The sequence below is a fragment of the Pleurodeles waltl genome, chromosome 4_1 (assembly GCF_031143425.1).
Source record: "Pleurodeles waltl isolate 20211129_DDA chromosome 4_1, aPleWal1.hap1.20221129, whole genome shotgun sequence".
In the NCBI taxonomy this organism is placed as follows: Eukaryota; Metazoa; Chordata; class Amphibia; order Caudata; family Salamandridae; genus Pleurodeles; species Pleurodeles waltl.
Genome location: NC_090442.1, coordinates 536,447,794 through 536,519,882, shown reverse-complemented (window position 1 = coordinate 536,519,882; position 72,089 = coordinate 536,447,794).

The following is a 72,089-nucleotide window of genomic DNA, read 5'->3' as shown; positions in this document are numbered from 1 at the left end:
CCGACTTCTCAATATGGTCACAGTGAGAAACAACCTCTGAGTTCCCCTCTCATCATCCGCCCAACTGTGCTTCCATGTAGGCTCCTATAGCTGCAGAAGACTCACCTTTCGTCCAGAAGTGGGGCTTAGTGACGTCTCAAATGCCAGCATTGGGCTCAGGTCAGGGAACTTAGAGCAATGAGCAGGCACACCACGACCTCCATGAGAACAGTCTTCTGCGCCCACTGCCCCTTCTCTTGCACCCCTGTATTTCAGGTTTCAGTGGGGGTAGTAACCATCTCACCAGCCTTGGCCCTGGCTGTTGCCCCAACTAATTTGGCTGTTGCAGTCAGCGTTTAATGAATAAGGGCATTCCTATTAACAAGGGTGGGGGGAAAGCAAGGCCAAAGCACTCCGCTCACCTCCAGGCCCATGCCCCCTCATCACCGGTCTTCACTCACTTCAGTCTCCACCCGGCACTAGTATCGTCCTCTCAGATTGGGAAGGAGGCATGTCAGATGAAGGGGAAACTGGTCCCTGCACAGCGCAGCCTCAGCACGGGGATGTATCTCTCCAGGAAACAGGATCGCTGGCGGCCGGTCACAGACACCCTCAAAGTTCTGCTTCTCCCACAAGTGGGAAAGCAGATCGGCAGCAAAGACTTCTCCCCCCTGGGCACACAGAACACCACGGGGCAGCGCCTCTCTGCAGCACAATGCCGCATTTCACCCACAATGACCCGGCATCCCCGGAGTCCAGCGGGAACTCACCAAATATCGGAGGCGCTGATGCTCGGCCCAGGAACCCACGACAGCTCAACAATTTAGCCTCTCTGCTCCTCTTCTGGGGTGAGCAGCATGACACTGGGGGCTACCTCACACAGGCCCGACAGTCTTGAACTCAGGGCTCAGCGAGCGCCATCCGTGTTCCACCATCCCAGGTCGCCACACTGGGGGACCTACTCTGCTTGCAGGGCCTCGGCACCTCCGCCAACCCAATGTAAGACAGGTCTCAAGGCCCGCTGTCTGCGGCATATGACTATGCTCCCCAGGAGCAAGCGGACCAGCATAGAATGGCAGGATTTTGCAGGATTAAATATCAAGGCCTGAAGCTCTTCACTAAAGCTGCTTGCCAACCATCTTGTTGGCCATGCCCATACATAGACTATAAATGTCCTTGTTAACTTTTGATAAATTGTGAATATAGTTTTCATAATTCTTACAATCTAGTTTTAATGGTACTACATGCTTGGTTATATGTTAATGTTACATTGTAGTAATGTAATTTGTGTAAATTCAAGTTAAAATCCCTGATTATACATTGTGTCAAGCTTTTAGCTTTACTGTATTACAGAATCTATCATTCACTAAAGAGCAATCAAATTTCTCTTTGATAAAGTGCACAGGGGACTTAACATTTGCAAATTAAAGATGTATTGGTTCATGTTGTTTTAATGTTTTTCTACATATTGCTTACTCTTAGGATTGTGGTTACTGAGAATGTGTCACAAATCGATAAGTAAGTTGGATAACCGCCAAATACTTAACTACTACATTTTTAATACATAACCAACACCTCTAGGTTAGGCCCTAAACAGCTGATAGGGCAAAGTGCATTGTATTTAAAAGTTGGGCATATACTTTTAAGCTTTACATGTCCTGGTACAGAAAAACTCCAAAATAGGGTAACATTTGGATGCCTTATTATGTTTAATGTGTGATAATTTTTCATTGAGAACAGGTAGAAATGTCACGTTTGTCCTCAAATGCATTGGAATTAAAATCACCTTTAGTGTTAAAGTTGGCATTTTCTTGGTCTCTCCGTTTGTTGCCTGTAGCCTTATCCTGGTTCACATGACTGAGTGTAGTTAGTAGCTGGCCTTTGTATATTCATCCCAGACAGTCACACAATCGAGGGACTGGGTGTTGGCAGAATGGCCCATCATGACTTTATAAGAGGGGCAGAGTTGTCACCTTTCATACTTGGACTTCAAAGACACTGCCACAGCCCATACACAAAGAACTTCAAACTAGCTTTCTGTGACTCGAGACCCATTGGAGCCAGGGCAGGGAGACAGGAAATTTCAGAACCATATCTGGAGGAGGGAAGACTGGAAGTTTCTCTCACTTCAAATCTAGCACCAAGTATAAATAATTGGCCCTCAGACCAACCCTTCAGTACAGTCCTGGACCTATGGACACTATGGAGGAAGGGCTGTCCTGTTGATGCTAGAGAACTGCGCTGCTCCTTGAGGCCTCCCCTGCTGAATAAAAAGGAAGACTGGACCTGCTCCCTTAATACCAGGCTACCTGATTGATGCCAAGGGATAGGTAGCTGGCATCCTTTTCTGAGCTATAGGGACACAACACACTCCAGAGGCCTCTCTGCAACTGTCCAACTGACTTTCTGCGACGGACCTGCCTAGACCTGCAATGGGCCCGTTCACACCAAGGTCTTGTCGCCTGCAACAACCACTAATGGAAAGCTTTGGTGAACCTGACTCTGCGCTACAGCAACCACTAGGGATGACCAGCAATGCAAGATCTGCATACCACAGCATTAACAGCCAGCAGTGACCGCCAATGCAAAGCTCCAGTAATGACCGTCCATGACACCCAAAAGGATCTTTGCGCAACAGCGACGACCATCCACAAAGCTCTCCCAGCTCCTCATGGCCGCTGCAAAGTGGACCCTTCACGCTAAAATTATAGAAGGTACCTTTTGAACAGGACTAACCTAGCCCCAGTATCCAGTCCACTTCCCATGGTGGTCATCCTTGATTAGTGACTTTTACCTGGTCTCTTTGTGCTTGTAGGCACTATACTTACCTTAAATCCTTGAAATTGTATGGCTCTGGTTATACTGATTGGATGTTTTTTTTACTATATTTTTCCAAGTTGGTTGGGATTTTCCCTGCGTTGTGCTTTCACTTTATTGTTGTTTGTATCCCTCTAAGTTAACCCAGACTGCTTTTGTACCAAGCTACCAGAGGGTTAAGCACAGGTTAATTTAGTGACTTTTCTGGTTAACTTTGACAAGGATTGTGGTGGTTGCTTGAGACCAAGTAGGGGTGCCTTACATATAGTAAAAGGGAACGTTTGGGCCTGGAACATCGGTACACTTGCCAGGTCAAATTGACAGTTCAATCCTGCACACACAGACACTGCAGTGGCATGCCCCAGCCATGTTTCCAGGGCTACTTATGTGGGTGGCACAACCAGTGCTGCAGGCCCACTAGTAGCATTTGATTTACAGGCCCTGGGCACCTCTAGTGCACTGTACTACAGACTTACCAGTAAATCAAATATACAAATCATGGAAAGCCAATTACATACACATTTCATATAGGAGCACTTGTACTTTAGCACTGGATAGCAGTGGTAAAGTACCCAGAGTAACAAAAAAAGCAAAAACAGAGTCCAGCACACATCAAAAACCTGGGAAACAGAGGCAAAAGGTTAGAGGAGACCACGCCAAGGATGCCAAGTCTAACACGTGCCCCCCCGTGGGAAGCAACTACCCAACCTCATGGGAGTTCTCATCACTAAGGCGGAACAATCTGGACAGACCATCAGCACTGGTGTGTTCTGTACCAGGGCGGTGTTCCACCATAATGTCCATCCCCTGTAGGGAAATAGACCACCTCAACAGTTTTAGATTCTCACCCCTCATCTGCATTAACCATCTGAGGGGCCAGTGGTCGGTCTGAACCCGGAAGTGAGTCCCAAACAAGTAGGGTCTTAGCTTCTTCAGCACCCAGACCACAGCAAAAGCTCTATGTCACTTCATCTACTTTCCCTGGGAAGTAACCTCCTGCTAATGAAGGCTACAGGTTGATCTAGGCCCTCTTCATTACGCTGTGAGAGTACCTCTCTTATACCATGCTCTGAGGCGTCTGTTTGTACAACAAACTCCTTGGAGTAGTCAGATGCCTTCCACACAGGTACTGTGCACATGGCAGCCTTCGGGGCATCAGAAACGGTCTGGCAAGCCTCATTCTAGATCACCTTCTTTGGTTGCTTCTTGGAAGTCAAATCAGTCAAGTGGGTATAAATGGTGCCATACCCCTTGACAAACCTGTAATAGCCAGTAAGGCCTAAAAAGGCTTGCACCTCAGTCTGGGTTCTTGGGTGGCTCCCAAGTCAGAATAGTGTCAATCTTTGGCTGTAGAGGTGCCACCTGGCCACTCCCTACGTGGTGCCCCAAGTACACCACAGAACCCTGCCCTATTTGGCACTTGCTTGCCTTACTAGTGAGGCCTGCCTTTCCAGAGGTGTTGCAAATGTTCCTCCTATGTGGAACGGAAGACAGCAATGACCAGCCTCTGAAAGGTGGCAGGGGCATTTTTCATCCCAAATGGCATCACTTTAAACTGAAAGTGGCCATCTGGGGTAGAAAATGCAGACCTCTCCTTGGCCCCATCAGTCAAGGTGATCTGCCAGTACCCAGACATTAAATCAAGAGTACTGAGGTATTTGGCAGCTCCCAACTGATCTATGAGCTGATCAGCTCGGGGGATGGGGTTGGGTGTCATTATTACTGACCGCATTGGGTGCCCGGTAGTCCACACAGAACCAAACTTCTGGAGTGGCACCAGGTGCAGCGGCCTTTGGGTCTAAAACCACAGGGCTGGCCCAAGGACTGCTGGAATGCTCAATAACCCCTAGGGTCAACATCTTGGATACCTCTTTCTTGATGCTAGCCCTGACATTGTCAGTCACCCTGTAAACCTTTTGTTTAGTGGGTGAACTGTCCCCAGTGTCCACATCATGTGTGCACAAATGTGTGATCCCGGGGATGAAGGAGAACAGTGAAGCGAACTGTCCCAACACCTGGCGACAGTCCCTCTGCTGCTCTGCAGTCAGATAGGCGGAGCGGTTCACTCCCTCCAAAGATCCATCTTTCTCGCCTGCAGACAGGAGGTCAGGAAGAGGCTCAGTCTCCTCCTCCACCCCATCATCTGCCACTAAGAGCATGGACAATTCAGTCCGCTCAAAGTGTGGCCGGTTCACGTGCAGGACCCTTAAAGGGTTCCTGGGAGTCTGTAAGTCAACCAGATAGGTGACTTCACTCTTGCGCTCCACAACCTCTATTGGCCTCGTCCACTTGTCCTGGAGCTCTCTAGGCTCCACTGGTGCCATCACCCACACTTTCTGATGGGGTTGAAACTCGACCACAGTGGCCTTCTGGTCATACCAGCTTTTCATATCCTCCTGGCTTGCTTCTAGGTTCTCCTGTGCGAGACTCCTGAAGAAGGCAGTCTGGTTTCTCAGAGCCAGCATGTAACTGAATACATCCTGGGGGGGTTTACTAGGAGCTTTTTCCAAATCCTCCTTTACCAGACTTAAAGGTCCCCTCGCAGGGTGGCCATAGATCAGCTCAAAAGGACTGAAGCCAAGTCTCTTTTGAGGCACCTCCCTATAAGCGAACAGAAGGCATGGCATGAGGACATCCCACTTCCGCCTCAAGGGCTCTGACAGGCCCATGATCATGCTTTTCAAGGTGCGGTTGAATCTCTCAACCAGACCATTGTTTTGGGGTGGTAAGGTGTGGTGAACTCGTAGTATACCCCACACAGCTTCCACAGAGACTTCATATACGTTGATATGAAGTTGGTACGCCATTGGACACCACTTCCTTGGGGAACCCCATGCGGGTAAAAACTCCCATTAAGGCACGGCCCACCACAGGGGCAGTGATTGATCTTAAAGGAATGGCTTCTGGGTACAGGGTGGCATGGTCCACCAAGACCAGGATAAACCTGTTGCCCATGGCTGTCTTGGGATCCAGAGGCCCCACAATGTCAATACCAACCCTTCCAAAGAGGGTACTAACAAGTGAAAAAGATTGGAGGGGTGCCATACATTTTGCCCCACTCTTGCCACTTACCTGACAAGTTTGGCAAGACCTACAATGTGCATCAGAGTGCTTGCACATTTGGAGCCAATAGAAGTGGATGACAAGCCTGTCAAATGCCTTCCCCTGCCCCAAATTTCCAACTAAAGGCACGTCATGAGCCAGACCCAGTAGGAAGTTCCTAAAGCACTGGGGTACCACCAGCACACTTCTCTGACCTAGGCTCCGGCACCTTAAGCTCACTATACAGGAGGCCGTCCTCCCAATAGATCAGGTGAGATCCTGGCTCCTCGCCAACCGCCTGGGCTGCAGCCTGCTGCCACAACCCCTCTAGAGTAGGGCATGTTTTCTGTGCCTCACAGAATGCCTCCTTGGTGGGCCCTCCCTTCCTGCTGCCACTGTGACAGCTCAGTGACCTCCCCCAGTTCAGCCACCTGTTCCCCTGTTGGGTCCGGGGTGTCATGCTCAGGCTCCGCCTCCTCCTTGACCGTGGGAACTCCTGGGGCGGTTTCCCATGCCCCCTGCCCTTCCTCTTTTTGGTGCTCCCATGGGTCACTGTTTCAGGTACCAGGGGCTCTTGACCACCCTGACGGGCTGCCATTGACCTGGTGGATACACATACCCACCCAAGCAGACCCAACATCTCCAAGTGTGACCTGTGTTCCACCTCCTATCAAGGGGAATCCTCCAGGTCATTGCCAAGCAAACAATCTACAGACATGGTTGGAATCACAGCTACCTTCAAGGAACCTGAGACCCCCCCATTCAAAGGGAACCTGCGCCACTCTGCACAGGCTCACTGATTTGTCCACTGCAACTACTTGGTGAAGTACCCGGGGATCTATCTGCTCTTCAGACACCAGGTGACTCCTCACTGTAGTCTCACTGGCTCCTGTGTCTCTCAGAGCCTCCACCCTCTGTCCATTAATGGTCACCCACTGCCTGTACTTCGTGTTCTCAGGCACCAGGGTTCTCTGGACCATCTCACTGTCCCCTAGTGAGACAAGGGTCATCTCAGCTGGCTCCCACCCACCTGGAACCAACTCCTCCCCAAGCGCTACACTAGCCAAACCCTGGGACTGCGCACCAGTGGATGCCGGTGTACTCTTGGGCCATTTAGGGTCCCCCCTCACATGAACCAACAGGTCACATGCAGAACACCGACGTGCGGGACCCCCATCCACAGTTCTCCCTTTGGAGATCCACAGCTTCTTTTCACTAGGAGGTTGGGAATCCTTATTCCAGGAAATAGGTTGGGGCCCTTTAGAGAACTCCCCTGTTTACTCTTACCCCACCCTTTCTTCTGAGTGGGACCCTGCCCACCCTTGGCATGGTCTCCCCCATACCTCTTCTGGACCCTGGTTCTCTCCCAGTGGTCCGCTTCCTGCGCAAGCTTCCTGGGGTCAGTCAGCTTGCTCTCAATTAGGTGCTGGCGCAGCTTTGGAAAACAAACTGTACAAGTACTCCCAAGCCATCAAATTGTAAAGCTCCTCATACGTTGTCACCTTACTGCCCTTCACCCTACCATCCAGTGACCTGCAAAAAGAGTCAACACATTCCAACCATGTTTGGGATTCCGTCTTCTTATACGACCTAAACTTGTCCTTATACTGATCAGGTGTGAGACCATACCTAGTGATCAGGGCGTCCTTCATGGTAGGGTAAGTGAGCCCCTGGGGATCCCCTAAGGATGTCACAGGATCCCTTCCCTCAACCTCAAAGTGCTTCCACAGACCCGCCCCCCAATGAGCTTCAGGAACCAGATTAATATGAAGAGCACTCTCATACCCCTTAAACCACAACAGTATATCAACCTCCCTCTTGTAATCCTTCACAAGGTCCTTAGGAATGTGCACCCTCCTCTCAGGCTACACTTATTGCTGCCACCATCCCTACTAGACTGGCTCCTCTGATCCATCTCCCTCAAGCTGAGCTCATGAGCCAACAATAACTTTTTCTCCTCTATGGCCATCCTCATTTTTTCCAACTCCAACTGGTGAGCCCTCTCTGCCTGTCTGTCCTGCAACCCTTCAGGAGTCAGACCCTTAGATGAGGCACTGTTACTTGCCCTGGAGACCCTCCTCCCGGACAAAACAGGCCCACCCACAATACCATTGTGAATACTCTGCATCTCCTCCTCCTCCTCCTCCTCACCCTCATCCTCATCTTCTGTGTGCCCCTCAGCTTCCTTGGCTGCCACCCAGGCCCTCAGTGCCTTTTTCAGCTCCTCCTTCCTGCTGGACCTCTTAATGGGGCAGGCAAGATCCTTACTGAACTGTTTCAATTGGGCCACTGTGTAACTCTCCAGTTCCCCTAAATCAAAAGCAGCTCCATCTGGTGCATCCCCAGATTGAGACATGATGGAGAGGTAAAAGTACAAAGTTCCAAAGGCAGAAAAACAAGTTCCCAAATGGAGTGCAAAAGTCAATCAAGGATTACCACAAAATAGACGTAGGGAAAAATCTAAAAAAAGAGAAAAAGCAAGAAAATCACAAGACAAGTAGTATGTGGTCATGTAGTGGTCTGCACTGAAAACAGTAGTGTACACTTAATCACTGTATGTCAAGTACAAATACAAGTCCAATCCCAACTACTGATCACCAATGTTAGAAATGGGGTCTTTGGTTGGCAGTCAGGTTACCCCTTGTCCAAGCAAGGACCCTCACTCTAGGCAGGGTAAAGGAGGATCACCCTTGGTTAACCCCCACTCACCCCCTTGGTAGCTTGGCACAAGCGGTCAGGCTTAACTTCAGAGTCTAGGTGTAAAGTATTTCTACCAACAAACACAGTAACACAGTGAAAACACTACAAAATGACACAATACAGGTTTAGAAAAATAGGTAATATTTATCTAAACAAAACAAGCCCAAAATGACAAAAATCCAACATACAAAAAGTCAAGTTATGAATTAAAAAGCAAAAAGTCTTAATTGCATAGAAAACAGTGCTAACGCAGTTACCGTGAAAAAGTACCTGGGTTGCGTCAAAATAACACCGCACAGGCGAGTGTGTCGGAAAAGGCCAGCAATGCGTTGATTTCTCGCGCACAAGCAAGACTGTGCGTCGTTCCCCCACCAGTCAGGTCGGCGTGCGTCATTTTTCCTCTCAACAGGAGAGCGATGCGTCGATCCAGACAAGCACCTCGGGTTTGGGCAGGCTTTGCATTGTTTTTCCACGCCCAGCGAGGTTTGCGTTGAAACTCCTGCCCCACGGTATCAGAAAAACCACGCTATGTGGGTTGCAACATTATCATCCTCCGTCAGCGGGTGTTGCGCATTGTTTCTCCAGCCGCGTGCATCGATCTTCCAGCCGCAATGCAGGTGGAGTGTAAATTTCGGCCGCGAAGCCGGTAGCACGTCGTTTCTCAGCTGTGTCTCGGAAGGTGCCTCAAATTTCCCTGCACTGCAGACTGTGCGTGGATTTTCAGTCTTGGTCTGCCAGCTTTACCTTTTAAGGCCCCAGGAACTGGATAGGGCACCACTTGACAGGGCAGGAGTCTCAACAGAGAGTCTAGGTGCTGCCAGGGGAGGTCTTTAATGGCCCTGAGACTTCAACAATAGGAGGCAAGCTCAGGACAAGCCCTTGGAGATTTCTTCACAAGCAGGAATGCACAACAAAGTCCAGTCTTTGTCCCCTTGCACAGGCAGAAGCAGCAACTGCAGGATAGCTCCACAAAGCAAAGACACAGGCAGGGCAGCACTTCTCTTCAGCTCCTCTCCAGGCAGAGGTCCCTCTTGATTTCCAGAAGTGATCTGATTTTCTAGGGGTTTGGGTGCTCTTCTTATACCCATTTTGGCCTTTGAAGTAGGCCTACTTCAAAGGAAAGTCTCTTTTGTTTGTGAGATCCTGGCTTGCCCAGGCCAGTCCCCTGACACACACCAGGGGGTTGGAGACTGCATTGTGCAAGGGCAGGCACAGCCCTTTCAGGTATAAGTGACCACTGCTCCCCTCCCTTCTAGCACAGATGGCTCATCAAAATATGAAGGCTACACCCCAGCTCCCTTTGTGTCACTGTCTAGAGAGAGGTGCAAACAGCCCAACTGTCAAACTAACCCAGACAGGGAATCCACAAACAGGCAGAGTCACGGAACAGTTTTAAGCAAGAAAATGCCTACTTTCTAAAAGTGCCATTTTCAAACACACAATCTCAAAGCCAACTTTACTAAAATATGTATTTTAAAATTGTGAGCTCAGAGACCCCAAACTCCACATGTCCATCTGCTCACAAAGGGAATCTACACTTGAATCATATTTAAAGGTAGCCCCCACGTTACCCTGTGAGAGAGGTAGGCCTTGCAACAGTAAAAAACAAATTTGGCAGTATTTCACTGCCAGGACATATAAAACACATTAGTATATGTCCTACCTTAAACATACACTGCACCCTGCCCATGAGGCTAATTAGGGCCTACCTGCGGGGTGTCTTACATGGGAAGGTTTAGGCCTGGCAGGTGGGTACACTTGCCAAGTCGAATTGGCAGTTTAAAACTGCACACACAGACACTGCATTGGCAGGTCTGACCCATGTTTAAAGGGCTACTAATGTGGGTGGCACAACCAGTGCTGCAGGCCCACTAGTAGCATTTGATTTACAGGCCCTAGGCACCTCTAGTGCACTGTACTAGGGACTTACCAGTAAATCAAATATGCCAATCATGGAAAGCCAATTACATACACATTTTATATAGGAGCACTTGCACTTCTGCACTGGATAGCATAGGTAAAGTTCCCAAAGTAACAAAAACAGCAAAAACAGAGTCCTGCACACATCAACAACCTGGGAAACAAGTTAGGGGAGACCACACCAAGGATGCCAAGTCTAACAAGGAGGAAACTTGACAACTGGGGTGAAGGAGCTCACCTGAGGAGGGATGCCCTGCTTAGAAAATAATCCCATTGCTGGTAGTCTGTTCGGGTTCCATGACCTGAAGCTGGCAGACAAAAGGATGTTATCAGTGTCAAGCCTCATGGTGATGCATTTTTAATTCTAATTTTAGTTTTGCGTTGTGCATGCATAAATATGTAGTCTTTAAATATATATAATATCCATTGTTGAGATATTGCATCTTGTTTGTTTCTGTGATCATTATTATTCTACTGCTGTGATCATTTGCTGCTTTTGAAATAAAAGTGCGCGTTTTTCTTTCCGTCTATGAAGCTTGGGAAGTGCTTTAATAAATGAATTACTCAGACTGAGTACTTGAAAACTGACTGCCAACCAGAGACCCAATTTCTAAAATTGGTGATCAGCAGTGAGGGTAGGGCTTGTATTTGTACTTGACATACAGTGATTGGTGTTCACTACTGTTTCAGTACAGACCATTATGTGACAACGTACTACATGTTTTTCTCACTGTGGATTTTTTTTCTTCTTCCTTTTTGCTCTTTTTTTTCCCTTGGGATCTCTCTGCCTTTTTGGAACTCTTGCATCTTTATTGAACCTCACCCACAAGCATGTCTCAATGTGGGGATGCCCCAGCTGCCGCTACAAAAGTTGTGTTTGAGTTGGAGAAACTGAAGGAGTATACAGTGGCTCAGCTTAAACAATTTAAAAAAACTTTACTGCCCAATCAAAAGCTCCACTAGAAAGGAGGAGCTGCAAAAGGCGCTGACGGCCTGGTTGGCAGCTTAGAGAGGCTGGGGAGCACATGGAGGAGGAGAATGAGGAGGTGCAGAGCATTCATGATTTTGTGTTGAGTAACCCTGACCCGCCTGGGGGGAGGGTCTCCAGGGCAGGTAGCAGTATTTCTTCCAAAGGTCTGACCGCAGAGGAGTTGCAGGACAGACAAGCAGTGTGGATGCACCATTTCGACCTAGAGGAGTTTAAAATGAAAATGGAGAGAAGAGATCAGCCATAGAAGAGAAAAATATGCTTTTGGCTCATAAGTCAAGTTTGAGAGAGCTCGACCAAAGGAGCCAGTCCAGCAGAGATGGTGGCAGCAATACCACAGTGCAGCCAGAAAGAAGGGTACACATCCCAATGGATTTAGTGAAGGGTTACAAAAGGGAGGATGACATATACCTGTGGTTTAAGGGGTACAAGTCAGCTCTCCACATGAACATGGTCACTGAGGTACACTTGGGGTCGGGTCTGTGAAGCACTTTGAGGTAGAGGGGAGGGACACCATGGCATCCTATGGGGATCCTCAGGGACTCAACTTTTCTATCATGAAGGATGCCCTACTTACTAAGTATGGTCTCACTCCTGAGCAGTATAATGAAAAGGTTAGATCCTATAAGAAAAAGGAATCCCAAACATGGTTGGAATGTGTCAATTCTTTCTGCAGGTCACTGGATGGTTGGGTGAAGGGCAGTAAGGTAACAACTTAGGAGGGGCTATACGATTTGATTGCATGGGATATTTCGTATAGTCTTTGTTTTCCAGGGCTATGCCAGCACCCAATTGACAGCAAGCTGACTCTCCCCAGGAAGCGGACTGGTAGGAGAGCACCAAGGTCCAAAAGAGGTATGGGGGAGACTCTGCCAAGGGTGGGCAGGGTCCCCATCAAAAGAAGTGGGGGTAAGGGTAAACAAGGGGTGTTCGCTAAAGGGCCCAACCTAATTCCCATGGTAAGGATTCCCAGTCTCAGGGGAGAAAAAACATGGGTCTCTACAGGGAAACCTGCAGAGAAGGGTTCCCGCAAGTGTTTTGCACCTGATCAGGTGGGTCACATGAGGGGGGGGATCCCATATGTCCCAAGTGGACACCGGCATCTACTGGTGCTCAGTCACATTGTTTGGCCACTGTAGCGCTTGGGAAGGAGTTGGTTCCAGGAGAAGGGTGGTAGTCAGTTGTGATGACCCTTGTCTTGCTAGGAGACAATGAGATGGTCCAGATGATCCTTCTGCCTGAGAACACTAAGAAGTACAGGCAGTGGGTGACCATCAATGGACAGGGGGTGGAGGCTCTGAGAGACACTGGAATCAATGTGAGGTGTCACTTGGTAAAGAGCAAGTAGTTCCCCATATACTTCACCAAGTAGTGGTGGTAGACAGCTTAGAGCACCTATGTAAGGTGGTGCAGGTTCCCTTTGAGTTGGGAGGGGTCTCAGGTTTCTTGAGGGTAGCTGTGAGTCCAACCATGCCTGTTGATTGTCTGCTAGGGAATGACCTGGAGGATTCCCCTTGGAGTGAGTTGGCACGCTGGTCACACTTGGAGATTTTGTGTCTGCTTGGGTGGGTGTGTATGACCACCCGGTCTATGGCAGTCCATCAGTGTGATCAGGAAGCCCTTGATCCTGAAAGAGTGGCCAAGGTGCCTGCCTGGAAGAGGAAGAGCAGGGAGCACAGGAAACCAGCCCCAGAAGTTCCCACAGTCTGTCAGGAGGCTGAATCTGAGGGGGATGCCCCGGAGCCTACAGGGGAACAAGTGGCTGAACTGGGGGAGGTGCCAAAGCTGAACCATTGACAGTAGGAAGGGGGTCCCACCAGGGGAGAATTCTGTGAGTTACAGAAGTCATGCTCTACTCTTGAGGGTCTTCAGTGACAGGCTGCAGACCTGGCATCTGGCAAGGAGTCTGGATCACACTGGATCTATTGGGAGGATGGCCCCCTGTATATTGAGCCTAAGGTTGCTGAGCCTGGGGCAGCATGTGTGCTGGTGGGACCCCAGCGCTTCAGAGCCTTCCTACTGTGTCTGGCTCATGATGTGCCTTTAGCAGAACATTTGGGGCCGGACAAGACCTTTGAGAGGCTTGTCACCCACTTCTACTGGCTTCAAATACGCAGGCACTCTGACACACATTGCTTAGTTTTGCCAAACTTGTCAGGCAAGTGGCAAGAGTGGGGAAAAGTGCATGGCCCCCCTCCAACCTTTTCCTGTCTTGGGCACCCCTTTCGAGCCAGTGGGCATAGACATTGTGGGGCCTCTGAATCCCAAGACAGCCATGGGCAACATGTTTATCCTGGTCTTGGTGAACCATGCCACCCGGTACCCAGAAGCCATACATCTGAGGTTGATGACAGCCCCTGTGGTGTGCTGGGCATTGATGGGTTTTTACCCACAAGGAGGTGGTATTTGACAGGGGTACCAACTTCATGTCTACCTATATGAAGCCTCTGTGGAAGGAGTGTGGGGTAACCTACAAGTTCACCATTCCTTCCCACCCCCAAGGAAATAGGTTGGTTTAAATGTTCAACCGCAACCCAAAGAGCATGATTAAGGGTCTGTCAGAACCCCTGAGGCATAAGTAGGACGTCCTCTTGCCATGCCTTCTCTTTGCTTACAGGGAGGTACTGCAGAAGAGACTTGGTTTTAGCCCCTTTGAGCTGCTGTATGGACACCCTGTGAGGTGACCTCTGAGTCTGGTAAAGGAGGGCTTGGAGGAAATCTCTAGTACGTCCCCCAGGATGTGTTACTACGTACTGGCCTTTAGAAACCAGACTGCGTTCTTCAGAAAACTCGCTCAAGTGACCTAGAAGCCAGCCAGGAGGACATGAAATGGTGCTACGTTCAGAATGCCAATCTGGTCGAGTTTCAGCCTGGCCAGAAAGTGTGGGTCATGGCCCCCCTGGATCCTCTTGCTCTCCAAGATAAGTGGACTGGGTCTTTTGAGGTGGTGGAGTGCAACAGTGATGTCACCTATCTGGTGAACTCGCAGACTCCCAGGAACCCTTTGAGGGTCCTGCATGTGAACTGCCTCAAACCTCAGTTTGAGAGGTCTGAACTGACTATGCTCTTGGCAACAGATGACGGGATGGAGGAAGAGAGTGAGCCTCTTCCTCACCTTCTGTCTGTTTAGGAGAAGGATGGGGCTGTGGAAGGTGTGAATCTCTCCTCAACACTGACCCCAGAGCAGCAGAGGGACTGTTGCCATTTATTAGGACAGTTTGCCTCCCTGTTTTCCTTGACCCGGGGGTCACTCATCTATGTACCCATGATGTGGACAGTCCTCCAGTCAAGCACAAGATTTACTGGGTGACTGACCAGGTCAGAGCCAGCATCAAGGGTGAGGTTTCCAAGATGCTAGCTTTAGGGGTAATAGAGTTCTCCAGCAGTCCTTGGGCCAGCCCAGTGGTCTTGGTCCCAAAGGCTACTACCCTCGGTGCCACCCCAGAACTAAGATTCTGTGTGGACTACCGGGGACTCAGTGCCATCCCTAAGACTGCTGTGGACCCCAACCCCAGAGCTGATGAGCTCACAGATCAGCTAGGAGCTGCCAAGTTCCTCAGCACATTTGACTTAACGTCTGGGTACTGGCAGATTGCCCTAAACTATGGGGCAAAGGAGAGGCCAGTATTTTCGACCCCAGAGGGGCATTACCAGTTCCGGGGTATGCCCTTTGGGATGAAAAATGCCCCTGCCACCTTTCAGAGGTTGGTCAATCAGGTGTTGGCTGGGCCAGGGAATTTCAGCGCAGCCTACCTGGATGACATTGCAGTGTTCAGCTCCAGCTGGGGAGGAACACCTGCAACCCCTCTGTGATGCCATCACATAAGGCCCTGTAGAAGGCAGGCCTCATCATTAAGGCCAGTAAGAGCCAAATAGGGCAGGGATCTGTGGTTTACCTGGGACACCAGGTGGGGAGTGGCCAGGTGGCACCCCTGCAACCACATATTGACACTGTTCTGGCTTGGGAGTCCCCCAAGAGCAAGAGGTGACAGCCTTTCTAGGTCTCACTGGTTACTACAGAGGGTTTGTCAAGGGGTATGGCACTATTGTTGCCCCCTTGACAGGGCTGACTTTCAAAAAGCAGCCCAAGAAAGAGATCTGGACTGAGGCTTGTCAGACCGTTTTTTATGCCGTGAAGGAACCCAAGTGCATGGCACCCATGCTGGTGGCCCCTGACTTCTCCAAGGAATTTGTTGTGCAGACTGAAGCTTCAGAGCATGGTGCAGGGGCAGTTCTAGCACAGCTAAACAAAGAGGGCCTAGACCAGCCTGTAGCCTTCATTATTAGGAGGTTACTTCCCCAGGAACAGAGGTGGAGTGCAATTGAGCGAGAAGGTTTTGCTGTTGTTTGAGCACTGAAGAATCTGAGGCCCTACTTGTTAGAGACTCAATTCCATGTTCAGACCGACCACAGGCCCCTCAGATGGTTAATGCAGATGAGGGGGGAGAACCCAAAGCTGTTGAGGTGGTCCATCTCCCTACAGGAAATAGACTTTATGGTGGAACATTGCCTTGGTACAGAACACGCCAATGCTGATGGACTGTCCAGATTCTTTTGCCTTAGTGATGAGAACTCCCTTGAGGTTGGGTAGTTCTCCACACTTTCCGCTATGAGGAACATGCATTAGACCTGGCATCCTTGTTGTGGTTTCCCCTGTCTTTTGCCTCTGCTTCCTGTGTTTTTGACTGTGTGCTGGACTTCGTTTTTTCTGTTTTTGGTACTCTGGGCACTTTACCACTGCTGACCAGTGCTAAAGTTCAAGTGCTCTCTATGTAAATTGTAACTCTAATTGGCTTTTCCATGATTGACATATGTGATTTACTAGTAAGTCCCTAGTAGAGTGCGCTAGAGGTGCCCAGGGCCTGTAAATCAAATGCTACTAGTGGGCCTCTAGCACTGATTGTGCCACCCACATGAGTAGCCTTGTAAACATGGCTCAGACCTGCCACTGCAGTGTCCTCGTGTGCAGTTTTGAACTGCCAATTTGACCTGCTAAGTGCCACTTGCCAGGCCCAAACGTTCCCTTTAACTACAATGTAAGGCCCCCCTAACATATGCCCTAGTTATGTACTGGTGTGTTTACATGTTCTGAAATGTGAAATACTGCCAAATTCTATCTGCCTATAAATATCTTTTAAGTGCAGTTTCCGATTGGGAGCAGATGGAGATTGGAGTTTGGAGTCACAATTTAAAAATACATATTTTGGTAAAGTTGGTTTTTAGATTGTCAATTTGAAAATGTCACTTTTGGAAAGTGAATATTTTCTTGCTTAACCACTCTGTGTCTCTGCCTGCCTGTGGAATCCACGTCTGGGTCAGACTGACAATTGCACTGTTTGTGAACACCCTCTAGACAGTGACACAAAGGGAGTGTTGTGCATATCCTGCTGAGTCTCCTGGATTAGAGTGGGTGGAGCTGACACTTACACCTGAAGGGATTATGCCTGTCCTCACACAATGCAGTCTCCAACCCCCTGGTGAGTGTGTCTGGGTCCAGGCCTGAGCAAGGAAGGATCTTGACAACAGCAGAAACTTTTCCTTTGAAGTTTTCCTACTTTAAAGGCAGAACTAGGTATAAGTAGTGGACCTAAAACCCCAGACTTTTAGAACACTTCTGGATCAAGAGGAACCTCTACCAAGGAGAAGAACTGAAGGAGGGGTGGTGCTCCTTTGCTGTCTGTGCTTTGCTGGGTTGGCCTGCAGTTGCTGCTTCTGCCTCAGAGAGGACAAAGATTAGACTTAAGTGTATCCTGCTTGTGAAGTTTCTCCCAAGGGCTTGGACTGAGCTTGCCTCCTGTTAAGAAGTCTCAGGGACAGCAAAGACTTCACCTACAAGCCTCTGGGTTCACTTGCTGTGGATTCAAACTCGCCAGGTGGTGCCTATTCCAGCTCTGGGTCCTTGGGAGTGAAAGCTGGTAAAAACTAAAGAAAAACCAAGTGCACTGATTTCGGACGATGCCTGGACTGACGTCACTCCCTGAAGTGTGACGACCCCAACAGACATCGCAGGCCTGATGCCGCAGCAGCCGCTGATGTCCTGTGACTTCATGAGTCCCAAATGCCGTGTCACCGATGTCCGAGACACCTGACTCCACTGTGGCACCTGCAGCCCTGTGACGTGACTGCAACCCTGTGAGGTCACCCCACCACGTCTTGAGCTGAAGGACATCGACCCCGCAGGAGTGTAAGGAAGCAACGCTTCACACCACCGTATCTCCACTGCTCCACATCAAGGACCCCATGCTTCACACCAACGCCTCCACTCCACTGCTCCGCAGCATTGGAACCGACACTGCTCCGGATCCAGCGACGCTTCGTTTCCCTGACTCTGTGCACTAAGTTGTTTCCTCAATTTCAAAAGGTACTTTACCTGGGGGTTCGTGCGACTCTTTGACCGGCGCCATTGGCGTTGGATTGTTGGTAATGACTGTCACAATGCTGTGATAACACCAAATTGAAGCATTTGTTTTTCTAAGTGCTATACTGACATTTAATCTTTGAAAAGTCATGACTTTTCTTGTGTATGTTTGATTTTTGTAATTTTGGCCTTATTTTAATCAGATAAATATTGGCTATGTTTCTAAACTGGTGTTGAGTACTTTTGTGGTGTTTTCACTGTGTTACTGTGTGTGATTGTACAAATGCTTTACACATTGCCTCTGAGATAAGCCTGACTGCTTGTGCCAAGTTACCAAAGAGGTGAGCAGAGGTTGTCTGAGGAGTGTAACTCCCTTACCCTAGCTAGAATGAGGGTCCCTGCTTGGACAGAGTGCAAACTGACTGCCAACCAGAGACCCCATTTCCAACACCTAGTATTCCAGAACCAAATTGAAGTGCATGTGAAAGAGAAGATGCTGAAGCATTAACAAAGCATTTCCAAAACTTTAAAAATAACATGCTTGGAGTTCAGAAAACAACAGCATAAGGCTATTTGTGAACTAACCTATAGGGAGTGGAAAGTGTAAAAAAAAAAAAAGTTCATGATGGCTTTAATTTCATTACACATTTCAGATGCATTGCGAATACTATGTGGGGAAATAGTAGAAGAAGGTAAAGCAAAGAGGTGATTACTACAGCACTATGACCATCATCAGACATTTGGATGTTCTGTAGAGCATTTACTGTTCCCATGTGTAAACGCTTTTTAAACCTACAATCCAAGTAAACTGGACAGAATAGTGATCTAACAAGACCATTAGTTCAGGTTAGTAGTGTATCAGAAGTGCTGAAAACATCATATCTTGAAATTAGGGCTCCCCTACCACTACCTGAGAGTGAGGAAGGGTATACAATTGGTTTATTAGTTGTGTAGGATGCAAGTCCTTCACAAGTCATAAGACAACGATTGTCTTTTTATTCAGAACCAAGTCCCCCATTGTAGCACTTGCCATTCTGGGAAGTGAAGCGAAGCATAGCGGTTCAAGGCATACTCAGTCAACATGATGTGGACTGGTAACCCCAGCTTGCTGGTATGCAACAACAACACTCAATAAATCATTGTACAGTCAGTGGGTTTTCTTTTAAAAAGTAAGAGTACTTTTATTACACACACACTACTAAATACTATGCATTAAGTTACAAATCTGTATACCATGTAAATGGAAATAACTTTGGTGACACCCTCATATTATATTGCACCCTTAGTGGTGCTGAACCCTATAACCACAATACTCCATACCTATTCAAGATGCAACATCACAATATAAGGGGGAGTCATTACAACTAGGGCAGGCCTGTTGGATGTGTCAAGGTGTCATCACATCAGTAAAAGTATCCACATAAAATCTAGCACTGCACCACAGCTAAAATCAAAAGGAACAGCATCAATATTCACCAGCAATCATAATAGAAAATGTTGCATTGTAAAAAGCCACAGTTCAGTAAAGTATTAAAAATCAAAACATGTGTCTCTGAGACTTTGTTCTTCTTTTATCAAGCTGTAATTGCAGCCTTGGGAGCCACCACAATGGTTCCTATGGTCCTGAGCCTGTGTATCAAACTGTTCCACACCTGTCCGAGATGCAACATCACAATATAAGGGGGAGCCGTTTCAACCAGGGCAGGCCTGCTGGATTTGTCAAGGGTAGCTGTGAGTCCAACGCTTAATATTCAACACTGCACCACAATTAAATCAAGAATAACAGTACCAGCAGTCACAAGCATTCATTATAATAGAAATGTTGCATTGTAAAAATCAACAGTCCATAAAGTATTAAAAATAAAAAAAAATGTGCCTGAGTCTTTGTTCTACTTTTATTAAGCTGTAATTGCAGATTTACGACCAACCACAAAGGTTCCCACAATCTAGAGCCTCTGTATCAAAATACAAGCTCCTGAAATACGTTGAAATAAAAGCACAGCCTCTACAAATGTCATGATCCTATGGCTTTAGGAACTCGGAGTGATTTTCTTTAAGAGCATTCTGGGGAGCTGCTGCACTTCCTATAGCTCCCCCCCCATCCTTCAACATCCTTGCCATACCATTGGTGGTGCTCCTGCCCTTCTTGGGGCACCACATAACAAAAGATGCAAATTCTATTTTCTTCACAGGTGATTAGCAGGCACGCAATGCACTCTGCATGAATCATTAGACAGTGGCTTTCTTGCCTTGTTTCCTTTTATTTTCTGCAACCTCACACTGTGTTTCATTTTATTCACTCCTGGGGGCCCCAGTCTACTAGCACACCCAAAAGCAACAAGGATCACAGGGGGCCACAGGGTGAGTCCCAAAGCCCCAGTAGCCAAGCCAGCCTTTCACATGCAACCCCCTGCTTTTGGTGCAACGCAGGAGCCAGTAATTATTTTCTTGGCTCCTGCTGCAGCAATAACCAATCCTTTGTTTTTAGCTCCCACTGAAGGCCAGGAGCAGCACAGTTTCCCTATCTGCACTGGTCGCAGGCAGAGAGATAGGAGGCCAGCACACCCTTACCCCTAGAAGGAGGTTCGAGGAGGGGGGTAGAGGCAACGCACCACGCATTTGGGAATCTTTCTCTGTTACGGGGCATGGGGTGCCCAAGACATCTAATCGTGCATCAGGCCCCGAGGAATGCGGTCCTACGAGCCAAAAGATGGCTTTAAGAGAAGGCCCAATGCACGGCCCATTCCCCACAAAAAAAGTACATTTAGTTGGGTCAACCGCTGGGGGCTTGGCACTCCCCAGGGGAAACTGAAGAGTTGATGGCAAAGTGCCATGCACTGTATTCTCATCCTGTTCCCCCATGGGTACCATGCTATATCCGAGGCCGAGTATGGCTTTTTATGTTTTTGATCTCATTTTGCTCCTTGTGGCTGCCACCAGGAGCTTTTTTTAGGTCCCATTGCTTCTAAAGGAGTGCTTTTCTCTGGGGAGCTGGATTTTCTGGCTCTCTGGGCCAGACCTGTCTTCTGTATGGGCTCCTGGTGCTTTCTACTGCTTGAGGAAGGATGCCTTTTATAGCCCCTCCAGATCCACTTAGTAGAACACCCTCCCTGCCACACTCCCCAAATCCCACAGCCTCTTGGCTTCTTCAAGGCCATCTGTATGTTAGCTGAGTCAAGGGCCAGTCCACAAATCCCAGGAGAACTATTCAGGGTCCCCATCATGTCCATGTCCCCCAACAGTTCCTTATGGAGCATAATGGGGCCAGTGTTACTGCCCCTGGACAGACCCACCCCAGTCACGGAGGTCAGTTTGAGTTAAATTCCATCCTTGCAGGCCATCATGTGGCTTCTCCCTCCAGCTGGTCATCCTTTCACCATTGTCACTCCACTGTCTCATCTTTTTTCCCTTGTATAGGGTTTTGTAAGTGGGGATAGAACATTCTAAAAGCCAGGTACCCCAGGATAATCCTATGGTGCCACACCATTGATGTCTGAACCCTCCATCAAAGCATTCTGGGACAATCCAATGTGTGCTTTTGTGTTGATGAGTAAACAGCCCAGAGCCTCTTATTCTAGCTCTGTAGCAGTGACCTTATCTAAAAAAGGTGCACACTTGCGATTTGTAATGTAAGTGCGATTCATGTATTGAGATTAATTCACAGTAAATGTCCAAAAACCATGTAGTCAAATGCAAAAAAACCAGGGGGATTAAATGAGCTGAACCCATTTGCTGGAGGAAGGTTCTAGAGTGATAGAATGTCAGTGCAAGAGGACAGTCCTGATACATGAAGCAGGACCTTGTAGCACAAGGTTTTGTTAGCAATATGCATATGATCAGGCCAACTGGTGGTATATCTAAGAGACAGTATAAAAAACAATTCTTAAAAATAGATCTGGTATGATTATGTAGAAACAAACGTTTGTATTTTGTTGTTTGTTCTCCTTCATGATATGGCATTACTAATCAATATTTTAGATTTTGATGAATATCTGGAATAGAGAGGAATAGTTACTGCATAATCAAATTTGTGTGACTTTGTGTTTATTCATTATAACACACACGTGATTTACATAAAAATAGTGTTGATAGTTTCTGATCCACCTGCTCACTCAGCAGAATAAACAAAGCATTGGCCAGATGTGTGATTATAGGAAAGGGAACCCTCTTCCTTATCAGGATCATCATTCATTGTACCTTGTGCCAATTCCCTGCTCATTCAATGTTGTGTAGCATTGCACAAACTGCAATAATTTTACAAGATGCTCTGGGTTGTTCTCCAAGATACCACCACATCACCCTTTTCAAAATGCCAAATACGACCTTGTCTGCTTATGTATTGCATTGTAACAATGTCCCCATGATGTTAGTGGATTTAAATATGGTTTGAGCATCCAGGGCCCAATGGCATAAGCTCTGTCACCTGTAACATACAAACATAGGTATGCATTATACAACTGAAGTAGTTAAATTAATGGAATGAAATAGCACCATAGATTACAGCTCTCACCTACCAAACAGCTTCCATGTCTCCCCTTGCAAGACAACGGTAAAGTCCACATTGACAAAAAATGAAAAAGCCATCTGTACCACCAGAGTAACAGGCAAAAGTGTCATTAATAATGTAGTCAGCATTGCACAGCATCTGCATGTTCAGTGAGTGCTGGTGTTTCCTACTACTATATGTAAATACTGTGGCAGAGGAGAGCATACAAATATATGTATGCTATCTACACAACTAATGGCTTAAGAATAATGGTAGAAGAATGGTATTCTCTCCAAGAAATGTCTGAAACCCTTGACAATGCACTCTAAGATATACCTCCTAACTATTGCTATAGTGCTTTCATAATTCCCTGATGCTAGGAGAGGTATGTCACACTAAACTCACTAGCACAATCTCCAACTCGTTTATTAAATCAAGTACGCTTAGCATGTATCTGACATAAACTTTCACCTTTGCTGAATAAAATAGTGTGATTTTCTCTCTGACAATTCTCTGTCTTCTCCTATGCAGAGCATACCACCTCATCATTATTTCATAAAGTACAGTCTGTGTGGATGTTTATGCTGGATCTTAGGTCAGCTATTATACCGTCCACCTGATTACAACCTGCTTTCATTTGTTGGTATCTCATATGTGCAACTTGGCTATTTTGTGACTATTCGATATTTGTGCATCCCTTGTATATTTAAAATGTGAATCCTTATTACTGATTTATGTTTAGGAGATCACAAAAAAGAGTTTGTTGGACTGAGCCCTCTCTGCAGGTCATCCACAAACTTTTTGCCTTTAGCCTCTTGTTCTTGCTTTATTCATTTTTGCTGGCCCTAAGAGGCAGCTGACTTTACAACTGCTAACTAGTTCTAAAGTGTTTGTGCTCTCTCCACTAGACATGGTAAAATTAGTTTACACCAATTAAGCACATTTCATTTACTTGTAAGCCCCAAGTAAATAGGTACTACATGTACCCAGGGTCTGCAAATTAAATACTACTAGTGGACCTGCAGCACACTGATTGTGCCACCCACTTAAGTGTCCTTTTAACATGTCTCAGGCCTGCCATTGCAGTTTGTGTACAGTTTAAACTGTTATTTGGAACTGGCAAAATAAATCCTTTGCCATACTTAAACCTTCATTTTTAATACATAGGGCAGGGTGCAGTGTTTATAAAACATTGGACATGCACTTTCATCCTTTGCGTGTTCTTGTAGTGAAAAACCCTTACCTTTGATTTTTAATACTGTAAGGCTTGTCTCCACTATATAATATTAGGCTACCTCACTAAATTTACTAAGTGATAACTTTCAATTGGGAGTAGGTAGAAATCCAAGTTTGGGGTCTAAAGAATTGTAATTTAAAACCCTCTATAATGGTAAAGTTAGATTTTATTTTAAATTACAAATCAGAAACTGCCACTTTTAGAAAGTTGGCTGTTTCTTGTCCAAAACATTTTGTGCCTACAGCCTGTATCCTGGGTCACATGACTAGGTATAGGTGGCAGATGGTCTTTGTGTATTACTCCCAGACAGTGAGAAAAAGTGGGAATATGTTTTGGCAGGATGGGCCATATCTCACTTGATGAGTGGGTAGAGCTGTCACCAACACACTCGCACATCACAAAGTCTGCCTTAGCACACACACAAAGGTTTTCACACTGGTCCGTTGTGCTCCCTGACAAGCTGGATCAGGGTATGGAGGAAGGAAATTCTAAACATGGGGGTGGAACCCCGTAGAACCCTCTCCTACTTCAAAGCTGGCACCAGATATAAATATTGGACCCTCAGACCCAACTCTTCAGTATACCTCTGGACCCATGGACTTTTGCTCTTTTAATTAATTAAATCCTGACTGGCCGCATCTGTGTATGAAATGGACAGGAACTGTAAAATCTTACTGAAGAAAGCAAGGAGTTGTACACAGATTCTGTGAGAGCAATTCAACGATGCTAAGCATTTTGAGGGTTCAACAGCAAGCATCTTATCTTCTTGCTCTCTGACTGATTTAGCTGCTCTGTCTGTCCATCAGGTTTAGGGATGCAACTGGTGGAATTAAAATGCTTGATTCCTATTCATTTAACCCCTTGGCTGCCAAGCTTTTTGCCCCTCAGATGCCAAGTCTTTTTTTGGCTATTTGGGGCAGTTTGCGCTTAGACCCTCATAACGTTTTGTCCACATAAGCTACCCACGCCAAATTTGGGTCCTTTTTTTTCCAACTACCTAGGCATTCTAGAGGTACCCAAATGTTGTGGGTTCCCCTAAAGGAGACCAAGAAATTAGCCAAAATACAGCGGACTTTTTGTTTTAAAAAAATAAAATGGGATTAAAGGGCTGCAGAAGAAGGCTTGTGTTTTTTCCCCTGAAAATGGCATCAACAAAGGGTTTGCGGTGCTAAAATCACCATCTTCCAAGCTTTCAGGAACAGGCAGACTTGAATCAGAAAACCCCACTTTTCAACACAATTTTGTCATTTTGCTGGGACGTACCCCATTTTTTCAATTTTTTGTGCTTTCAGCCTCCTTCCAGTTAGTGACAGAAATGGGTGTGAAACCAGTGCTAGATCCCAGAAAGCTAAACATTTCTGAAAATTAGACATAATTCTGAATTTAGCAAGAGGTAATTTGTGAAGATCTTATAAGTGTTTCCTACAGAAAATAACAGCTGAAATAAAAAACTATTGAAATTTAGGTTAAAAAAACGGCTATTTTTCTCCACGTTTTACTCTGTAACTTTTTCCTGCAATCTTAGATTTTTGAAAGCAATATGCCATTACGTCTGCTGGACTCTTCTGGTTGCGGGGATACATAGGGTTTGTATGTTCATCAAGAACCCTAGGTACCCAGAGCCAATAAATTACCTGCACCTTACAATGGGATTTCATTCTATACCTGGTATTCAGCAATTCATTTGCTGAAATATAAAAAATGAAAAATAGTTATCAGGAAAACCTTTGTATTTCCGAAATGGGCACAAGATAAGGTGATGAGAAGCAGTGGTTATTTGCACATCTCTGAATTCCGGGGGGCCCATATTAGCATGTGAATTACAAGGCATTTCTCAAATAGATGTCTTTTTTACACACTGTCTTACATTTGGAAGGAAAAAATGTAGAGAAAGACAAGGGGTATTTACTCTTGTTTTGCTATTCTGTGTTCCCCCATGTCTCCCAATACAAATGGTACCTCACTTGCATGGGTAGGCCTAATGCTCGCGACAGGAAACACAACATGCACACATCACATGTTTACATTGAAATCTGACATGGTTTTTTTCGAAGTGCATAGCTGTAGATTTTTGCCTCTAGCTCAGCCGGCACCTAGTGAAACATGCCAAACCTGCACATTTTTTAAAACTAGACACCTAGGGGAATCCAAGATGGGGTGACTTGTGGGGCTTTGACCAGGCTCTGTTACCCAGAACCCTTTGCAAACCTCATAATTTGGCCAAAAAAAACACGTTTTCCTCTTATTTCGGTGACAGAAAGTTCTGGAATCTGAGAGGAGCCACAAATTTCCTTCCATCCAGCGTTCCCCCAAGCGTTCCCCAAAGTCTCCCTATAAAAATGGTACCTCACTTATGTGGGTAGGCCTAGCGCCCACGATAGGAAATGCCCCAAAATACAATATGGACACATCACATTTTCCCAAAGAAATCAGAGCTGTTTTTTGCAAAGCGCCTAGCTGTGGATTTTGGCCTCTAGCTCAGCTGGCATCTAGGGAAACCTAGCAAACCTGCACAGTTTTAAAAACTAGACACCTAGGGGAATCCAAGATGGGGTGACTTGTGGGGCTCTGACCAGGTTCTGTTACCGAGAATCCTTTACAGACCTCAAACTCTGGCCAAAAAACACTTTTTCCTCTCATTTAGGTGACAGAAAGTTCTGGAATCTGAGAGGAGCCACAAATTTCCTTCCACCCAGCGTTCCACCAAGTCTCCTGATAAAAATGGTACTTCACTTGTGTGGGAAGGTCTAGCGCCCGTGACAGGAAATGACCCAAAACACAACATGGACACATCACATTTTCCCAAAGAAAACAGACAGACAGAAGTGTCCAGCTGTGGATTTTAGCCTCTCGCTCAGTCGGAACCTAAGGAAACCTACCAAACCTGCACATGTTTTAAAACTAGACACCTGGGAATCCAAGATGGGGTGACTTGTGGGGCTCTGACCAGGTTCTGTTACCCAGAATCATTGCAAAACCTCAAAATGTGGCCAAAAAAAACACTTTTTCCTCTCATTTCGGTGATAGAAAGTTCTGGAATCTGAGAGGAGCCACAAATTTCCTTTCACCCAGCGTTCCCCCAAGTCTCCCGATAAAAATGGTACGTGTGGGTAGGCCTAGTGCTCCCCAAAGGACATGCCCCAAAACACTATCTGGACACAACAAAATTATCAAATACAAAACTACCTGTTTTTGCGGGGAGGGGCACCTGCATTTTGGTCCTGGGCTCAGCAGCCATCTAGGGAAATCTACCAAACCCAGACACTTCTGAAAACCATACACCCAAGGGAGTCCAGGGAGGTGCGACTTGCGTGGATGTCCCAATGTTTTCCTACCCAGAATCCTCAGCAAACCTCAAATTTAGCTAAAAAATCTAATTTTTCCCACATTTCTGTGTGGGATCACCACACCAGGACAAATTTCCTACCACTCAACGTTCCCCTCAGTCTCCCGGTAAAAAGTATACCTCACTTGTGTAGGTGGGCCAAGTGCTGTGACAGGGAAGAGCCAAAAACATGTCGAAATTGAAGAGGAACCAAAGCGGGTCCAAAAGGGCAGTTTGAAAAAATCATTTTTAGGCTGACAAATGCAGCAGAATTTTTATCGGTATAGATGAGACAATGTTGGGTGGTAGGAATTTTGTGGATTCCTGCAGATTCCGGAAGGTTCCATCACAAAAATGTGTGAAAAATGTGTGATTTCCAGCAAAGTTGGAGGTTTGCAGGGCATTGTGGGTAAGAAAATGGTGCGGGGTGCATTTGAAGCACAGCATCCTGGAATCAATCAGATGTTTAGTTTTCAGATGTGTCTAGGTCTTGTGGATTTTTCTACATGGCAGCGTCCCAGAGTCAAAAAAGTGCAGCCCTCACCATTCAAAGTGGGATCATTTTGAGAGTTACCAAGCTCTCAAGGCCCAAATCTAAAACCAAAACCCAAAATAATCCAATGTCCTCTTGCTTGCCATGGAATAAGATGTTTTAGTGTGCGTGGGGAGAGCTGAAAGACTGTTAACCCCTTCAGTTGGGGTGGGGGCATAACGAGGCCCATACTGGTAGGTAGCCACCACCCCACTATTTTTTGTTTTTTAATTCCATGGCATCTAGTAGACTTTCTGCCCCCCCCCCCGGGTGTGGATCGGGGGTAATTGCCCCATCTGCCCACTAGTGCGCAGAACAACTTTGGCCCCACCCTCTTATTTTGAAAAATAAATCTTCCCTGGTCTCTGGTGGGCTTTCTGCCCCCTTGGGGGCAGATGGGCCTTCCAAAAATAGGCCGATCTGCCCCCTAGGGGGCAGATATGGCCAACAGTAATGGGCAGATATGACCAACAGTAATGTGCCCCCATGGTGAGCGACCCTTGCTCAAGGGGTTGCCCCCCCAAACAAAACACACACATACACACACACCAATCCCTGGTGTCTAGTGGTTTCTGTCCCCTGGCCTAACAAAAATAGGCCGATCTGCCCCCAAGGGGGGCAGAAATGGCCTAAATACAATTTGCCCTTCAGGGGAGCGACCCTTGCTTAAGGGGTCGCTCCCCATACATAAAAACATAAAGTAAATAAAAATATGTATATATATATATCGCTGGTGTCTAGAGGTCTTTGCCCCAACAGCCTAATTATATTAGGCCGATCTGCATCTGGGGGTCAGAAAAGGCCTAAAAATATTTGCCCCCCGCTCCCGGGGAGCCGCATTTGCACAGGGGCCACTCTCCTTATGCGTTAGTTAAAAAAAAAAAAAACCCTGGTGTCCAGTGGCTTCTGCCCTCAGGAGGGTCAGAAATGGCCTAAAAATAATTTGCCCCCCGGGGGCGATCCTTGCCTAAGGGGTCGCTCCCCAGATATATATATAAAAAAAAAAAAGTATCCTTGGTGTTTAGGGGTTTTCTGCTGCCCGAAAATGCTGAGAAAGACATGAAAAGAGAGGAAAGGCCTTTCCTCACCTGTCATGCCTTTCTCGGCCCCTCCAGTGATCGGAAGAGAAATGCAGAAGCATTTCTCTTCTGACCCGCACTGGAAGCTGAGTTTCCAGCACAGCGGGGCAGGCCTCTGATTAGGTGAGTGCAGAAGCGATTCCCCTTCCAACCTTGAACTGGGAGGGTGGGGGGACGGCCCTCGGGGGGAGCGCTAGCTGTTCCCCTGAGAGCCGGTACACGGACGTAATGCTAACCATTACGTCCGTGGCAAACAAAGGGTTAATCAGTTCTTTCCATAAAAAAGCGGTGAACTGTGATTGTCGGACTGTAACTGCATGCCATGCAATGGAAAAGCATTCAGTGATTTCTGGTGTGGAATGATATGCCCTGCCTTGGTATAATAATCCACTAATACTAGTAATGTTGTGTATCTATCTGAAAAACATAGGCCTAGACTTACAGGAATCTGGCGCATCAATACTGATGCACCAGATTTCTTGCTTGCCCACCACCACCTAACAACACCATGGGTGTGCCATATTTACAATACCGCGCACCATGGCGCACGTTAGACCACTAGCGTCAACTTTTTTTATGCTACTGTGGTGCTTTGCTGCACTAGTATCAAAAATGTTGACGCTATTGCAACAAAGTGCAAGGAGGCCCATTGACATCAATGGGTGCATCCTTTTAATGCCTGCTTTGAGCAGGCATTACAAATGATATCAAAAATGGTGCAATGAAATATTGTAGATTTCATAGCTCCATTTTTGCAGGCCTCCTAATGCTGGACCCCCCTGCATACAATAGGGATCACAAAGTAGCACAATGCATGTATTGCGCCACTTTGTAAATATCAGGCAGCGATTTGTGCCTCATTGAGTCATATTAGCATTTTTTTAAATGACGCTAATGTGGTGCAAGGTGGCCACATAAATCACATTCCACTAGAAATAGCCAGAGGTGGCTGCAGCCCAGCCATAGGATGAGTGATTTTTGAGTGCCTACTGTACAACTCTTGATGTATACCTGTATTGATAGTCTTTGATTGGGAGTCCAAAATAATGGAAGACCTGTTGTAACAGTTTTCTTGTTCCCGGGTGACCTGCAACAAGAAAGTTGTGGCACCATTTCATGACCATTTGTTGACATTTTCAGTAAGGTAGATATGTTTCTCATCGGTACAATAAACTCTCTTTACAATGGCTCTTCTCAGGCTCTTGTTGTATCCACTGTGAAACATCATGACATTGTTGTTTCTCTCTTATGAGATCTAGAATATGTGTCCATCTTTCAGATCTTTGAGTGGCTACTACTAGGGTATTTGATGGAGTCAAGGGAGACTCATCCTCTTCCATCTGGTGAGAAAGAGTGTTTGCTTTACTACACTGATTTCCTGGTCTTTAAGTGAAGTAGTTGAATCGGAAGAAGAAAAGAGTCTATCTGGCATGTCAGGCATTAGCACTTTTTTTAATGTGAGGTACAGTACAGTAGATCTTTGTGATCAGTCCATATAGTTATCCTGTGATGAATACCTGCAGATAATTTCTCCAGTGAAAGAAAGCAAGCTTCTACTATAGCCAATAAATCTCTGTCATGGATGGACTAATTGTAACATGATGCCACTGGTTGAAATACTTGAGTCTTAGAATCACATTTTGACAGTACTGCTCCAGTGGCATATAAAGAATCTTTACTCAGTCTAGATAGTATTCTCTGACAAGCGCACAATGTCATTCCACCACCTTTGAGTAAATCGTGATATTTTCCAAGTAGACCATTGTAAGAAATTGGATTCTTAATTGAGAATGATAGGAGTTCTTCACAAGTAATAAGTCTGTAGTTGTAATTTACTGGGAACCAAGTACCTCATCGTAGCACTTGACTTTCTCAGGGTAGTGAGGCAGAGCAGTTCAAAGCCTATTCAGGGGAAGTGGTGTGGCATTGAGGCGTTAGGGACTAGTAACCCCAGCTCACTGATATCCAACAGCTACACTCAGTAAATTATTGGCCAGTCAGTGCTGTTTCCTTCAAAAAGAAAAAGTGGTTTTATTGCACACACTGCTGAATACTACACATTAAATTACAAATATATACAATCAGGCAGAAGGAAACACCTTTGGTGACACCCTCAAATCACACTACACGCTTAGTAAGCCCTGAACCCTATAACCACAGTACCCCCACCTATACTAGGTGTAATGCCACAGTATAAGGGTGTCTTACTTAATAAGGCAGGCCTACTGGTTTTTCGTGGTATCAGCACATCAGTGAAAGCAGCCACATGTTACAATTCACCAGTGTAACATGATTGAAGCCAATGTGGATAGACCTAATATGCAGTACATGTTATGCCCGATATTGAAGTCAATTGGGATGCTATCAAAATCAATAGTATTCATTATACTGTAAAACCGTTTTCAATGTCAATAAAGCATTGTTTTTTAAAACATGTCTCCCAGAGTCTTGTTTTCACTTTTTGATTAGGCTGTCACTACAGTCATAAGACCAAAGAACAGAGGCCCCTACTCTCCAGATCCCAAAAGAAAAGAAAAAAAACAGCTCTGTGGGTGTTTTAAAACAGAGGTAAACTTTACTAAGGTTCATAAATACAATGGCCAGAGACTTAGGTCTTTTATTTTTTACTAAACAATTCTGGGGTTGGGATGGTGCTGCTGCACTCTCTACAGCCCCCCCAAACAAGCTTTAACATTTTTGGTGGTGCCCCCCACTCTAGGGGCACCTCTAAGACAATATACAAATTTTAAAGCCTATGCAAGGGTTTTTAGGATTCTCCTTCAACCCCAGGCTTCAAAACTTTGAGCCTCTTCCCACTTGCTGAAGGCAGGAGCCATTACCCTTTTAGTTCTTTTGATTTGGGGTGCATTGGCCCCGCCTGCTTTTGTAAGTTTTCGTGGCCAAAACGGAACCCCATTCCCCCATACCCCTGATGCAAACATTTTGTACTGCCACTGTCAAGAGCTACAACCCTTCCTTGGCTCGAGTTTTTTCCTTTGGCGTCCACTTAATTTTCATGAATCTTATCTCCTGGCTCTTTCACAGGTTTGAATCCTATAAGACAACTCTTCTTTATAGTAGGTCTCCTATTTTCACTTTGTTGTGGCGAGCCAGAGGACAACAACTTAACCCTCCCCCTGCTCCCCACAACAAAGTGAAAAGTGGACACCAAAGGAAAAAGCTTGGTTTTATGATGGATAGACCCAAGAGATACAATTTCAACATGTGATTAATTGTGAACATTTCTACGGTGCTTCCTTCAAAAAGATCATCTGTCTGATGATGACTCATAATGAATTTGAAATTGTTTATTAAATAAAAGGTGAATGAATAAGATAGGTTCATTGCTACAAAAAAAAGTTTTTGAGGTATTTTTTAACTATTGCAGTGGAAGTCAAGGGTTAAACTTCCCCCTTGGGGACAGCACAATTTTGTATATATTTATATGCCCAGGTCCATGGGTTACTGTGTTTGCCTCGTTCTCTTTCTAATCACTCACATTATAAGGCTACCCCAGGTCAGTACAAATCCTTGAAGAGTCTCTTCTGCACCACGCTACTTGTAGGCAGATACTAAGCTATGCAAGATGACAATCTCGCATGCACAGCGCATACATGTGTGCACATGCATGAGCTCATGTGTTCACTTGTAACCAGCTCAGAGTCTCTTGCCATAGCTATACAGCAGCAGTCTCAACTGAAAAGGGACACATTGGTGATTACCACTCTCAGTCAATTTACTGCTAATTTGCTATGAGTGAGACTTGGGGGAGACTCACTCACACTAAAAGTCAAAAAATGGGTAGTTAAAATAATTCAGGGGGTTAAATGAGAGGAACCTATTAGCTACACCAATAATGTAAATGTTTAAAAATTCCTTACATTTTTATTGACAAAGAGTTAAAACACTTCTTGGACAATGCTAAGGCCAAAAGACATCATTAGGTTTTCAAAGTGACCAATGATATGTTTTAAAGGTCAGCTTCCATTCATATCCATCTCACAGTCTCACCAGATTGCATGCTCCACATCGATCAAGTTTAGCGAAGATTTTGGTCGTCTTTACTTAATCTATCTACCAATACTCAAAAAGAGCAAAAGGATATTGATTCCTAATCTAGATACTTCTCAATAATCAGTGCATGACTAATATTCCCCACAAGCTTTTTGCTACAAAAAATATTGGAGCACAATTGGGCAATGAGGACTGCTTCAAGAAGCCTTGCTCCAGGTTTTCCATCAAGTATTGTCACACGCTTGTCTTCACTTACTGTTAAAGGATACATTCTTTAATAAGAAATTAATGCTCTAAGCAGCAAATATACAGCACAGTCACATTCCTGATGTGGAGGGAAAGTGTATGTTACCTTCTTTAAAAAGAAATCTCAAACTTTCTCTATAATGCAACAGAAGTGGATTGCTCCCTTTATTCACTGCCTTAGTTTGCTTCAGTGTAGTTTTTTATTTTTAAAAAAACAGATCTGGGAAGAATTATGAAATTGAAGCCATGTTAGCCCTAAAACAATTGAAACACAGGAGTGTCAATTAGGTCAAACCTGATCTGCTCTGCATGGCCAGTGCTGCAAAAGATGGCTCTTCATTGGTATCTCCTTTGGTGGACAGATACCTGAACCTCAGTCTCACATTTTGTGATCAGAAACACACTGAAGTCCCATAGTCTACCAAGGCCATGACTATAACAAGACCTCCTTAGGTCATTAACAGAACTTGTAAGAAATAATAGCCCTTATCAGTAATGGACAATTCTGTGAACCTTGGTCCTTTGTTCAGGAAAGAGCCAGTCCAATTCCTGGCATACAAGGGGGCAGATTTAATAGCCCATAGCGCCACCTTATGGCCGCCATGGCATAATTTTTTTAAAGCTAAGGCACCGGTAAAGTGGCGTTTTCCCCACCCCATATTTACAAAATGGCACAATGCATGCATTGAGCCACGTTGTAAACCCTTATGCCACATTATGTCTGCACCAGGCATAATGTATGCAAAGGGGGTCGTTCCCCCATTAGGGGGGGCGAGCAAATGGTGCAAGGAAATCTGAGATTTCCTTGTTCCATATTTTTTGGCACTTTTATCGCCTGCTGAGAGTGTGGTTCTAAAAATTCTGGACCCATGTAATTTACTTTGCCACAGCAGTACGATTTTAGTATCAAAAGACCGATAATGACTAGTACACTAAGAATGAGCATTTTCGCTCAATTCCAGAAGCGTTTTCACCTCGAAATCGTCATTTTTGTCCTGCACTCGTGGCTCCCATTTTATACACGGCATCCATTTTTAAAAGTTGCCCTCACATAGGCTTATAATACAGTCAGATTTGATTCCAAGGACACATACACCTTGATTGACTTTTCTCTGACCTGGGCAAGCTGGAACCATTGCCTCAGGCCAAACCTGTTTGGTCAGTCCCTCTCCCAGTGGCCGAATCAGATAGCATCAAGGCACACCATGCCATAAAACCCTTATTATCGCTCACACACCCTGCCTAATCTTGCTCACACCTGCACCTGCTCTTTTCTTCTTCTTACTTTACGAGGGGGAGGTGCCCGTTTTTATTGGGGGTCCACACTTATCTGATGTAAAATACTAGGCCTTGCCGGGTAATTTATTATGGGTTGGATGACATGAAATATGAGGTTTCATCATGACACTGTTTTTTCCTTTGTAGTGAAAACATGTGAATGACCAACCAAAATGTCAAGAATGTTTGCCTGAAGCTTAAAAAACTGTATATAAGGAAACCTGACTTTGCATTGAAACACAGTCTCCTGAGAACATACAAACCGTGCTGTTGTACTTCTAGGACGCTTGTTACTTGGCTGCAGCCAATAAATTAGATCTTTGACTTCACCTAGAAGACTCTGAGTTTCTGTGGTCTGAATCAGGAAAGTACCCGAGGTCTTTGGGTGTACCCTGGCACCGCTGGGTTACCGGATCAGTACCGGTTCTGAAAAACCCAGTACCTCAGTTGGCGCCCAACGTGGGGCGATACCAGCGGTACCGGTCCAAGCCTGAGGTCCGTGGGGAGCTTCGTGTGAAAATTCTGGAGGAAGGCCGCCACTTCATCGACCCCTGCATGTCGACATGGTCCGAAAGTCTTTGCTGCGAGGTTCCCCGCTTCCCGACGGCTACGAAGGACTGCTGCCCTGGCTATCGCCCTGATTTGGACCCTTGATGTTTGGTAGAGCGAAACGATAAGACGAGTCTTCTGGTGACATCATCGATATTTTCAGTTAAGTATAAGTGGAGCGTCTCCCAGTCCTTAGTTGGACACTTGGTTTGGTCCTTAGTTGGACATTTGGTTTGGTATCCCTTCGGGATCACTTTGATTTGGAACTTGCAAGTACCAAAGCCGAAGGACTCGTGTATTCACGAGACTATCGTAAACGATAATCCTTTGAAGTTTGAAGCTAGACTAGTGAGCGAAGATGCCTGGTCTTAGCAGACTTGGAAATTTGTTTTGTCTTGGTTGTAAAAGGGACTCCCGGTTGGAGGACTCATGTCCGGTTCCTCCGATTGGAACTCCAACCTATGAACTATATGTGAAGCACGGAGTAGGCCCCATCACGTTTAATAAAGTATGGGTCCGCTATTCTTGGAAATAATTGAGAAAAGTTTTCTTTTTTTTCTTGTGAATATGACTTACAACTAGGATCTGCAAACGGTTCTGTAAGTAAATTGCGACGGCGCTATTTATGAAAAATGGCTAAAGCGCGCTGTATTGTGTGTACTGAGTGTTTTCTGTTTATATCTGAAATGAGCTCAATGTGTGTTTGTGGGTCTTCTTGATGTTTACAGTTTGTTAAGTAAAATGTTGGTTAATTAATATTAAGTAGAAACTTAGAAAAAATCCAGAAATGAACCATGTGATGTGCTAACATAGCTATATGTTGCTCTTTAATTTATAGAATGAGCAATTGTGCACATATACAAAACTGCTGTTAAATGCTTAATAAATTAGAAAACATATTCAATAGATATAAATAGGGCCCCAAAAAAACGAAATTATCTATTTTTGCAAAAAAAAAAAAAAACAATTACAGCATTTTTCTTAGATGCATTGTATTAGATGTTCACAGGCAAACTTTTCAGCTGCAGTATATTTGATAGGAATGTTCAATTCAGCCAGCACTTTCCCAGTTAAACATGGGTGGAATTTTGCATAACCTTCCTTTTAAATGAAAGTGGCGCAAAAATGTGACGCATTTCAAGTTAGGCTTATGCGCTTAGGCTTGTGAGTTAATGTATCCCAAATAATAGGCAAGGGATGCAGCTTGCTTTTATATGTGGAATTATCACAAAAAAAAGAATAATTGTTTTTTTTGTTTTTTTTTTTAAAGAAAATTATTAATTATGGAAAAATTATTTAAAAAATAAGTGCCTTTCAAAATCGTTTTTTAATATTTATAAAGCTTAATACTTATACTATGACCTCCTAACATTAAAATTTAATTTAAGTTATGTTGCACCGCTAAAATGACATTTGTATGTGCAATTTTCCCTTGGCGCAGGAGCAAACAAGCTCATTTCTATAAAGTATAAGTTAATATTTTCAATGGCTGACTCATGGATTGTGTAATAGACATTCTGGTAATGCATATTATGCAAGAAAATTGTAGGATATTGATTTTTTAATGCCTAAAATATCAAAGTCGATTTTGGGCAAAAGCACTGTTTAAACTGCATTTTCTTTCATTCAGAGTACTTTTTAAAGTGTCTCAGGCTTCAGTAAATGCATACATTTAGGTTTGATATATATTTGCAGGTTGTGCCTTCTTATGATTCAATGAGTCAATGTGCCAGTACAAAGGCTTGTTTTAATATCAAGGTTGAAGGTTCTAACTTCAGCTGGGCCTACTGAGACGTTCATTCATTCGAGGTTGATGAAATATGTACCATTGCATGGGATTGCAACAAGCATTTATTCTAACAACTGGTATGTGTGTTATTAAGGTTTGTGAATTATTCACAGTAAATGTAGTTTAATAATCTGGAAATAGAGATAATTTTTTTTAGCGCCTAAAAAGGAAAAAAATTTTTTTTTAAATAGAGTGAATTATTGCAGGTTAGAAGGAAAATAGGAAGGCCTACTGTCTTTGACAGATTCAGAGTGGCAGAAGCTAGGAGAGCTACAGAGGCTGGCTCAAGTCACGCTGCTGAGATGCTATCTTTAGTTTTCCCATAAACAATGGAGGAGGCTGTCATGTTGACACTTGTGACCTTTTAAATTAGGGCCTTGTCTCTATGAAATGCAGAATGACCCTACCAGGCCTCTAAAAGTGGGATTTCTGGTTTCTCCAGAAGAACATCAATACAATTAAAGAACTTAATTCCAAAGGGAAAATATAAAAAAAAGGGGTTTCTTCGAAAGTCCCAACATCATGTTAAATGCTCTGCAGAACTGATACATTTGTGTCTCCGCTCTAAAAAAATAAAATGATACCTGCTAGTTGCTTTTATTTGACAGAAAACGAAGTGTTGTATTAAGTCTTAAACAGAAAATAAGATGCAGCCCTTTTCTAAAATTTTGAAGGCTACATGCCTTAATGAGAACGATTTGCCAATTAAGACTTATTTTTCACAGTGGAAATTGTAGGTGCCAAATTAATATGGAGTGTCAGTGTAACAATTTTTACTTTTAGAAAGGTAAAACTAAGGTGGCTTGATGTTGCGAAGTAACTGACAAGAGGGTAACAGTTAAGTAATGGAAATTTATTTTCATGTATTTGGTCCTATCATGAATTGTTCTTGCTGGTCCTGTATGTTAGAAGAGAAACAGTAAAGTTATATTTGACAGCAGATTTCCATTGCCTGGTGATCTACTGTCAAAAGGAGGGTAAGGATTTTAAACCTGACAAATTAAACAGGCCCAAATATTGGGTTTTGGGCTGCAGGTTTACAGTGCATAAAGTACATGACATGGTGTTGTGTGTCACTGCTTATTCACACATGCTATTGTTTTGTCTATGCTTTTTGTGCTTGATACGCAGCAAGTATATCTGATGGCTTGACGTTTTGTGCGTTTTTATTATTTTTTATTTGTTTTTTGTGCAAGTTTGTTGCTGCTTTTGATACTATTACAAGCTCCCCTGTGTTGTGAGGGGATGGTCATGACGATGCCCATCGCTACGCAACAGTTGGTTGAACTTGTTCTGGTTACTAAATTCCACAGATAATGATATTTCATGCTGTGAACATAAAAGACAACACTTCACCAGTGCATGTCTATTTGGCTATAATGGTATTGAAGGAAAATAAAAAGAGATATACAGGATCAAAGTGTGTCACCTGCAGTTAGTCACGTTACTGCCCCTTCCCTTAAAGGAACAGGCAGCCCTACATTTATGTAGCCTTGATTGGACCTAAGGATGAAATTATAGATCTGTGACTCAAGGTGGCCTAATTTCTATATTAAATTAGTTAATGATGTTCTGTTTCCTAAGTAGCATATGGCTTTCGTTCCTTAAAAGAAAACCAGGTTTTCATTTTTTCCTGAAGAAGGAACTGAAACATTAGCTAGGAGTACCATATATGGTGTAGTCGCCAACGGTAGAGTTAAAATTTGTGTAACTTTGGCCTTTGTGTATCACCCTTACTCTCGGTGTTGTGTCACATGCCTGACTATCACCCAAATAATTTTTTTTGTTCTTCCTATAGATTTTTTTCTTTTGTTACTTCCCCTGACCAATGTCGCATCATGCTTAGTTATTGAGATTTTAGCTATGTCCTAGTCCCATTTCTCTTTTTCGAATTCCTTTCACCAGTCAGCCCTTTTATTATTATTGATGTATTGTTCAGGTTCACATTTCCAGACTGCAGTGATGTACCAGGGACCCCCATGTTATGTATAATTCCCTTTGGTATGACCAGACTGGTTTTCAAGAATTTGCCTTAGGCCTGCTTCAATGTTTTCCAGCCTGACTGTCAGGGTAGCGATAGACTGGTTAACTGACTCAATATTATAGTAAGACAAGTTTTCCATCTCAATAGGAGATATCTTATGTTTACCTTTTTGAACATGACGAATTTTCAATGTCTATTTTAATTTGGTTTTCGGTTCCCTTCTGTTCCTGCTACTTTAATTTTTGGTGGGATCAGATGTGTCCTAATCATGCAAATATCAGGACCCTCTAGTTCTTGTCTTTTTGTTTGCACATTTGACTATTAGCCTGTGTATTGCATAGTGCACCTGATGCAACGTTTTTAAAGGAAGGTTTCTACATGTCCCTGATAATCGGTATCATGTGATTTCTCTATTGAGATGTTCTAAGGTAAGGAGGAACACCTAGACTTAATCATTGAGGAAAATATGTGTTTACCCCATTAGACAATGCCACTGTGTGAGGAAATCCATTCAGATAGAATTCTCATGTAGCTATAGATGGCAGAGAATAATGGAGAGAACCCAATTAAAGATGCTAGAGACCCTGTTTTGCCCTTCTGCCTTTGTCTTTGTATTTTATGCCCATGGTGTATGTCTACTCCTTTGAAGATTGCAGACCACCTGCTTGCAGTCCCCTTGTTAAAAACCATGAACTGTTTTTGTACTAAATTGAAGGGAACTAACAACTGTGGCACATTTCCTACGTCACTAGATTCTGCGGGTATCAAGTCATAATAACCTGCAGGACATTGATTTAAGCCTAATTCCCATCAGTGACAGCTACAGATGAAAGACGAACGTCTTGGCCCTACAGTCTCAGCACCCAGAAAGTAGCAAAGCTGGACAGCGATCGCCAGCGCATGGTATCGTATTTGCTCCATCAGATGGCGTTGGACATCGCAGAGCCAAAGTTTCAGTGTAAAGGAGCTAAAGAGAAGGATTCCTGTTGTTGATGGCAGAGCTGTTTTGAGGTTTCATTTCTCTACCTGTCATGTGCTGGTAACCTCTGACAGTGTGCAATCCCTTGAGCCCCTTGGCCTGAGTTTTGGCCACACACCCCCTTTTCTTTGCTCCAACGGAAGAAGGGCAGTGCACCGGAGATTTCAAGTTTGGAAAAAGGCACTATATTGTGGTGCCCATGAAAGAGCAGCTTGAGCGTCCTCTGACACTAAATAATGAGTGTTGGAGTATGAAAGTGCTTCTGAGCTTGAGCTATTTCCCAATTAATGGTGCTTGGGTCTGCACGAGATGATTTGTGCCCTTGATCAATGAAGAGCACATTGTTTGTAGTGTCTGCCACAGAGGAGAGACACTGGTGCATTGCTTTAAGACATTGAGACTTTCGAGTGAGCTGTGGGTGTTTGCCAGGAGGGCACTCCAACTAAGCAGTACTTTTCTCACGAAGAGGCCTGAATTGAGAGGCCCATGCGAAAGAAAACAACAAAAGAAAATTTGATGGACAATAGAAGCCTGCCAGAGAGGCTTTTTGAACGGACTCTGGGCATAGTTGGTTTCACAAGAGGTTTCCGTGTGATTGTATAGACTAGGTGTTAGGAGACTAATTGTTTTGCTGGCATTGTTTTAAAGTACTATTCTGTTTAGTAAAAGCAGAATAAAGTTTATTTTCTGTGGAAAGAGTACCCCCTTTTCACCTTAGAGCATTGATGAGAGTCACCACTGTTCCACCTGAACATACAAAAATTACTGAAATGCAGAGGAGCCATAAAAATGTTACTAGATAATTTTAGGATTTGCTTTTTGGTTAGGGTTGTGAAAATTATTATTTCATTTGTATTAGTGGTCACTACTTTCTCCCGTTGTCTATATGTTCTTAATAACGTGTTTTCTAGTGTCTTTTAAACATGACGTTGTCATTTATGGGTGGGATTGTTTTTCTCTACTCAATTGACTTCTGCACCCACTTTTCAACCTATGTCTTTTCCTACTATTGTTTCTTTGCACTCTTTTCACCCTTTTCCTGAACATGAGCAGGTTAGAAGATCAGAATTCGTAAGCAATTCTTTTGTACAGCTTCTGAATCAACACTAGTTAGTAGTGAACATCACTAATTGTTGGGTGTGTGATCTTATGCCACCTACTGCAGATAGAGGTATTCCTTATTTTGTCCTGCCATATGTGGCCTTTTGTGCTACTTCATGTTCGAGGAGACCTGTCCAGAGAGTTACCAAGTACTAGAATTTTGCTCCAGCAACATCTCCATGGCCTTATAAACATAGACCTGGACTCAGATTAGCATGAGAATAGGTTTATTGCCTATGTAAGGGCAAAAGGAGGGTTTGTGGTTCTAAAAATTCTGGACCCATGTAATTTACTTTGCCATAGCAGTACGATTTTAGTATCAAAAGACCGATAATGACTAGTACACTAAGCATGAGCATTTTCGCTCAATTCCAGCAGCGTTTTCACCTCGAAATCGCCATTTTCATCCTGCACTCGTGGCTCCCATTTTATACACGGCAGCCATTTTTAAAAGTTGCCCTCACATAGGCTTATAATACAGTCAGATTTGATTCCAAGGACACATACACCTTGATTGACTTTTCTCTGACCTGGGCAAGCTGGAACCATTGCCTCAGGCCAAACCTGTTTGGTCAGTCCCTCTCCCAGTGGCCGAATCAGATAGCATCAAGGCACACCATGCCATAAAACCCTTATTATCGCTCACACACCCTGCCTAATCTTGCTCACACCTGCACCTGCTCTTTTCTTCTTCTTACTTTACGAGGGGGAGGTGCCCGTTTTTATTAGGGGTCCACACTTATCTGATGTAAAATACTAGGCCTTGCCGGGTAATTTATTATGGGTTGGATGACATGAAATATGAGGTTTCATCATGACACTGTTTTTTCCTTTGTAGTGAAAACATGTGAATGACCAACCAAAATGTCAAGAATGTTTGCCTGAAGCTTAAAAAACTGTATATAAGGAAACCTGACTTTGCATTGAAACACAGTCTCCTGAGAACATACAAACCGTGCTGTTGTACTTCTAGGACGCTTGTTACTTGGCTGCAGCCAATAAATTCGATCTTTGACTTCACCTAGAAGACTCTGAGTTTCTGTGGTCTGAATCAGGAAAGTACCCGAGGTCTTTGGGTGTACCCTGGCACCGCTGGGTTACCGGATCAGTACCGGTTCTGAAAAACCCAGTACCTCAAGAGCAGGCGTTAAAAAGGGGCTTCCATTATTTATAATGGGCCCCTATGTTCTCTGCAGGAGTAGCACCAAGATGTTGGTGCTATTCATGCAGAGTACATCAATAGCATAAAAAAACGGACGCTACTGTCCCCTACCCTGCGCCTTGGTGTGCCGTCTTTTAAATACGGCATACACATGGAACTAGTAGGGGGCACTAAGGGGCACAAGGGAAGTGGCGCTGCACTATGTGCTGCGCCACTTTTCATAAATCTGCCCCAAGGTTTCCTAATACACAATACAACACAAGGGAAAAGGTGAAGGAGTACTAGGGATGTGAGATCATCAAAACAGGAGGAAAACAACAAAGGTGAGGGTCACATGAAAAGGTGCAAACTCGTATGAATGGAGACCCACAACAACTAATGACACATGGTCAGACAGCATCTATGTTAGACCTGGCATTCTTGAGGTGCTCTTATCCTAGAAGTTTTTCCATTTGCCTCCTGTTTTGTTGCTGTATCTTTTTGTTGTCCTTAGGTCTCTGAGCACTGCTAACCAGTGCTAAAGTGCACATGCTTCTCCCCTAACCATGGTAACGTTAGTGTAGCCACAATCGGCATATTTAATTTACATGTAATTCCCTTGTAAAGCGGTATACCATATATCCAGGGCCTGTAAATTAAATGCTACTAGTGGGCTTGCAGCACCGATTGCGGCACCCACTCAGCTAGCCCTGTAAACATGTCTCAGGCCTACCACTGCAGAGCCTATGTGTGCAGTCTCACTGCTACTCCGACTTGGCATTTAAAACCTCTTGCCAAGCCTTATACTCCCCTTTTCTTACATAACGTCACCCCTAAAGAAGGACCCATGTAGCCCATAGGGCAGGGTGCCATGCAAATAAGAGGTAGGACATGTACCTTTAAGTTTTTCATATCTTGGTAATGAAAACCTCTAAAGTAATTTTTCATTACTGTGAGGCCTGCCCCTCTCACAGGCCAGTATTGGGAATTCCTTAAAATACTTTTAAGCTGTAATTCCTGATCTGAGAGGAGTAGCTGCATCATGTTTAGTATAATTGGAATGATAATGATAAATTCTCTTTACTGGTAAAGTCTAATTTATTATTACTATTTTAGAAATGCCACTTTTAGAAAATGTGCATTTCTCTGCTCTCATTGATCTGCATCTACAGCCTCCAATACATGTTTGACCTAGGCTAGGTGACAGCTAAACTTGTGCATTCCCTCAGGACATCCACAACACAGGATACTCAACTGCATCTACATTAATCTACATGCTGATGGGTCTTTCTGGGAAGGAGGTTGGGAAGGGCTCACACTTCAAAGGGTAGTGATGAGAGTCCACACAAAAGGGGCTGATTACCTCCCACTGTTAGTCTGGAGTAAGGGCTGAGTTAAAGGGGGGCCTGTGTACTTCACAGAAACCTTTTGAAGTAATCTCCCACATCAAAAGCACTGTCTAGTATAAGTTCTGGGTCTCTGACCGACTCAAATCAGTACATGCCTGAAATTAAATGGAACTCTGCTGGCGTAAAGACTGCTGTGATGGCAGCTTCACAACTCTGCCAAGACTGACTGTTCACAGGAACTGCTGCCCTGCCTTGTTGTGCTGCCCTGCTGATCTCTGCCCTGCCAAGTACTAAAACCCAGAGTGACTCCAAGGACTTGTTGGCTTGCCCCTGTTCTGTGGGAAATTTCAGAGACATCTAAGATTTCCTCCCCGTGTGGCTGTCGCTGGACTCTGAAAAGCAGTGATACTTGCATCTATCTTCAACAGCATCCTGTTCCCAAGCCCAGAAGGACGTATGCTCACTGATCAACCTAGGAGCATTTTCTCCCTCTCTGCTCATTGCAAGCCTTTCCATCAGCTAGGTGCCTGCAGACTTCCCCAACTGACTGCACCACAGCATGACTTGTCTCCCAGCCCCAGCGGGCTTGAGTGAGAAGCCACCGACACCCAGAGCGAAGGAGTACCTCATCTCAGTGCTGCATCGCAACCTGACTGGCCGTGCAGCATGTGAGCCCCGTGTGAGAAACACACCAACACCCAAATAACAGGAACACCTATCCGGACAGCTGATTTGCAGCGAGACATCATCCCCGCATTGCGGGCCCCCATGGAAGAGGCCCACTGACAGCCACTGCAGCAGCAACAATCCCCGCAGATACTTGAGCGAAGGGGCGTGTTGAGCCCTGAGCCATTTTCTAAACATTGTACCGCTGAAATTAATTACCGTAAAGGCTTCAAAGTGAGCACATGCACATCTAGGTCTGCTTTTATGTTGATTTCTGCAACTATTGTATCGTCTGATCTACTGATTGGATTTTTGTTGTTTTGGCCATGATTTACACAGATAAATAAGCTTTGCATTGAAATAAAATGAAAGACACAGTCTAAGTCAATCCGAAACATTTCAGCCAGAAAAGTCAAATCCATAGAAAAAATGATGGAATATGAAATGAAAGGAAAGTGTGCCAACAAACTCTTCAAGAAATAATGTAAAGAGCTTCCATCAACCTACATTTCCAAACAATACATTTTTGTTCTTTATATAAGGAGTGTTAAGCTACTCGTTAAGTTCCCCGGCTACAAAAACCATTTGAGCACATACACCATGTTTTATTAAGGGGTAGCAAGAAAAAGGTCTATTTCTTCTTTTACCTATAAGAATTTATCCACAGCCAGTTCCGGATTAACAACTTTAAAAACCGTATATAACCATTTCCGTTTGAAAAGTGCTACATACACGTAGAGCCAGCATGTCCCTCGACTGGTGAACGGTGCCTAATGTGCATTCTGTCCTCGGAATTCACGCGCCACAAAATCTTAACTGGCGTCCGGGTTGTACGTGAATCATGTACATTACGCAGATCATGTGTCACAAACTCCTAGGCAACGCCTGAAGCGTGTGCGAGGCACGCAAATAGTTCAAACCGCTAAGGAGCCAACATAATCTTTAGTTATTGCTATCTTTAGAGGATGATGACTTGACACAATCGGGGTGCACACAAATACTACAGGATTTATGTATCTGTCAAGATGTGACTTTGGAGACTGGTTTAAAACCTCAATCCACCTTCATTCCCTGTCTTGCATTGGACAATGTAATCAATGTATTTGGTAAATTAATATTAAGGGACTTTTATGAACTTGAAGATAAGTTACATTTAGGAAAGATACAACATTCCCATAATCTAACATGCCAGAAATGACTAGCAATAAAACAACTTAGTAACAACAAACCCATTGTCATCAAAGAAGCAGACAAGGGTGGCAACATAGTCTTACTAGATAGACAGGATTATGTGGCTGAAATTGATGACTGGCTGATGTCACAGCTTATGTAAAATTGAAAGGGAACCCTATGATGAATATTACTACACAACTAAATGCAGATTTAAGTAAATGGCAGGACTTATGTTTGATTACAGATTTAGAACATAAGTACATTTGGAACCCCCATCCAAGAGTTCCATGTATTTACTTCTCACCAAAGATACACAAATACAAGCTCAAACTACTGGGCCATCCAATTACATCAGGCATTGGATCACCTACGGAGAGATTATCTGAATATGTTGACATGTTCCTAAAACCTCTTGTTTGAAATCTTCCTTCTTATTTAGAAGATACTAAAGACATACTGAATAAATTAGAGGATTTACAATGGTCAGCAGACGTGACATGTGGTACCTTGGATGTTACATATATCTGTACTTGCATCCCTAAAAATCAAGGCTAAGAAGCAGTTAGATATGTTTTATCTAAAAGGTTGGCATCTTATATGGAACACAAAGACATGCTTATTGATATGATTGACTTTATTTTGGAAAGCAATGTTTTTGTCCATGAAGGACAGTGGAATAGACAAGCCCAAGGAGTAGCAATGGGCTTGCGTGTTTCTCCCTCATATGCCAATCTTTATATGGGTCATTTTGAGCTACTGCATCTATGGTCCAAAGGCCATCCCCATCTGACAGAACATGTGTTTGGGGCAAATACATTGATGATATTTTACTTATTTGGACAGGAAATGAGACATTGTTGTTAGAATTTCATGAGTAGCAGAATAGAAATGATTTCAATGTACACATGATAGTTGAATTTAACAAAAGGTCTATTCATTTTTTGAACATCAAAATTTCAAGAAATGGTAATGAAATACAGACAAAACTATATCACAAACCTACAGCATGTAACTCTTTATTATTGGCGAGTAGTGCTCATCTGCCTGCCAGATATCTTCAGTAGCATATGGTGAAATGTTAAGGATTAAGACAAACTGTAGTGACCAGGAAGTGTGTGAGCTATAATTGGACTGCCTTTCAGAAACATTTAGACGAAGAGGTTATTCAGGGGAAGTCATTAATCATGCAAGGACTAAGACTGTCAGGGTTTCACGATCATCTCTTTTGAAGAAAAACACAAAAAAGCCTAAACAAATAGGCTCAACCAATATTTTCTTTTGCACACCATATAGTGGGGACAGCAATGCTATTTACAAAATATTATGTAAACATTTGCATATACGTAGTACAATTTCAGTTTCACTGATTGTTCCAAACAAACCAAAAATTATACCTCAGAGGGATAAAACCATTAGGGGTCTTATATGTAACAGCCTTTTGCCTCCTTTACATGATGCCACTATAAAAACATGGTTACCACATATCCCTAAAGGATTCTTTAAATGTGGAAAGTGCAATCAGTGCAGTCTGGCGATGCATAAAACACATCATTTTAGTTTCTATCGCAGTAAATCCTATTTGATTGATTCTTTCATAAACTGCAATTCCAAATTTGTAGTGTATGTACACTTATGTGCACGTGGGACTATCTATGTAGGTAGCACAACCCGGGCACTTAAGGAACAAATACAAGAACATATGAGAGCATTTCGTAATAATGATAACACATCTTCATTGACATATAAATGAAACACATATAGGAACTGAATTCCCCTCTGTCACATTTCTGGGTAAACCACGTGAGAACTCACCTGAGAGGAGGAGATCACATGGCAGATTTGAGAAAAAGTGAAGCCTGATGGATTATCAAATTACGGGCTACAGATAGAGATATGAACCAAGATAATGAGCTATATAATTTTTTATGAGCATTGATTACTACCAGAATGGTTATCCAATTGTCAAATATTGATTCTGTGTGATGAATGTTTTAAACATAATAACAGTTACTATTATCTTTGACCAATTTGTTGTATATGAGAAGCTTATTATGATAACTGATGATTTCTATTACATGACAAGATTTGTCTACGGTTTTTTAATGTCTTTTGGTTTGGGCTGGCACTCTATAAATCAATGGTCACCATATACTTTTCCATCACTATTTTTCTGGCCCATTTTTCAGTTTTTCACTTTTCTTTATAATGTTTCTTCTTTCTTTCATTTAGTAGTTTTATTGACTGGCGTGTCCCAGACGGTGCGCAGTCAATTGATTACAATTTTTTTTTGTCTTTTCTATTTTCTGATTATTATTTACAGATGTGGATAGATTTTATTGCTTAGTGATATATGGAGGTCAATGGTCTCTTAAATGGCGGATCAGCCTTCTAATATGAGCAAATCTCGATCCTTAGCGGTTTAACTTTACCGTATATGCATGCCTCACACACACTTCGGCCATTGCCTAGGAGTTTGTGACTCGTGATCTACTTAACGTACGTGATACACATACAACCCAGACGTCAGTTAACATTTTGTGGTGCGCGGATTCCCAGGACATAACACACATTAGGCACCGTTCATCAGCCGAGGGACATGCCGGCTCTACGTGAAAGTAGCACTTTTCAAACTGGAATGGTTATATATGGTTTGTAAAGTTGTTAATCCAGAACTGGCTGTGGATAAATTCTTATAGGTCAAACAAGAAATAGACCTTTTTCTTGCTGCCCCTTAATATATCATGGTGTATGTGCTCAAATGGTTTTTGCAGTCGAGGAACTTAACGAGTAGCTTAACACCCCTAATATAAAGAACAAAAATGTATTATTAGGAAACGTAGGTTAAGGGAAGCTCTTTACATTAATTCTTGAAGAGTTTGTTGGCACACCTTCCTTTCATTTTATATTCCATAATTTTTTCTATGGATTTGACTCTTCCGGCTGAAGATTTCGGATTGACTTAGACTCTGTCTTTCATTTTATTTTCAATACAGAGATTATAACAAGGAAGCTTATCAAGGTTCTTTACTGGTTGTTACTTAGAAATTCCGAGGTACAACTTCACTGACTAGTATTAATTGTAAATGTAACTCTACATGCTTTTTGATTGTAAATAGAGGGTTTTTTCTCATTGTTACTATGAAGGCTCTTTGACTTTTGCATCTCATAATTTGGAGGTTAGCGTGTTATATATTTTGGTGTAATTACTTATTGTGTTTTTTAAGAAGGAACATATACTTACCCCTCATATTCATGTTATCACACAAAAAATTACCTTTGAGAAGAATGTAACTAGGATCCATATTCACTTTTGCTGGTAAGATTTGTGTTTTATTTACATTTGGGTAACCATAGGACATTTTGGGTCTTGTTTTCTCTGAATTTTTGTATCCTATGATGTTGATCTTTATCTTCTTGCATGGCTATTGACTTACCAATAGCATTTTTCCGTTTAGTATTTGGGAGCATAGAGCATATTTTTCTCATCTTCAAGAAGGTTGGTCTAGATTTATGTTGCACAGTATTGTGTTTTTGTCTCCTTTTCCTTTGTTTTAGGCACTTTTTCGGTGTGCAAATATTTTTGTCACCGGGTAATGATTTTTAACTTTGTGGATTCAATCAATGGTTATTTGGTGCTTAAATATATAAAACATTTGTTGTACATGCATGAAATACTAAGAAACGACCGTTATTGGTCGGGACACAATAAGATCATTTCAGTTGTGGTAACTCAGGTTTCAAAATATATCACTGTCTTTCATCATCAGCCTTGAAGAAGTCTCTCATCAGGGACGAAACGTATGTCGGCTGAATCTTCAACTCGACTATGAACATTCACACAGATTACAACTTTCACAATAAGATGGCTACAAATCATCATTAATCTCAAGGACAATATTTTATGTAAAAATAATGTAGGAGAAAGTTGAGTTCTATGTAGATTTATGTATTTCTAGTGAACTACATTAGTGTGTCCTTCTTATTCAATGTACATGTTAAATTAAATGACAGTAGAAATATATCTACACTTCTGATTTTCAACTATTAATACATCTTTATTAGAGTGCTCCGCTACTTTATAATAGTATTAGTCATCTAAACAGAATTTAATCTGGCTAGATCGTTCACATCAGGGCAACAGGTGTGTTGAAACTTTGTAAACATTTTGGAAGACAAAAGGGATGTGCATTACTATAGACCATTGTTGCCATTTTTATGATATTTAATAAGCTTTATTTTCCTACACTTGTGTGGAGTCTTTTTATGGTGTTCCCATTTTGATTACTGTGTGTGTGTTGCACAAATACATTGCCTTCTACGTTAAGGCTGCCTGCTCTGCACCAAGCTACTAGAGGGTGAGCACAGGTTAATTTAGGTCATGTATTTGACTTTCCCTGGCTAGGAATGTGGTCCCTACATGGACAGGGTGCATGCCAACTAGAGGCCCAATTTTTATAATCTACATGTCCTAATGACCCTTAAATACTGACTCTATCCCATCTACACTGAAAGTGTAGCCCACCTTTCAACAGTAAAGCCAAAGGCCTGCCTTTCTCTTCTTTTCTTTCTTTACTGGTATTTTAGCCTGCTGTGCATCTCACATCTGCATAGATTCTTCAGATTTTAAGTATTTGATGAGGTATGAACCCAGGTATGACAGAATGAATGTCTCCTTTCAGCCCTGTGCATCTTGCACCTCATTTTGCATCCTCAAATCTATATTTGCTAAAGAGGAGTTAACCCAATTAACTAATAAGGCCAAGGCATCATTTAGTTCAACTTTAGTTCCCTAATAAGAGGCTACCGCAGTCACCTCATCAGTCCTTTCGGCGAAGGACACCAGTTGCTGGAAATGACTAATGTATCTCACAAACTCTTGATTATTCTGCTGCAGGGTTAATAAACAAGGGTGGGGAGTTTGTGTAATGTGCCGTTTTCTAAAAATTTATTTAAGTTGAGAGAGCAATACATTGTAATTCATAATCCAGGGACTCTGGTTTATGATTTAAGATGTCACCCTGGTTTATGATTTAAGATGTCACCCTGGTTAAGGTGTTTTTAGTCAAGTAGAAAAGTATAACAGTGATTTTGGTGGAATCACTCTGCTTTGGATGAGCTAGGAAGTATAGCTAATGTTGTGCTAGAATTACAGAAATTAGTGAGGATTTCCTCCACATTTCTCTGTGGGATGAGATTGAATTAATTCCCTTGAGTTTTTCCCCAAGCTACTAGAGTTTGTAGGGATGCTGTTACTTCAGTGGGAGAGACAGTATTTAAAGGGCTAGAGAATATCTGATTGATTTTATATAACACAAATGTGTGCTCTTCATGAGCTGTTTCAAGTTCCTAATGGATCTTGGTAATGGCCTGCACCATTGATTGGATTGGGGTTTTAGTTAAGCCCATGGCCCTGTCAGGTTACAGATGTGTATGCACACTGAAGGCCAATATTGTCCCTGAATTACTACATCAATGAATAAAGGAACTACTCACTCTCAGCAGGGACGACTCAGAGATGGATGGGAAAGGGACTGAGGGAGACAAATTGGACTTGAGCTCTTTCGTGGACTGGATTCAGTACAGGTCGTGAGTAGTACAGGATGATTCACTGGCAGAAGTATGGTATGGCACTGCACAGGCTACGAGGGACAGGGACACTACATGTAAGTATTGGTGCTGATACATTGCATAAATAACAGCACGGTCAAGACTTTGGCTTACCAGTTCCAATGGTAGTTGTTTCTATGATGAACATTCTTCAAAATTGGATACCTGAAGGAAACCCCTGGATGCCAATGATAACTAAACAACAAATATGAGGAGCCAAGAAAAGGTGCAAACTAGTATGAATGGAGAGCCACAACTACTGATGACACGTTGCCAGGCAGCATTTGCATGTTCGATAGATAGACCCTTAAATACTGACTCTACTCCCTCTACACCTGAAGTATCTTATGATAAGTAAGTGAGCAAAGTCTACAGGAAAAGGTAAGGTTAGCAGTTTAGTGTTTGATTCTTTTCAGTTTCTACAGCCCCCTTCTCCAGTGTCTCCAGCCCCAACTCATCCTACGCCTAATTTCATATCTGCTGAGACTGAAACCTGTCAGTGTTTCTGGTGCCTCACTGTTAAGCCCTTAATCAGGGGCGTAGCTTCCATTGATGTAATAGGGCAGTGGCACCGGGACCCAGAGGACTGAGGGGCCACCAAACCCTGTTTATTGCTGTATTTTAGCCAGAGGATCCATTTCCTTCCTTGCAAGAGGGGCCATGACTCTCGCTATACTGCTGCACTTAATATCTGACACATGAGGGCCACTTCCTCAGTCGGTCAGTGCCACCAGAATCTGAAAACAGCTCTTTGCTTTGACCATAGACTTGGCTAGCATAGTCTCCTCATTGTGCACCTGGATAACCTCCCAGCTGAAAGGTTTGCTCTACAAATAATCATAACATAACATAATACACAGAAGAATCTCAGAAAATGGGTCTGCATTCCAGTGTGCGAGATGAAACTACAGTTACTGGTACTTTGCTTCGATGCTAGTATTTGATAAAGTTCGAAATATGCCTCCCTATCTCTATTAGTGGTTCAATATACTTTACAATGATATATCTATAATCGACTTGAATAGGATAGAATCTCCTGGTATTTGTGTTCACTCATTTGGGTGTCAAGCATGTGCAATGTTACTTCAAGCTGGCTGCCTTATTATCTGTGACCTATTTGCTGTTAGTCTGCTCGAACTCTCTTTATTTCACTTGTGGACGTGGCCACTTCACCTATTAAGTTAGGCCATGCCATGCAGGTCTGTGATATTGGAGCTTACCATGCTTTCTCCCGCCTTCCACACCGTGACACACTAGCAGTCAATCACCACCCAATCATAGAATGGTTCCTGGCCAGATTTGACCAATGTGGGGCTAGGAGAGAGTAGGTGTAGAGAGATTAATTTTCCAGTGCAAAACAATAGTTCTTAGAAATAAAGTAAGGGTCACTCGTAACCACCCGTAACGAAACTTTGCTATAGACAGCTAGCTATCTCTCTGAGACATTCAAAATACAAAGCCACACAATGTTGCTTTTCTTTTTGCTTTTCATCTTTCTATGCTATTCATCTCTGGTAATAGTTTTCTTGATACCTACATCAACTGTAAACGGTCCACAAATTATTTTCTGAACAAAATGTCTATAATACAACACCTTCAGCTAGTGATAATTCCAATTTTTAGCCACACGATGCTGGACTGTTTCAAAGTTCTGTTCCCATTTGTTAGTGTGCAGCCAGCATTGTGTACCCTATTTTTGCACATTAATGTGCTAGCTAGTGCCACTTGAAGATCTCCAATATAAACACACGCTAGGGAGCGTACAGTAAAAATGTGCCGTTTCTGTGACAACTTACTCTGAGCCCTTTTTGTAGGGCCACTGTAAGCACATGCTTGTTTGTTCTTAAATGATGGCCTGTGTGTGCTTGGTAACACTGTACTCAGTAAATAGGTTACTGAACATCCAGCTTTAATGTAGCTAATGATGTGTTATGGTAGTTTACAAGAATTCTAGACAAGGTATTGGGTTATCAAAGACTATATAGTAACCCACTCAAGTAACAACTTTAATACAAATAGAGAGTCTTTTTGGTTGACAAATTGATCATATAAACCACAAAGTGAGTGGCAAGGTGTTTTCGAAAATACAGGCATGTTTCATAAAAATCAAGCCAAACTGTTTGATAAACATGAGACGCACTAACTCTTTACAGTGTGCATGTGTATGCACAAGGCATGTGGCCTAGTGAACTAATATTATTGAATGATAATGATGACTAATGAGGTTTTTTAAAAACCATACCTCATGTGTGTAGCACAGGCATAGTAACACATATAAAAATGGCAAACAATTATGTTATGGTTAGCAATAGAAACATTAGGGCAAGCTTTGCATACAATAGGTTATATATTTTTTTATTTTAGCAGTATTGGCTCCAATCCTAACAGTGGGTGTGAGCACAATGCATGTTGTACTGGGGATGAAGAATTAAAAAACTCAATAGACCACTGCTTCACAAACTTTAGAACCTCCAACCTATTTTAGAACAACAAACGTTCATGACTCACCTATCTTTAACCGGTTCTGTGCCTTGGACGAGATGATCTCGTCCAAGGCTACAGTTCCCCTATGCCTTGGACGAGATCATCTCGTCCTAGGCACAGGGGAACTTGGGGGAGCGCTAGCGCGCCCCCCGTGCACACCCCTCCCCCCTCCAGGCGGGGATGGAAGGGGAAGACCTTCCCCTTCCACCCCGCCCCCCCCCACGGCAATCCGTCATCTAGTGTTGCCGGGCGCACTGGAAGCCATTTGTTTCCAGCGCGTCTTCGGAGAAGGACGCATAAGGTGAGTCCTCTCCGTTTTTGGGGGGTGGGGGATGGTGAAAACAGACACGGGGGAAAGGAAAGCGTTTTTCCTTTCCCCCTGTGCCTGTTTTCACAAGATTCCTGCTCCACGATCGCGGCCACCAGGGATTTTCTTTTTTGTTTATTTTAGGGGCGACCCCTTGGGCAAGGGTCGCCCCCCCGGGGGCAATTGTTTTTAGTATTTCGCCACCCCCCGGCGGGGGAAGATCCGCCGATTTTTTGGCGGATCTGCCCCCGGGGGGGGCGAAAACCACTAGACACCAGGGATGTTATGTTTTATGTGTATTTTGGGGGCGACCCCTTGGGCAAGGGTCGCCCCCCCGGGGGCAATTTGTTTTTGTATTTCGCCCCCTCCTGGGGGCAGATCTGCCGATTTTTCGGTGGATCTGCCCCCGGGGGGGGGGGCAAAAACCACTCGACATCAGGCATGTTATATTTTGTGTATATTTTGGGGGCGACCCCTTGGGCAAGGGTCGCCCCCCCGGGGGCAATTTATTTTTGTATTTCACCCCCCCCTGGGGGCAGATCCGCCGATTTTTTGGCGGATCTGCCCCCAGGGGGGGCGAAAACCACTAGACACCAGGGATTTATTTTTATTGTGTATTTTGGGGGCGACCCCTTGGGCAAGGGTCGCCCCCACCGGGGGCAATTTTTTTTTGTATTTCGCCCCCCCCCCGGGGGCAGATCCGCTGATTTTTCAGCGGATCTGCCCCCAGCGGGGGGGCGAAAACCACTAGACACCAGGGATTTATTTTTATTGTAAAGTTTTTTTGGGGGGCGACCCCTTGGGCAAGGGGCGCCCCACTGGGGGGCTATTTTTTTAGTATTTCGCCCCCCCCCCGGGGGCAGATTGCCAATTTTTGGGCTGATCTGCCGCCAAGGGGGGGCGAAAACCACTAGACACCAGGGATATTGTTTTTTATGTGTATTTTGGGGGCGACCCCTTGGGCAAGGGTCGCCCCCCCCGGGGGCAATTTTTTTTTGTATTTCGCCCCCCCCCCTGGGGGCAGATCCGCCAATTTTTCGGCAGATCTGCCCCCAGGGGGGGCGAAAACCACTAGACACCAGGGATTTTATTTTTGTTGTGTATTTTGGGGGCGACCCCTTGGGCAAGGGTCGCCCCCACCGGGGGCAATTTTTTTTTGTATTTCGCCCCCCCCCCCGGGGGCAGATCCGCTGATTTTTCAGCGGATCTGCCCCCAGCGGGGGGCAAAAACCACTAGACACCAGGGATTTATTTTTATTGTAAAGTTTTTTTGGGGGGCGACCCCTTGGGCAAGGGGCGCCCCACTGGGGGGCTATTTTTTTAGTATTTCACCCCCCCCCCCCCGGGGGCAGATTGCCAATTTTTGGGATGATCTGCCGCCGGGGGGGGGGGGGGAGCGAAATCCACTAGACACCAGGGATTTGGTTTTTATTGTTTATTTTGGGGGCAACCCCTTGGGCAAGGGTCGCTCCCCTGGGGAGCTATTTTTTTTTTCTGTTTCGCCCCCCCCGATGGCAGACCAGCCATTTTTTGGACAATCTGGCCCGGGGGGGGTGGAAGCACACTAGGCACTAGGGATTGTGTGGTGTGTGTGTGTGTGTGTGGTGTGTGTTTGGGGGCACCCCTTGGGCAACGGTCGCCCCCCTAAGGTGGGGAAAATTCGTATTGGCCATCTCTGCCCCTAATTTTGTAGGCCCATCTGCCCGCCAAGGAGGGCAGAAACCACCAATACGGCATGGATTTTTTTATTTTGTTTTGTGTTGTGCTGGGGGTGCCCCCTTTGGGAAGGGTCACCCCCTAAAAGGGGGCACAGAGGTGTTGCCCATTTCTGCTCCCCTTGGGGGCAGATTGGCCAATTTGTTTACGCCCATCTACCCCCGAGGGGGGCAGGATCCACTTAGGTACCAGGGACAACTTCTAAGTTCTTAGTGGTGGGGTGTTTGTCAACTGGCAAAGTATTTGTATTTGTGATTATAACAATTTATTTCTTCTTTTTCTTCTAGTTCAACGCTTTTGCTTCCTTTGCTGTGGATCTTTGCGGTTTTGGCAGTAGTTGTCCTGTGGTTTGCATAGTTGCATGTTTTAGGTAAGTGAAAGCAATTTACTCCAAAGGAGTATTGTTGACATGCATGAATGACATGTTTGTAGGTGGTGTACTAAATGCAGTATTGTGTGTTTGACATTGTCCTTAGATTTGAGCACAGTGATGTTTGTGTTGTCATATGTCTAATTTGCTTTTTTCTTTTTTCTTTTTAGTGGGATATCATTGGTGATTGCTGTGTCTGTGCAGAGTAGTTGCTTGGTGAGTAGCTATTTCAGGCAACTGAGTGGTATAGTTTTTTGTAGTACATAACTCTTTGTGATAAAGCTACACTTTGTTTATTACTTATTTTAGTGCTAGTTGTTGTTGGCAATCCATTTGTTGTTAGGATCATGGCTAGCCGCAAAGTGACCGCTCAGCAGGTTGTTCGCATGCTCTTTAAGTCGTCTTCAAACCATGATTACGACACTGACTCTGCATCTGAGGCAGAGGAGGAAGCAGGAGATTCTGGAAGTGAGTTTTCTGTCCGAGAGTATTCTTCTGATGAAGAAGCTACTCTCAGTGCAGATGAAGGGCCTGTGTTAGAGGAGGACATTGATGTGCCAAGAGTGCAGCAGCCTGGGGCTGAAGGGTTTCCCATTGGAAGACCTGACACCTGGATTGCCCCAAACATGGAGCAGCCACAGTTACCTGCATTTACTGGTGTCCCACGGTGTAGAGTTAATACGGAAAACTTTCTGCCTGTCCATTTCTTTCACTTGTTTATGGACGATGTATTTTTGGAAGAGATTGTGGAGCAGACAAATGTGTATGCAGAGCAATATTTGCGGGACAACGCTGCCAGACTTAAGCCTCAGTCTAGAGCTACTCATTGGGTTCCCACATATCTGGAAGAGATGAAAAGGTTTTTAGGTTTGTCTTTTTTGATGGGGTTGATCAGGAAGCCGTCACTGGCTTCTTATTGGTCTACTAGTCCCTTGATGGCAACTGCTATATTTCCTGCAACTATGACACGTAATCGGTATTTGCTTCTTCTTCGTATGCTGCATTTTGTAGACAATGCTTTAGCCTTGCCACGAGATCACCCTGATTGTGATCATTTTGTGGATCGGTTTTCAGAGGTCTATGTTCCAGGCAAAGAGATAAGTGTGGACGAGTCTTTGGTCCTTTTCAAGGGGCGTTTAGTTTTTAAGCAGTACATTCCTAGTAAGAGGGCATGGTATGGGATTAAATTGTATCTGCTGTCAGAAAGCAGTACAGGATATGTGTATAATTTCCGAGTCTACACTGGTAGGGATTCCAGTATTGACCGTCCTGGTTGTCCGGCCACTTTTGGAGTTAGCGAAAAAATTGGGTGGGAACTTGCTAGACGGCTGTTTAACAAAGGTCACCATTTGTTTGTAGATAATTTCTACACTGGAGTGCAGTTGTTCAAGGAGTTGTTTAGGGTGGACACTGTTGCTTGTGGGAAAATCCGTTCTAACCGGAAAGGCTATCCAAGGGAGCTTGTCTGTAAAAAACTTGAGAGGGGACAGTGCAGTGCCTTGCGGAAAAATGAGCTGCTAGCTCTGAAATTTTCAGACAGGAGGGATCTGTACATGCTATCGACCATCCATGATGAGAGTACTTCCCCTGTGGCTGTTTGGGGTCAGGTTGCGGAAGTGCGCAAACCTGCGTGCATTTTGGACTACAATAGGCACATGGGTGGTGTTGATAGAGTAGATCAGAGGTTGGAACCTTACACTGCTCTTCGTAAGTCTTATGTGTGGTATAAAAAGTTGGCCCTACATTTATTTCATTTGGCAACTTTTAATGCCTTTATTGTATACAAGGATTGTTCACCTGAGTCAAGGATGACATTTGTTAAATTTCAGGAGTCGGTGATAGAAAGCCTTATTGTGGTTGAACCAGCAAGAGTTCCTAGAGTAGAAGTGGTGGAGGATGTGGCTAGATTGAAAGATCGGCACTTTCCAGATCACATTCCTCCCACTCCCAAAAAAGACATGCCCACAAAGAAATGTAGAGTATGTGCCCGGAGATTAATCCGGAGGGAGAGCCGGATGTACTGCCCCGAATGCCCTTCAAAGCCTGGGCTGTGTGTGTTCCCGGCTGTTACAGAAGTTACCATACCCCAAAAAAATTCTGGGAAATACCTTGAGCGTAAGCTGTCTGTTTTATATTTTCATATGTTTCACGGTTGGCATCTCTGTCATGTATTTAGTTAGAGCTTTTGTGTTTGTAGTTTTGTGCTTATTTTATAATTAGTGGTTTCTTTGTTGTTTATAAACAAAAAAAGTGATGGTGGTGTGCTTGGGGTGGCGCTTGGCTGGCAGTGTGCGTGGAGTGGCGCTTGGCTGGCGGTGTGCTTGGGGTGGCGCTTGGCTGGCGGTGTGCTTGGGGTGGCGCTTGGCTGGCAGTGTGCTTGGGGTGGCGCTTGGCTGGCGGTGTGCTTGGGGTGGCGCTTGGCTGGCAGTGTGCTTGGGGTGGCGCTTGGCTGGCAGTGTGCTTGGGGTGGCGCTTGGCTGGCGGTGTGCTTGGGGTGGCGCTTGGCTGGCGGTGTGCGTGGGGTGGCGCTTGGCTGGCGGTGTGCGTGGGGTGGCGCTTGACTGGCGGTGTTCTTGGGGTGGCGCTTGGCTGGCGGTGTGCGTGGGGTGGGGCTTGGCTGGCGGTGCCAGCCAAACGCCAGCCCACACTCCCATCAGCTGGTGTGATTCTTGTATCAGGCATGTGGGCGTATGTAAGTGATGGGCCCTTGAGTGGCGCGGTCTGTCGATGTGAGTGTTGTAATGTGCTGGGCCCGTGGCTGGCGGTGTGCATGGTCTTGTGCGTGTCATGTATGAAAGGTGTGTGAATGGACTGTAAAGCGGTTGGTGCCTTGTCGCGGCTTTACAGCTCACGAGCTGTGAGTCATTGGTTCAGTTTTTTGCCTTTCAGTTATTAGCAGTGCATTTCATTTTTGTGAAATCTCTTGTTAATGAAATTTGATCCACTGAACCATCACTCACCCTCGTGCCAAATCCAACCAGTATGTGTGGTAAAAATGACAAAACCTGCTCCGCTGTAATCAGGCGTCGCAGCACACCTGTGACACGCTAGGTGCCTCGGGTGGGACCCCGATGATGAAACATGCCACCAACTTGGTTGGTGGGTGAGGGGTCTTCTTCACATAACCTAAGTGTGTTTCTTTTCACAATTTTAGTGTTTGGCACATCACGGACGTATGTGCACACATCAATATGATAAATTACAAAAATACATGTTTTTGGGGGGGAGGGCCCACCTATGTTTTTGGTCCTGGGTGCGGCCTTCATCTAGGGAAACCTAGAAAACCCAGAAATGTTTTAAAACTAGACACCCCAAAGAGTCCAGGGAGGTGTGGCTTGTGTGGCTCCCTCAACATTTTCTTACCCAGACTCCTCTGTAAACCTCAAAATTTGCATAAAAAAGCATATTTTCCTGACTTTTCTTAGTAGGATCACCGCTCCAGCACAAAATTCCTACTCCCCAGTTTTCCCCTCAGTCTCCCAAGTAAAATTACACCTCACTTATGTGGGTCCCCAAAGCAGAGTCCGCCTAAAGATGTATAAAAGAATATGCCCTTATAAACTCGCTGTGCTATCCCTTCTGTCTCTTCAAGTTTTGGGCCTTATTCTGTTGCAGGCACCTGGCCCACCCAAACAAGTGAGGTATCATTTTTATCGGGAGACTTGGGGGAATGCTGGGTGGAAGGAAATTTGTGGCTCCTCTCAGATTCCAGAACTTTCTGCCACAGAAATGTGAGGAACATGTTTTTTTTTAGCCAAATTTTGAGGTTTGCAAAGGATTCTGGGTAACAGAACCTGGTCCGAGCCCCGCAAGTCACCCCTCCTTGGATTCCCCTAGGTCTCTAGTTTTCAGAAATGCACAGGTTTGGTATGTTTCCCTAGGTGCCGGCTGAGCTAGAGGCCAAAATCTACAGGTAGGCACTTCGCAAAAAACACCTCTGTTTTCTTCCAAAATTTGGAATGTGTCCATGTTGCGCTTTGGGGCGTTTCCTGTCGCGGGCGCTAGGCCTACCCACACAAGTGAGGTATCATTTTTATCGGGAGACTTGGGGGAACGCTGGGTGGAAGGAAATTTGTGGCTCCTCTCAGATTCCAGAACTTTCTGCCACAGAAATGTGAGGAACATGTGTTTTTTTGGCCAAATTTTGAGGTTTGCAAAGGATTCTGGGTAACAGAACCTGGTCCGAGCCCCGCAAGTCACCCCTCCTTGGATTCCCCTAGGTCTCTAGTTTTCAGAAATGCACAGGTTTGGTATGTTTCCCTAGGTGCCGGCTGAGCTAGAGGCCAAAATCTACAGGTAGGCACTTCGCAAAAAACACCTCTGTTTTCTTCCAAAATTTCGGATGTGTCCACGTTGCGCTTTGGAGCGTTTCCTGTCGTGGGCGCTAGGCCTACCCACACAAGTGAGGTATAATTTTTATCGGGAGACTTGGGGGAACGCTGGGTGGAAGGAAATTTGTGGCTCCTCTCAGATTCCAGAACTTTCTGCCACAGAAATGTGAGGAACATGTGTTTTTTTAGCCAAATTTTGAGGTTTGCAAAGGATTCTGGGTAACAGAACCTGGTCCGAGCCCCGCAAGTCACCCCTCCTTTGATTCCCCTAGGTCTCTAGTTTTCAGAAATGCACAGGTTTGGTAGGTTGCCCTAGGTGCCGGCTGAGCTAGAGGCCAAAATCTACAGGTAGGCACTTCGCAAAAAACACCTCTGTTTTCTTCCAAAATTTTGGATGTGTCCACGTTGCGCTTTGGGGCGTTTCCTGTCGTGGGCGCTAGGCCTACCCACACAAGTGAGGTATCATTTTTATCGGGAGACTTGGGGGAACGCTGGGTGGAAGGAAATTTGTGGCTCCTCTCAGATTCCAGAACTTTCTGCCACAGAAATGTGAGGAACATGTTTTTTTTTAGCCAAATTTTGAGGTTTGCAAAGGATTCTGGGTAACAGAACCTGGTCCGAGCCCCGCAAGTCACCCCTCCTTGGATTCCCCTAGGTCTCTAGTTTTCAGAAATGCACAGGTTTGGTAGGTTGCCCTAGGTGCCGGCTGAGCTAGAGGCCAAAATCTACAGGTAGGCACTTCGCAAAAAACACCTCTGTTTTCTTCCAAAATTTTGGATGTGTCCACGTTGCGCTTTGGGGCGTTTCCTGTCGTGGGCGCTAGGCCTACCCACACAAGTGAGGTATCATTTTTATCGGGAGACTTGGGGGAACGCTGGGTGGAAGGAAATTTGTGGCTCCTCTCAGATTCCAGAACTTTCTGCCACAGAAATGTGAGGAACATGTGTTTTTTTAGCCAAATTTTGAGGTTTGCAAAGGATTCTGGGTAACAGAACCTGGTCCGAGCCCCGCAAGTCACCCCTCCTTTGATTCCCCTAGGTCTCTAGTTTTCAGAAATGCACAGGTTTGGTAGGTTGCCCTAGGTGCCGGCTGAGCTAGAGGCCAAAATCTACAGGTAGGCACTTCGCAAAAAACACCTCTGTTTTCTTCCAAAATTTTGGATGTGTCCACGTTGCGCTTTGGGGCGTTTCCTGTCGTGGGCGCTAGGCCTACCCACACAAGTGAGGTATCATTTTTATCGGGAGACTTGGGGGAACGCTGGGTGGAAGGAAATTTGTGGCTCCTCTCAGATTCCAGAACTTTCTGCCACAGAAATGTGAGGAACATGTTTTTTTTTAGCCAAATTTTGAGGTTTGCAAAGGATTCTGGGTAACAGAACCTGGTCCGAGCCCCGCAAGTCACCCCTCCTTGGATTCCCCTAGGTCTCTAGTTTTCAGAAATGCACAGGTTTGGTATGTTTCCCTAGGTGCCGGCTGAGCTAGAGGCCAAAATCTACAGGTAGGCACTTCGCAAAAAACACCTCTGTTTTCTTCCAAAATTTGGGATGTGTCCACGTTGCGCTTTGGGGCGTTTCCTGTCGTGGGCGCTAGGCCTACCCACACAAGTGAGGTATCATTTTTATCGGGAGACTTGGGGGAACGCTGGGTGGAAGGAAATTTGTGGCTCCTCTCAGATTCCAGAACTTTCAGCCACAGAAATGTAAGGAACATGTGTTTTTTTAGCCAAAATTTGAGGTTTGCAAAGGATTCTGGGTAACAGAACCTGGTCCGAGCCCCGTAAGTCACCCCTCCTTGGATTCCCCTAGGTCTCTAGTTTTCAGAAATGCACAGGTTTGGTAGGTTGCCCTAGGTGCCGGCTGAGCTAGAGGCCAAAATCTACAGGTAGGCACTTCGCAAAAAACACCTCTGTTTTCTTCCAAAATTTTGGATGTGTCCACGTTGCGCTTTGGGGCGTTTCCTGTCGCGGGCGCTAGGCCTACCCACACAAGTGAGGTATCATTTTTATCGGGAGACTTGGGGGAACACTGGGTGGAAGGAAATTTGTGGCTCCTCTCAGATTCCAGAACTTTCTGCCACTGAAATGTGAGGAACATGTGTTTTTTTAGCCAAATTTTGAGGTTTGCAAAGGATTCTGGGTAACAGAACCTGGTCCGAGCCCCGCAAGTCACCCCATCTTCGATTCCCCTAGGTCTCTAGTTTTCAGAAATGCACAGGTTTGGTAGGTTTCCCTAGGTGCCGGCTGAGCTAGAGGCCAAAATCTACAGGTAGGCACTTCGCAAAAAACACCTCTGTTTTCTTCCAAAATTTGGGATGTGTCCACGTTGCGCTTTGGGGCGTTTCCTGTCGTGGGCGCTAGGCCTACCCACACAAGTGAGGTATCATTTTTATCGGGAGACTTGGGGGAACGCTGGGTGGAAGGAAATTTGTGGCTCCTCTCAGATTTCAGAACTTTCTCCCACAGAAATGTGAGGAACATGTTTTTTTTTAGCCAAATTTTGAGGTTTGCAAAGGATTCTGGGTAACAGAACCTGGTCCGAGCCCCGCAAGTCACCCCTCCTTGGATTCCCCTAGGTCTCTAGTTTTCAGAAATGCACAGGTTTGGTATGTTTCCCTAGGTGCCGGCTGAGCTAGAGGCCAAAATCTACAGGTAGGCACTTCGCAAAAAACACCTCTGTTTTCTTCCAAAATTTGGGATGTGTCCACGTTGCGCTTTGGGGCGTTTCCTGTCGTGGGCGCTAGGCCTACCCACACAAGTGAGGTATCATTTTTATCGGGAGACTTGGGGGAACGCTGGGTGGAAGGAAATTTGTGGCTCCTCTCAGATTCCAGAACTTTCTGCCACAGAAATGTGAGGAACATGTGTTTTTTTAGCCAAATTTTGAGGTTTGCAAAGGATTCTGGGTAACAGAACCTGGTCCGAGCCCCGCAAGTCACCCCTCCTTGGATTCCCCTAGGTCTCTAGTTTTCAGAAATGCACAGGTTTGGTAGGTTGCCATAGGTGCCGGCTGAGCTACAGGCCAAAATCTACAGGTAGGCACTTCGCAAAAAACACCTCTGTTTTCTTCCAAAATTTTGGATGTGTCCACGTTGCGCTTTGGGGCGTTTCCTGTCGTGGGCGCTAGGCCTACCCACACAAGTGAGGTATCATTTTTATTGGGAGACTTGGGGGAACGCTGGGTGGAAGGAAATTTGTGGCTCCTCTCAGATTCCAGAACTTTCTGCCACAGAAATGTGAGGAACATGTTTTTTTTTAGCCAAATTTTGAGGTTTGCAAAGGATTCTGGGTAACAGAACCTGGTCCGAGCCCCGCAAGTCACCCCTCCTTGGATTCCCCTAGGTCTCTAGTTTTCAGAAATGCACAGGTTTGGTATGTTTCCCTAGGTGCCGGCTGAGCTAGAGGCCAAAATCTACAGGTAGGCACTTCGCAAAAAACACCTCTGTTTTCTTCCAAAATTTGGGATGTGTCCACGTTGCGCTTTGGGGCGTTTCCTGTCGTGGGCGCTAGGCCTACCCACACAAGTGAGGTATCATTTTTATCGGGAGACTTGGGGGAACGCTGGGTGGAAGGAAATTTGTGGCTCCTCTCAGATTCCAGAGCTTTCAGCCACAGAAATGTAAGGAACATGTGTTTTTTTAGCCAAAATTTGAGGTTTGCAAAGGATTCTGGGTAACAGAACCTGGTCCGAGCCCCGTAAGTCACCCCTCCTTGGATTCCCCTAGGTCTCTAGTTTTCAGAAATGCACAGGTTTGGTAGGTTGCCCTAGGTGCCGGCTGAGCTAGAGGCCAAAATCTACAGGTAGGCACTTCGCAAAAAACACCTCTGTTTTCTTCCAAAATTTTGGATGTGTCCACGTTGCGCTTTGGGGCGTTTCCTGTCGCGGGCGCTAGGCCTACCCACACAAGTGAGGTATCATTTTTATCGGGAGACTTGGGGGAACACTGGGTGGAAGGAAATTTGTGGCTCCTCTCAGATTCCAGAACTTTCTGCCACAGAAATGTGAGGAACATGTGTTTTTTTAGCCAAATTTTGAGGTTTGCAAAGGATTCTGGGTAACAGAACCTGGTCCGAGCCCCGCAAGTCACCCCATCTTGGATTCCCCTAGGTCTCTAGTTTTCAGAAATGCACAGGTTTGGTAGGTTTCCCTAGGTGCCGGCTGAGCTAGAGGCCAAAATCTACAGGTAGGCACTTCGCAAAAAACACCTCTGTTTTCTTCCAAAATTTTGGATGTGTCCACGTTGCGCTTTGGGGTGTTTCCTGTCGCGGGCGCTAGGCCTACCCACACAAGTGAGGTATCATTTTTATCGGGAGACTTGGGGGAACGCTGGGTGGAAGGAAATTTGTGGCTCCTATCAGATTTCAGAACTTTCTCCCACAGAAATGTGAGGAACATGTGTTTTTTTAGCCAAATTTTGAGGTTTGCAAAGGATTCTGGGTAACAGAACTTGGTCCGAGCCCCGCAAGACACCCCATCTTGGATTCCCCTAGGTCTCTAGTTTTCAGAAATGCACAGGTTTGGTAGGTTTCCCTAGGTGCCGGCTGAGCTAGAGGCCAAAATCTACAGGTAGACACTTCGCATAAAACACATCTGTTTTCTTCCAAAATTTTGGATGTGTCCAAGTTGCGCTTTGGGGTGTTTCCTGTCGCGGGCGCTAGGCCTACCCACACAAGTGAGGTATCATTTATATCGGGAGACTTGGGGGAACGCTGGGTGGAAGGAAATTTGTGGCTCCTCTCAGATTCCAGAACTTTCTGCCACAGAAATGTGAGGAACATGTGTTTTTTTAGCCAAATTTTGAGGTTTGCAAAGGATTCTGGGTAACAGAACCTGGTCCGAGCCCCGCAAGTCACCCCATCTTGGATTCCCCTAGGTCTCTAGTTTTCAGAAATGCACAGGTTTGGTATGTTTCCCTAGGTGCCGGCTGAGCTAGAGGCCAAAACCTACAGGTAGGCACTTCGCAAAAAACACCTCTGTTTTTTTCCAAAATTTGGGATGTGTCCACGTTGCGCTTTGGGGCGTTTCCTGTCGTGGGCGCTAGGCCTACCCACACAAGTGAGGTATCATTTTTATCGGGACACTTGGGGGAACGCTGGGTGGAAGGAAATTTGTGGCTCCTCTCAGATTCCAGAACTTTCTGCCACAGAAATGTGAGGAACATGTGTTTTTTTAACCAAATTTTGAGGTTTGCAAAGGATTCTGGGTAACAGAACCTGGTCCGAGCTCCGCAAGTCACCCCTCCTTGGATTCCCCTAGGTCTCTAGTTTTCAGAAATGCACAGGTTTGGTAGGTTGCTCTAGGTGCCGGCTGAGCTAGAGGCCAAAATCTACAGGTAGGCACTTCGCAAAAAACACCTCTGTTTTCTTCCAAAATTTGGGATGTGTCCACGTTGTGCTTTGGGGCGTTTCCTGTCGTGGGCGCTAGGCCTACCCACACAAGTGAGGTATCATTTTTATCGGCAGACTTGGGGGAACGCTGGGTGGAAGGAAATTTGTGGCTCCTCTCAGATTCCAGAACTTTCTGCCACAGAAATGTGAGGAACATGTGTTTTTTTAGCCAAATTTTGAGGTTTGCAAAGGATTCTGGGTAACAGAACCTGGTCCGAGCCCCGCAAGTCACCCCTCCTTGGATTCCCCTAGGTCTCTAGTTTTCAGAAATGCACAGGTTTGGTAAGTTTCCCTAGGAGCCGGCTGAGCTAGAGGCCAAAATCTACAGGTAGGCACTTCGCAAAAAACACCTCTGTTTTCTTCCAAAATTTGGGATGTGTCCACGTTGCGCTTTGGGGCGTTTCCTGTCGTGGGCGCTAGGCCTACCCACACAAGTGAGGTATCATTTTTATCTGGAGACTTGGGGGAACGCTGGGTGGAAGGAAATTTGTGGCTCCTCTCAGATTCCAGAACTTTCTGCCACAGAAATGTGAGGAACATGTGTTTTTTTAGCCAAATTTTGAGGTTTGCAAAGAATTCTGGGTAACAGAACCTGGTCCGAGCCCCGTAAGTCACCCCTCCTTGGATTCCCCTAGGTCTCTAGTTTTCAGAAATGCACAGGTTTGGTAGGTTGCCCTAGGTGCCGGCTGAGCTAGAGGCCAAAATCTACAGGTAGGCACTTCGCAAAAAACACCTCTGTTTTCTTCCAAAATTTTGGATGTGTCCACGTTGCGCTTTGGGGTGTTTCCTGTCGCGGGCGCTAGGCCTACCCACACAAGTGAGGTATCATTTTTATCGGGAGACTTGGGGGAACGCTGGGTGGTAGGAAATCTGTGGTTCCTCTCAGATTCCAGAACTTTCTGCCACAGAAATGTGAGGAACATGTGTTTTTTTAGCCAAATTTTGAGGTTTGCATCGGATTCTGGGTAACAGAACTTGGTCCGAGCCCCGCAAGACACCCCATCTTGGATTCCCCCAGGTCTCTAGTTTTCAGAAATGCACAGGTTTGGTAGGTTTCCCTAGGTGCCGGCTGAGCTAGAGGCCAAAATCTACAGGTAGACACTTCGCATAAAACACATCTGTTTTCTTCCAAAATTTTGGATGTGTCCAAGTTGCGCTTTGGGGTGTTTCCTGTCGCGGGCGCTAGGCCTACCCACACAAGTGAGGTATCATTTTTATCGGGAGACTTGGGGGAACGCTGGGTGGAAGGAAATTTGTGGCTCCTCTCAGATTCCTGAACTTTCTGCCACAGAAATGTGAGGAACATGTGTTTTTTTAGCCAAATTTTGAGGTTTGCAAAGGATTCTGGGTAACAGAACCTGGTCCGAGCCCCGCAAGTCACCCCTCCTTGGATTCCCCTAGGTCTCTAGTTTTCAGAAATGCACAGGTTTGGTATGTTTCCCTAGGTGCCGGCTGAGCTAGAGACCAAAACCTACAGGTAGGCACTTCGCAAAAAACACCTCTGTTTTCTTCCAAAATTTGGGATGTGTCCACGTTGCGCTTTGGGGCGTTTCCTGTCGTGGGCGCTAGGCCTACCCACACAAGTGAGGTATCATTTTTATCGGGAGACTTGGGGGAACGCTGGGTGGAAGGAAATTTGTGGCTCCTCTCAGATTCCAGAACTTTCTGCCACAGAAATGTGAGGAACATGTGTTTTTTTAGCCAAATTTTGAGGTTTGCAAAGGATTCTGGGTAACAGAACCTGGTCCGAGCCCCGCAAGTCACCCCTCCTTGGATTCCCCTAGGTCTCTAGTTTTCAGAAATGCACAGGTTTGGTAGGTTGCCCTAGGTTCCGGCTGAGCTAGAGGCCAAAATCTACAGGTAGGCACTTCGCAAAAAACACCTCTGTTTTCTTCCAAAATTTTGGATGTGTCCACGTTGCGCTTTGGGGCGTTTCCTGTCGTGGGCGCTAGGCCTACCCACACAAGTGAGGTATCATTTTTATCGGGAGACTTGGGGGAACGCTGGGTGGAAGGAAATTTGTGGCTCCTCTCAGATTCCAGAACTTTCTGCCACAGAAATGTGAGGAACATGTGTTTTTTTAGCCAAATTTTGAGGTTTGCAAAGGATTCTGGGTAACAGAACCTGGTCCGAGCCCCGCAAGTCACCCCTCCTTGGATTCCCCTAGGTCTCTAGTTTTCAGAAATGCACAGGTTTGGTATGTTTCCCTAGGTTTCCCTGAGCTAGAGGCCAAAATCTACAGGTAGGCACTTCGCAAAAAACACCTCTGTTTTCTTCCAAAATTTGGGATGTGTCCACGTTGCGCTTTGGGGCGTTTCCTGTCGTGGGCGCTAGGCCTACCCACACAAGTGAGGTATCATTTTTATCGGGAGACTTGGGGGAACGCTGGGTGGAAGGAAATTTGTGGCTCCTCTCAGATTCCAGAACTTTCTGCCACAGAAATGTGAGGAACATGTGTTTTTTTAGCCAAATTTTGAGGTTTGCAAAGGATTCTGGGTAACAGAACCTGGTCCGAGCCCCGCAAGTCACCCCTCCTTGGATTCCCCTAGGTCTCTAGTTTTCAGAAATGCACAGGTTTGGTATGTTTCCCTAGGTTTCCCTGAGCTAGTGGCCAAAATCTACAGGTAGGCACTTCGCAAAAAACACCTCTGTTTTCTTCCAAAATTTGGGATGTGTCCACGTTGCGCTTTGGGGCGTTTCCTGTCGTGGGCGCTAGGCCTACCCACACAAGTGAGGTATCATTTTTATCGGGAGACTTGGGGGAACGCTGGGTGGAAGGAAATTTGTGGCTCCTCTCAGATTCCAGAACTTTCTGCCACAGAAATGTGAGGAACATGTGTTTTTTTAGCCAAATTTTGAGGTTTGCAAAGGATTCTGGGTAACAGAACCTGGTCCGAGCCCCGCAAGTCACCCCTCCTTGGATTCCCCTAGGTCTCTAGTTTTCAGAAATGCACAGGTTTGGTATGTTTCCCTAGGTGCCGGCTGAGCTAGAGACCAAAACCTACAGGTAGGCACTTCGCAAAAAACACCTCTGTTTTCTTCCAAAATTTGGGATGTGTCCACGTTGCGCTTTGGGGCGTTTCCTGTCGTGGGCGCTAGGCCTACCCACACAAGTGAGGTATCATTTTTATCGGGAGACTTGGGGGAACGCTGGGTGGAAGGAAATTTGTGGCTCCTCTCAGATTCCAGAACTTTCTGCCACAGAAATGTGAGGAACATGTGTTTTTTTAGCCAAATTTTGAGGTTTGCAAAGGATTCTGGGTAACAGAACCTGGTCCGAGCCCCGCAAGTCACCCCTCCTTGGATTCCCCTAGGTCTCTAGTTTTCAGAAATGCACAGGTTTGGTAGGTTGCCCTAGGTTCCGGCTGAGCTAGAGGCCAAAATCTACAGGTAGGCACTTCGCAAAAAACACCTCTGTTTTCTTCCAAAATTTTGGATGTGTCCACGTTGCGCTTTGGGCCGTTTCCTGTCGTGGGCGCTAGGCCTACCCACACAAGTGAGGTATCATTTTTATCGGGAGACTTGGGGGAACGCTGGGTGGAAGGAAATTTGTGGCTCCTCTCAGATTCCAGAACTTTCTGCCACAGAAATGTGAGGAACATGTGTTTTTTTAGCCAAATTTTGAGGTTTGCAAAGGATTCTGGGTAACAGAACCTGGTCCGAGCCCCGCAAGTCACCCCTCCTTGGATTCCCCTAGGTCTCTAGTTTTCAGAAATGCACAGGTTTGGTATGTTTCCCTAGGTTTCCCTGAGCTAGAGGCCAAAATCTACAGGTAGGCACTTCGCAAAAAACACCTCTGTTTTCTTCCAAAATTTGGGATGTGTCCACGTTGCGCTTTGGGGCGTTTCCTGTCGTGGGCGCTAGGCCTACCCACACAAGTGAGGTATCATTTTTATCGGGAGACTTGGGGGAACGCTGGGTGGAAGGAAATTTGTGGCTCCTCTCAGATTCCAGAACTTTCTGCCACAGAAATGTGAGGAACATGTGTTTTTTTAGCCAAATTTTGAGGTTTGCAAAGGATTCTGGGTAACAGAACCTGGTCCGAGCCCCGCAAGTCACCCCTCCTTGGATTCCCCTAGGTCTCTAGTTTTCAGAAATGCACAGGTTTGGTATGTTTCCCTAGGTTTCCCTGAGCTAGTGGCCAAAATCTACAGGTAGGCACTTCGCAAAAAACACCTCTGTTTTCTTCCAAAATTTGGGATGTGTCCACGTTGCGCTTTGGGGCGTTTCCTGTCGTGGGCGCTAGGCCTACCCACACAAGTGAGGTATCATTTTTATCGGGAGACTTGGGGGAACGCTGGGTGGAAGGAAATTTGTGGCTCCTCTCAGATTCCAGAACTTTCTGCCACAGAAATGTGAGGAACATGTGTTTTTTTAGCCAAATTTTGAGGTTTGCAAAGGATTCTGGGTAACAGAACCTGGTCCGAGCCCCGCAAGTCACCCCTCCTTGGATTCCCCTAGGTCTCTAGTTTTCAGAAATGCACAGGTTTGGTATGTTTCCCTAGGTGCCGGCTGAGCTAGAGACCAAAACCTACAGGTAGGCACTTCGCAAAAAACACCTCTGTTTTCTTCCAAAATTTGGGATGTGTCCACGTTGCGCTTTGGGGCGTTTCCTGTCGTGGGCGCTAGGCCTACCCACACAAGTGAGGTATCATTTTTATCGGGAGACTTGGGGGAACGCTGGGTGGAAGGAAATTTGTGGCTCCTCTCAGATTCCAGAACTTTCTGCCACAGAAATGTGAGGAACATGTGTTTTTTTAGCCAAATTTTGAGGTTTGCAAAGGATTCTGGGTAACAGAACCTGGTCCGAGCCCCGCAAGTCACCCCTCCTTGGATTCCCCTAGGTCTCTAGTTTTCAGAAATGCACAGGTTTGGTATGTTTCCCTAGGTTTCCCTGAGCTAGTGGCCAAAATCTACAGGTAGGCACTTCGCAAAAAACACCTCTGTTTTCTTCCAAAATTTGGGATGTGTCCACGTTGCGCTTTGGGGCGTTTCCTGTCGTGGGCGCTAGGCCTACCCACACAAGTGAGGTATCATTTTTATCGGGAGACTTGGGGGAACGCTGGGTGGAAGGAAATTTGTGGCTCCTCTCAGATTCCAGAACTTTCTGCCACAGAAATGTGAGGAACATGTGTTTTTTTAGCCAAATTTTGAGGTTTGCAAAGGATTCTGGGTAACAGAACCTGGTCCGAGCCCCGCAAGTCACCCCTCCTTGGATTCCCCTAGGTCTCTAGTTTTCAGAAATGCACAGGTTTGGTATGTTTCCCTAGGTGCCGGCTGAGCTAGAGACCAAAACCTACAGGTAGGCACTTCGCAAAAAACACCTCTGTTTTCTTCCAAAATTTGGGATGTGTCCACGTTGCGCTTTGGGGCGTTTCCTGTCGTGGGCGCTAGGCCTACCCACACAAGTGAGGTATCATTTTTATCGGGAGACTTGGGGGAACGCTGGGTGGAAGGAAATTTGTGGCTCCTCTCAGATTCCAGAACTTTCTGCCACAGAAATGTGAGGAACATGTGTTTTTTTAGCCAACTTTTGAGGTTTGCAAAGGATTCTGGGTAACAGAACCTGGTCCGAGCCCCGCAAGTCACCCCTCCTTGGATTCCCCTAGGTCTCTAGTTTTCAGAAATGCACAGGTTTGGTAGGTTGCCCTAGGTTCCGGCTGAGCTAGAGGCCAAAATCTACAGGTAGGCACTTCACAAAAAACACCTCTGTTTTCTTCCAAAATTTTGGATGTGTCCACGTTGCGCTTTGGGGCGTTTCCTGTCGTGGGCGCTAGGCCTACCCACACAAGTGAGGTATCATTTTTATCGGGAGACTTGGGGGAACGCTGGGTGGAAGGAAATTTGTGGCTCCTCTCAGATTCCAGAACTTTCTGCCACAGAAATGTGAGGAACATGTGTTTTTTTAGCCAAATTTTGAGGTTTGCAAAGGATTCTGGGTAACAGAACCTGGTCCGAGCCCCGCAAGTCACCCCTCCTTGGATTCCCCTAGGTCTCTAGTTTTCAGAAATGCACAGGTTTGGTATGTTTCCCTAGGTTTCCCTGAGCTAGAGGCCAAAATCTACAGGTAGGCACTTCGCAAAAAACACCTCTGTTTTCTTCCAAAATTTGGGATGTGTCCACGTTGCGCTTTGGGGCGTTTCCTGTCGTGGGCGCTAGGCCTACCCACACAAGTGAGGTATCATTTTTATCGGGAGACTTGGGGGAACGCTGGGTGGAAGGAAATTTGTGGCTCCTCTCAGATTCCAGAACTTTCTGCCACAGAAATGTGAGGAACATGTTTTTTTTTAGCCAAATTTTGAGGTTTGCAAAGGATTCTGGGTAACAGAACCTGGTCCGAGCCCCGCAAGTCACCCCTCCTTGGATTCCCCTAGGTCTCTAGTTTTCAGAAATGCACAGGTTTGGTATGTTTCCCTAGGTTTCCCTGAGCTAGTGGCCAAAATCTACAGGTAGGCACTTCGCAAAAAACACCTCTGTTTTCTTCCAAAATTTGGGATGTGTCCACGTTGCGCTTTGGGGCGTTTCCTGTCGTGGGCGCTAGGCCTACCCACACAAGTGAGGTATCATTTTTATCGGGAGACTTGGGGGAACGCTGGGTGGAAGGAAATTTGTGGCTCCTCTCAGATTCCAGAACTTTCTGCCACAGAAATGTGAGGAACATGTGTTTTTTTAGCCAAATTTTGAGGTTTGCAAAGGATTCTGGGTAACAGAACCTGGTCCGAGCCCCGTAAGTCACCCCTCCTTGGATTCCCCTAGGTCTCTAGTTTTCAGAAATGCACAGGTTTGGTATGTTTCCCTAGGTTTCCCTGAGCTAGAGGCCAAAATCTACAGGTAGGCACTTCGCAAAAAACACCTCTGTTTTCTTCCAAAATTTGGGATGTGTCCACGTTGCGCTTTGGGGCGTTTCCTGTCGTGGGCGCTAGGCCTACTCACACAAGTGAGGTATCATTTTTATCGGGAGACTTGGGGGAACGCTGGGTGGAAGGAAATTTGTGGCTCCTCTCAGATTCCAGAACTTTCTGCCACAGAAATGTGAGGAACATGTGTTTTTTTAGCCAAATTTTGAGGTTTGCAAAGGATTCTGGGTAACAGAACCTGGTCCGAGCCCCGCAAGTCACCCCTCCTTGGATTCCCCTAGGTCTCTAGTTTTCAGAAATGCA